The sequence below is a fragment of the Pelodiscus sinensis genome, chromosome 3, assembly GCF_052426305.1.
Source record: "Pelodiscus sinensis isolate ZL-2025 chromosome 3, ASM5242630v1, whole genome shotgun sequence".
Taxonomy (NCBI): Eukaryota; Metazoa; Chordata; order Testudines; family Trionychidae; genus Pelodiscus; species Pelodiscus sinensis.
Genome location: NC_143054.1, coordinates 2,932,201 through 3,004,062, shown reverse-complemented (window position 1 = coordinate 3,004,062; position 71,862 = coordinate 2,932,201). Strand labels below are relative to the sequence as shown.

The 71,862-nt window shown below is 49.7% G+C and overlaps 1 pseudogene across 1 annotated transcript; it reads right to left on the bottom strand.

The window, feature by feature from the left end:
* Positions 1-29,192: 29,192 nt before the first annotated feature.
* Positions 29,193-62,494, bottom strand: LOC102463811 (interferon-induced very large GTPase 1-like; annotated as a pseudogene). Its single transcript, XR_016349068.1, has 2 exons — positions 62,167-62,494; positions 29,193-38,810 (listed from the first exon to the last, which is right to left on the bottom strand). The product of XR_016349068.1 is annotated as an interferon-induced very large GTPase 1-like (transcript).
* Between the last annotated feature and the right edge of the window lie 9,368 nt (positions 62,495-71,862).

Genomic DNA, 71,862 nt, shown 5'->3' with positions numbered 1-71,862 from the left:
TACTGTCCAGTCCACATTTCCTTAACTTGCTGGAAAGAATATTGTGGCAGACCATATCAAAAGCCTTGCTAAAGTCAAGGTAGATCACATCCACTGATAACCCCATGTCCACAGAGCCAGTTATCTCATCGTAGAAGCTAATCAGATTGGTCAGGCACCACTTGCCCATCATGAATCCATGCTGACTATTTCTGATCACCTTCCCCTCTTCCAAGTGCTTCAAAATGGATTTCTTGAGGATCCCTTCCATGATTTTTCCAGGAACCGAGGTAAGACTGACTGGCCTATAGTTCCCTGGATCGTCCTTCTTCCCTTTTTCGAAGATGGGCACTACATTTGCCTTTTTCCAATCATCCGGGATTTCTCCCGATCTCCACGACTTTTCAAAGATAATGGCCAAAGGCTCCTCAATGACATTTGCCAACTCCCTCAGTACCCTCGGGTGCATTAAGTCTGGTCCCATGGATTTGTGTATGTTTAGCTTTTCTAAGTAGTTCCTAACCTGTTCTTTACCCACCAAGTGTTGTCCACCTTTGTCCCATATTGCATCACTTAGCACATTAATCTGGGAACTGACCTTGTCCGTGAATACAGAGGCAAAGAAAGCATTGAGTACTTCAGCTTTCCCCACATCATCTGTCACTAGGTTACCTCCTTCATCCATTAGGAGCTGCACACCCTCTCTGATCACCTTCTTCTTGTGACATGCCTGTAGAAACCTTTCTTGTTATCCTTCACATCCTTAGCCAGTCGCAATTCCAACTGCGCTTTTGCCTTTCTGATAACCCCCCGGCATTCTCGAGCTAGACATTTAAACCCCTCCCTGGTCATCTGTCCAAGTTTCCACTCTTTGTAAGCTTCCTTTTTGTGCTTAAGTTCACCAAGGATTTCCCCTGTAAGCCAGTCTGGTGTCCTACCATGTTTGCGTCTCTTGCTACGTGTCGGGATGGTTTCTTTCTGTGCCTTCAATAAGGCTTCTTTAAAATACTGCCAGCTGTCCTGGACTCCTTTCCCCTTCATTTTACATCTCAGGGGATCCTGCCCATCAGTTCTCTATAGGGATATGTCTACACAACAAAGTTAATTTGAAATGACAGCAGTTATTTCGAATTAACTTTAATAGCGTCTACACAGGCAAACCGCTGTTTCGAAATAAATTCAAAATAGTAGAGCCCTTATTTCGAATTTGGTAAACCTCATTCTATGAGGAGTAACACCTAATTTGAAATAGTTATTTCAAATTTCGAAATAAGGGGCCTCAGCCCTTCCCAGGGAGCCCTGGTGGCCACAACAAGGAAAACTTACTCTCCTCTCCCCCAGCCATTAAAGGGTTGGACCCTGGCCACAGTGCCTGTGCCAGCTCCAAGCCTGTCAGCCCAGAGCCAGCAGTGACCACCGGGGCCCTTGACCCAGTGGCCCCAAAACATGAGCCACCAAGCCACTGGCATTCAGCCCTCTACTGCGTCCCAGGAGCAGTCTGCCAGCTCCCAGGGGCTGGAGTAGGCGGGCGCCTTCCTGGTCCAGGATGGAGATCATGGACCTTATTCAGGTTTGGAGGGGATGCCCCCAACATCCATGATCTCTGCACTAGATGGAGGAACACAGCCGGCTATGGCAGGATAGCTGCCAGCCTGGCCACCAAAGGCCACATGTGAACCCAGGAGCAGGACCCGATGCACCCCCTGGATGGCAGCCTACAGCAAGTGCAGCTGGGCTGATGGCAATGACCCCATGAGACGCACCGGCGTGCCCAGGGGCAGCTCTAGCTCCATGTGGCCGAGTGCTGTGGTGTCCCGAGTGCGAGCACTCAGGGCACTCCAAACCAGGACTGCTTTGCTATCCCTCATCGAGGTAGACAAGCAAGCAGGGAACCCTGAGAACTGTCTGTCCAGGGTGGGGGTCCCTTTTAGCACGGAGCTCAGTTAGCCTCAGGCAGCAGCCCCACACACTAAGTCCTAACCTGGTGCCCTGCTGGCACTGGCTCTGGCCAGCCTTAACTTCGGTTCAGGGTCCACTCAGTGTGCACGTGCTATTTCGACATAGCAAAATGCTATTTTGAAATAATTGTTGTGTCTAGATGTGTTGTTTCGAATTAGCTTAATTCAAATTAACTATTTCGTTAATTTGAAATAGCACTGTAGTGTAGACATACCCTAGGAGTCAAAGTCTGCTCCAGAATGTGTATTTTGCTGCTCTCCTTTCTTTCTTTTGTCAGGATCCTGAACTTGACCATCTCATGGTCACTGCTGCCCAGGTTGTCACCCACCTCTACTTCCCCTATTAGTTCCTCCCTGTTTGTGAGCAGAAGGTCAAGCTGCGCACGGCCCCTGGTCGGATCCTTCAGCACTTGTACCAAGAAGTTATCCCCAACATTGTCCAAACACTTCCTGGATTGTCTGTGTACTGCCGTATTGGTCTCCCAACAGATGTCAGGATTATTGAAATCCCCCATGAGAACCAGGGCCTGCGATCTGGAAACTTCTCTCAGTTGTCCGAAGAAAGCCTCATCTACCTCATCCACCTGATTCAGCGGCCTGTAGCAGACACCAACCACAACATCACTCCTGTTGTTTGCACCTCTAAACTTGACCCATAGACTCTCAACAGGCTTTATTCCCTCTATATGTTGGAGCTCTGAGCAATCCTACTGCTCTTACATACAGTGCAACTCCTCCTCCTTTTCTCCCTTGCCTGTTCTTCCTGAACAGTCTATACCCGTCCATGACAGCACTCCAATCATGCAAGTCATCCCACCAAGTCTCCGTTATCCCAATTAAATCATATTTCTTGGACTGGGCCAGGGCTTCTAATTCTTCCTGTTTGCTACCCAGGCTTCTCACACTGGTGTACAAACACTGCAGATAACCACTTGATTGCCCGACCCTCTCCATTTGAATCAGGGGACCTTCTTTGTCACTCCTTCCTCTTTGCATTTCTTCTCGGTATCCGACTCACCCACTCCACTCAGGGTTTTGGTCACCGTCCCCCAATGAACCTAGTTTAAAGCCTCCTCACTAGGTTTGCAAGCCTGCCCGCGAAGATGCTCCTTCCTCTCTTCGTTAGGTGGATCACATCTTTTCCTAACAATCCTTGTGCCCGGAACAGAGTCCCATGATCGAAGAAACCAAAGCCCTCTCTGCGACACCACCTGCGCAACCACGCATTTACGTCCTCAATTCGACAATCCCTGCCCAGTCCTTTCCCTTCAACAGGGAGGATGGACGAGAACATCACTTGCGCTCCGAGTTCTTGGATCCTTCTTCCCAGTGCTACATAATCCGCAGTAACACGCTGAAGGTCATTCTTGGCTGTACTGTTAGTTCCCATGTGGAGAAGCAGGAAGGGGTAACGATCCGAAGGTTTGATCAATTTGGTAAGCCTCTCAGTGACATTCTGAATGCGAGCTCCCGGTAAGCAGCACACTTTGAGACTCTAGGTCTGGACGGCAGATGGATGACTCATTCCCTCTTAGGAGGGAGTCCCCGACCACCACTACCCACCTTCTTCTTTTGGGGGTGCTGGTTGTGGAACTCCAGTCTCTAGGACTGCGCATCCCATGCCTTCCAGTAGATGGTGTTCCCTTCCGGTTTCTTCCTTGTGAGGTCCCTTCCAAAGCATTCACCATCGCAGAGCCTGTGGAGAGAACCTGAAAGTGATTACTTACCTCTGTAGGAATGGGGGATTCCTGTGATGGCTTTTTTTCCTTCTAGAAAGGAACATGCTGCCAGTTCTCTTCCTCATGCTGTACTACCCTCTCTGGCTCTTCTGCCTGCCTTGCTTGCAGAATTAAATGCTGCCTTCTTTCAAGGAAGTCTTCATTCTCTCTAATCGAGCGTAGGGTCGACACTTGGGCCTCCAGACCTCTATTTTTTTCCTGCAAAATGGTGACCAGCTTGCACTTAGTGCAGATGAAATCCGTTCTTTCTTCCGGGAGGAAGACAAACATGGCACAAGTTGTGCAGATAACAACAGCAGATCTATCACCAGCCATACCTGCTGTCCCAAAAAAGAGATTAAAGGAAAGACAAGAGTACCTTGTCCCTTTCCCTCTCCCCTTCCCAACTCCCTCTCTAAACTCCCTGTTTGCAAACACCTGTTCACAAGCTCCCTGGTCACTGACTTACTCCTTTATAAAGCCCTGGATTGCCTGGTAGTCCCTCTCCCTACCAAAACTCAGCCAATCAGCAGAGGTTTCTAGATATCGAACTTTAATTAGAAGCCAACAGTTTCCAGCTGCCAGTCACAACACACACTCCATGGAGGGGCGGGCGGGGGGGGGGGAAGGAAGGAAAGGAGGAAAAAAAACCCACACCACACAAACACAAACCCAGCACACAGCAAGAGAACCCCAGTCTTTTTCTCAAAATGATAAACAAGTCCATAATCCACTGGGGAACTGACTTGAATGCTACTATGACCTCTTTTCACCTCACTTACTGTTAATTCATTCATACCAACCATTCACACTACCCATGATTCATGACAGGTCCAGAAATGCAACAGGACAGGGCAGTGGATCACATGGTGTCCCTGTGTGTCTGGTACACCCCGTACACCCTGCTTCCTGGGAGAAGTCCACTTTTCCTCCTTCTCACAGGAACAAGTGGGCACATAGAATCATAGAATACTAGGACTGGAAGGGACCTCGAGAGTCATCGAGTCCAGTCCCCTGCCTCCATGGCAGGACCAAATACTGTCTAGACCATCCCTGATAGACACACCTGTTGATACAACCTAGAATCATATTTGCTTTCTTTGCAACAGCATCACACTGCTGACTCATATTCAACTTGTGGTCCACTATGACCCCTAGATCCCTTTCTGCCGTACTCCTTCCCAGACTGTCGCTTCCCATTCTGTATGTGTGAAACTGATTGTTCCTTCCTAAGTGGAGCACTTTGCATTTGTCTTTATTAAACTTCATCCTATTTACCTCAAACCATTTCTCCAATTTGTCCAGGTCATTTTGAATTCTGACCCTATCCTGCAGATCAGTCGCAACCCCTCCCAGCTTGGTATCATCTGAAAACTTAATAAGCGTACTTTCTATACCAATATCTAAATCATTAATGAAGATATTGAACAGAGCCAGTCGCAAAACAGACCCCTGCGGAACCCTACTTGTTATGCCCTTCCAGCAGGATTGTAAACCATTAATAACTACTCTCTGAGTACAGTTATCCAGCCAGTTATGCACCCACCTTATAGTAGCCCATCTAAGTTGTATTTACCTACTTTATTGATAAGAATATCATGCGAGACGATATCGAACGCCTTACTAAAGTCTAGGTATACCACATCCACCGCTTCTCCCTTATCCACAAGACTCGTTATCCTACTAAAGAAAGCTATCAGTTTGGTTTGACATGATTTGTTCTTTACAAATCCATGCTGGCTGTTCCCTATCACCTTGCCACTTTCCAAGTGTTTACAGATGATTTCTTTAATTACTTGTTCCATTATCTTCCCTGGCACATAAGTTAAACTGACTGGTCTGTAGTTTCCTGGGTTGTTCTTATTTCCCTTTTTATAGATGGGCACTATATTTGACCTTTTCCAGTCTTCTGGAATCTCCCCTGTCTGCCATGATTTTCCAAAGATGATAGCTAGAGGCTCAGACACCTCCTCTATCAGCTCCTTGAGTATTCTAGGATGCATTTCATCAAGCCCTGGTGACTTGCAGGCATCTAACTTTTCTAGGTGATTTTTAACTTGTTCTTTTTTTATTTTACCTTCTAAAACTACCCCCTTCCCACTAGCATTTACTATGTTAGGCATTCCTTCAGACTTCTCGGTGAAGACCGAAACAAAGAAGTCATTGAGCATCTCTGCCATTTCCAAGTTTCCTGTTACTGTTTCTCCCTCCTCACTAAGCAGTGGGCCTACCCTGTCCTTGGTCTTCCTCTTGCTTCTAATGTATTTATAAAACATCTTATTGTTTTCCTTTATTCCCGTATCTAGTTTGAGCTCATTCTGTGCCTTTGCCTTTCTAATCTTGCCCCTGCATTCCTGTGCTGTTTGCCTCTATTCATCCTTTGTAATATGTCCTAGTTTCCATTTTTTATATGACTCCTTTTTTATTTTTAGATCATTCAAGATCTTGTGGTTAAGCCAAGGTGGTCTTTTGCCATATTTTCTATCTTTCCGACACATCGGAATAGCTTCCTTTTGGGCCCTTAACAACGTCCCTTTGAAAAACTGCCAACTCTCCTCAGTTGTTTTTCCTCTCAGTCTCGATTCCCATGGGACCTTACCTACCAGCTCTCTGAGCTTACCAAAATCTGCCTTCCCGAAATCCATTGTCTCTATTTTGCTGTTCTCCTTTCTACCCTTCCTTAGAATTGTGAACTCTATGATTTCATGATCACTTTCACCCAAGCTGCCTTCCACTTTCAAATTCGCAACCAGTTCGTCCCTATTTGTTAGGATCAAATCTCGAACAGCTCCCCCCCGGTAGCTTTTTCAACCTTCTGAAATAAAAATTGTCTCCAATGCAGTCCAAGAATTTATTGGATAGTCTGTGCCCTGCTGTGTTATTTTCCCAACATATATTTGGATAGTTGAAGTCCCCCATCACCACTAAATCTTGGGCTTTGGATGATTTTGTTAGTTATTTAAAAAAAGCCTCATCCACTTCTTCCACCTGGGTAGGTGGCCTGTAGTAGACTCCTAAGCATGACATCACCTTTGTTTTTAAGCCCTTTTAGCCTAACCCAGGGTATGTCTACACTACCACCCTAGTTCGAACTAGGGTGGTTAATGTAGGCAACCGGAGTTGCAAATGAAGCCCGGGATTTGAATTTCCTGGGGTTCATTTGCATATTGCCGGGCGCTGCCATTTTTAAATGTCCGCTAGTTCGGACTCCGTGCCCGCGGCTACACGCGGCACGAACTAGGTAGTTCAGACTAGGCTTCCTAGTCTGAACTACCGGTACTCCTCGTGGAATATATTCATTTTTAATATATAAGGCAACACCTCCTCCCTTTTTTCCCATCTATCCTTCCTGAGTAAGCTGTACCCTTCCATACAAACATTCCAATCGTGTGTATTATCCCACCAAGTTTCTGTGATGCCAACAATGTCATAATTGTACTTATTCATTAGCACTTCCAGTTCTTCCTGCTTATTTCCCATACTTCTCGCATTTGTATATAGGCATCTAAGATCCTGATTTGACCTTGCCTCCCAGTTTTGCCCTGACCCTCCTCTCTCTCTGCCATTGTAGCCCACGCTCCCTCCCATTTCCAACCCATCTCCCAGGTCCCCATGTTCTCCACTTACCTGTGGGCTTTGCTCACCTGTCCCCATTGAACCTAGTTTAAAGCCCTCCTCACTAGGTTAGCCAGTCTGTGTTCATATAGGATCTTCCCCCTCCTTGAAAGGTGGATGCCATTCCTGCTTAGCAGTCCTTCCTGGAATAGCATCCTATGATCGAGGAAGCCGAACCCCTCCTGGCGACACCATCTTCACAGCCAGGCATTCACCTCCAGGATGCACCTGTCTCTGTCTGGGCCCCTACCTTCGACAGGAAGGATCGAAGAGAATACCACCTGCACCCCAAACTCCTTCACCCGTACTCCCAAAGCCCTGTAGTCACTCTTGATCCGCTCAGTGTCACACCTCGCAGTATCATTAGTGCCCACGTGGATGAGTAGCATGGGGTAGTAGTCAGAGGGCCGGATAATCCTCGACAATGCCTCCGTAACATCTCAGATACGGGCCCCCGGCAGACAGCACCTCCCGAGATGAAATGTCAGGACGACATATGGGCGCCTCCGTCCCCCTCAGAAGAGAGTCTCCAACCACCACTACCCTACATTTCCTATTCGCAGTGGTGGCAGCAGACCTCCCGGCCTTGGGGGTACGGGGCTTCTCCTCCTCCGGTGTAGGGGCTGATTGCTTATCTCCTGTATAAAGAAGAGCATAACGGTTTCTTAGTACCATGGCGGGAGGGTTCGGAGCAGGGGTGGAGCAGTGCCTGCTGCCAGAAGTAACCAGCTGCCACTGTCCACCCTGAGCTGTCTCCTCCTCCACCAGCGGTGTGTCCACAGTCCTGTGTACTGGGACAGCTACCTCAGCTGTCTCCTCATGAACACGGTAGGACACCTTCCCACCTTCAGGAATTCCTCATGGATGCAGGTGCTCCTCAACCTAGCCACCTCCTCCTGTAGCTCTGCCACCTGCTGCCTGAGAGATTCCACCAGCAGGCACCTTTCGCATTGGATGATCTCCCCAGCCTGGATGTCAGTAAGTGGGAATTGCAAGCCACAGTCCCTGCCAAACCACACCAGAATCTGGGTAGAGGCATCCATGGTCTGTCTGGCTACAGGCGCCGGTGGAGGAGACAGGTGCAGGGCTGGCACAGGTGTTGCGGGTCTTCCTGACTATCATAGGCCTCCCTCTGTCAAACTCCCTCTCAAACTCTCCTGTCTGCAGCCCCTGTCCACTTTGCTCCCTGGTCGCTCTCTGCCTCTGGCTTTTAAAGCCTGATTTAAAACATGGGAGGGATGGAGAGTGGGAGAGAGGAGGGAGGGCAGAGGAGAGGAGGGGAGGAGTTCAAGCCATGCTTCATTGGGGATGAGAGCACAGAGGTTTAGTGCAAGGACATCAGCTAGCGGTTTCCCCTGCTTCATCCAGGTTGCCATGTGAGTTTCAGTCATGTCCAGATCACACACAGAAATAGGAGCTAATGCTCAGGGAATGAGGCCAGCGCCCTGGGCCTTTTGCAGCAATGCTTTGTGATGCAGGGACACCAGACCGCTTCCTGCTGGCTTGGCTGGGAAGGTGTCCTACCGTGGAGCACAGAATAAGCCAAGTCTCCCCAGAGACCTTGTGAGAAGGATCAAAGAGTTCCCCTGTGAGAGCTTCATGGGGATGTGCAGGGAGGATTCCTGCTCCTCCTCCAGACACATTAACAAGCTGTTCCAGGCCCCACCCCCATGCTGTGTAGGCACAGGGCACACCACACATCACACCCCATTGGCTTAACCCACTTGTAGCAAGTGTGAGCTCACCAGAAGTGTGAACTCACCAGAAGAGCCCTCCCTGGGGTTAGTGCCCGACTGAGACGTCCTGGGAGGAGGGGATTGTCTCCAAGGTTGTAAAAAGTTCTTGGTTATCGGTCACCTCAGTTGCTCTGAGGGCGTCTGCTCAGGGCAAATTGCTCAAATTCGGGGCTCCTTACAGCCCCTGACTGGAAACCCTTCCCAAATAGGCCACAAACCAGTCACATGAGGCTGCATCTAGACTGGCAAGATTTAGCGCAAAAGCACTTGCTTTTGCGCAAAAACTTGCCAGCTGTCTACACTGACCGCTTGAATTTGCACAAGAACACTGACGATCTGATGTAAGATTGTCAGTGTTCTTGTGCAAATACTATGATGCTCCCGCTCAGGGATAAGCCCTCTTGCGCAAATGTATTTGCGCAAGAGGTCCAGTGTAGACAGGGGAGGACTGTTTTGCGCAAAAAAGCCCCGATGGCGAAAATGGCGATCGGGGCTTTCTTGCGCAAAATCGCATCTAGATTGGCTACGGATGCTTTTGCGCAAAAGCACTTTTTGCGCAAAAGCGTCCGTGCCAATCTAGACGCTCTTTTGCGCAAGTGCTTTTAACGGAAAAACTTTTCCGTTAAAAGCATTTGCGCAAAATCATGCCAGTCTAGATGTAGCCAGAGTGCTTCAGCTGCCAATCTGGCCAGCAAGAAGCCTCGTGAGCCAAACCCGTAGGACACCCCAGCTCTCTCCGTGCCCCAATCAGCCCCGGGCCTAACACACAGGTGAGGGGTTTTAGAACCTAACCTCACCTCCCCCGAACGGGTTCTTCCGGTCCCATGAAACCAGTCACAGGTCCCAGGTCAATTTACACTCTGGATCTTACCCACAAGATCACGCTGAGCCAATCCTTTAGAATCTACCATCTAAAGGTTTATTACTAAAAGAAAGAAACTTTAAACTCTCTTAAAGCTGCAGGCACCCTGGACAAGTCTTGTGGCAGAAAGCCAGCCCTGGAGCAGCACCTGGCCACACGGCTCTCCTTGCCACCCACACTGGGAGCTATGGCCGAGTCACAAGCCCTCCAAGACCCTCCTGGCCCCCGCAGGGAGCACCACTAGGGCTCCCAGGACCCACCCAGGGGCACCAAACACCATGCACCCTCCTGGTCTAGGGCCGAGATCCTGTCCCTCCTTGAGCTGTGGTGGGAGGAGGAGACCCTGCAGGATCTCTGTTCCGGGAGGCGCAACGCGGACAATTATGGCCAGACGGCCGAGGCTCTTGCCGCGAGGGGACACCCCCCCACACACACCTTGGACCAAGTAAGGAGCAAGGTGAAATAGCTACTCCAGGGCTACATCGGGGGGGTCACTCTCCTGCCCCCACTTCAATGAACTGCACCGCATCGGGGGGTGGTGAAGCCCTTTCCCCACCCATAGTGGTTGAGTCAGGGTTCGAGACACCCGTGGTCACCTGCCCAGAGCTTCTTGACAAGGAGGAGGAGGACGAACAGCAGCTGGAGGACGAGGAGGACACAGCCAGCACAGTCACCCTCACCCTGGAACTGGTACCCCAGGCCCGGAGATCTCCCAGGCAGCCTCTTGCGGCAGGGAGGGATCATCAGGTGAGCGCTCTCAGTTTGCATCTGACGAAGTGGGTCTTTGCCCACGAAAGCTTATGCTCCTACACTTCGGTTAGTCTATAAGGTGCCACAGGACTCCTCGTCGCTCTCAGTTTGTCACACTCACGGGGCAGGGGAGGCAAGCGCAGAGAGGATGGGGAGCGATCGTCGCTTGGCCTGCTCGGCCTGGACATCGTGCTGCTGTCCATGCATGTGGAAGCACCTGCAGTGCCAGTCTGCACCACGCGCCCTCAGGAGCCAGCCCCGAGCACCCCCAAGATCCTGCTCACAAGCTGTGGAGAGGCCCCACACACGTGTGACCCCTGGCGGGGGGGCGCCCTCCCACCACCTTGCAATCGCTGGAAGCAGGCCAGGCGCAAGGGTGCACGCATGACTCCATGCAGACTAAAGAGTGCTGCACACAGTGCACAGGCATGCCTGCCGTGCAAGGCATCACCCACTCCCGTGGACAGCAATTCCAGGCACAGGTTGGGGGAGGAGGGGAGAGGGAAGCATGGTCCCTTGGGCACCTCGGAGCCTCAGTGAGGCAGAGCTGCTGTGCAGGCTACACATGGCCTTGCTCCCGGGACATCCCCGTCCTCTGCTCGGAGGACTGCTGCTTGCTGCTCACAGAGGAGGGCTCGCCCTCAGGGACAGTGTCTGCAGGGCTGACTGACCACCTCTCCCTCTTGTTCTCCACTGCTGGACCAGCCGTCGCTGAGGGGCGATCCACGCCCACAGAGGCAGCCACCCGACCCTGGGGGACCCACAAGCACAGGAGAGTCCACGAGGACCTCATGAGGAAGCACGTGGCCGTCCTGCATGACATGCAGCAGACCCTGGCCCAACAGGTCTGGGATGATGCCGACATTAGGAAAAACTTCCTGCCTATCAGGGTGGTCAAACACTGGAATAAATTGCCCAGGGCAGTTGTGGAATCTCCATCTCTGGAGATAGTTAAGAGCAGGTTAGATAAATGTCTATCAGGGATGGTCTAGTCAGTATTTGGTCCTGCCATGGGGGCAGGGGACTGGACTCGATGACCTCGCGAGGTCCCTTCCAGTCCTACTGTTCTATGACTCTCTGATACATCACATTCATACCGGCAGTTGAAGGTAGGCTGCAGATGTGGCATAGATAACTTCTGATTTCATAGGTAGCTCGAGCTGGCCAGGCATCAGCTTCCTAGAGACGGACCATGAAGGTCCTGGCTATCACACAGGTTACATACATATTCATAAGCAATATGATTTCTAAGCAAAGTGAGGCTTGGCTACAAGAAGCTACAGTATCTCGCATGGTACTGCAGATCACATACCAAAGGCAGGATCAATAGCTTAACAAATTAAAACTAAGAAAGCCAAGGTCAGGGAAGAAGGGAAAAGCGGAGCAGTATGTCTGGTCAGCTAGACACCAGTGAAGAGGAGGGAGGGGGGTCGGGTCCGACTGGTTACATGCCTATGTCCCCTCTCCCTGCCCCCTGCCATACCTAACCCCTCTCCATCCCGCCCACTGCCTTGTGTCCCAGGTCCCACTCACCCCCACGTTCACTAAGGTCTCCACTTTCCGCCACCCCACACGCCATTTGCAGCCCTAAGCTGCCCTCCTCCCTCCCTCATCAAGGTTTTCAGCCCCCCTCCTTTGCAGTTACTTTAAAAAACATACAAATGTGTAGTTGTTCCAATCCAAACTGGAGTCTTTATTGAGTGCAGGGAAAGGGAGAAGGAAGGGGTTGTGGTGGGGAAGGCGTAGGGGGGCAAGGCACAAGCCCCTAGTGGTGAGGCCTTGGGAAGAGTTACTGGGATGCTTGAGAGAAACCCTCCCTCAGGGTCTCCCGGATGTGCACTCCGGCCTGGTGGGCCTGGCAGATGGCAGCTGTTTGTGGCTGCTCAAAGGCCCATCCCTCCCGGCCGGCCTCTGCCCTCCACCCAGGTAGGAAGGCCTCCCCCTTCCTCTCCATAATGTGGAGAACACAAGGTGCCACGACCACACAGGGATTTTGTGCTCCCCCACATCCAGGAGGGTCAAGAGGCGTATGAACCGTGCCCTGAGGCAGCCGAAGGTGCACTTCAGCTGCATTCGGGCCCAGCGGAGGTGCACATTGACTTGTTCCCTGCTGGGGGCCAGGTGGCCAGTGTGGGGCTCCATGAACCAAGGCATTAGTAAGTAGGCTGTGTCCCCAACGATGCACCAACGAAAGTATCAGTGAACTGTCCATGGTGGTCGACCAGGGCCTGCAGCGCCATGAAGAAATAGCCCTTGCAATTTATGTATTAGACCACTCAATGATGTAGTGCTGAAGGAATTATTAGGAATCATTAAAAAAGGGCTAGAGAATAAGACGGAGAATATCTTATTGCCCTTATATAAATCCATGGTACGCCCACGTCTGGAATACTGCGTACAGATGTGGTCTCCTCATCTCAAAAAAGATCTACTGGAATTAGAATAGGTTCAGAGAAGGGCAACTAACATGATGAGGGGTTTGGAACGGGTCCCATATGAGGAGAGATTAAAGAGACTGGGACTGTTCAGCTTAGAAAAGAGGAGACTGAGGGGGGATAGGATAGAGGTCTGTAAAATCATGAGTGGTGTGGCAAAGTGAATAAGAAAAAGTTATTTACTTGTTCCCATAATATAAGAACTAGGGGCCACCAAATGAAACTAATGGGCAGCAGGTTTAAAACAAATCAAAGGAAGTTTTTCTTCACACAGCGCAGTCAACCTGTGGAACTCCTTGCCTGAGGAGGCTGTGAAGACTAGGATTATAACAGGGTTTAAAAGAGAACTAGCTAAATTCATGGAGGTTAGGTCCATAAATGGCTATTAGCCAGGCTGGGTAAGGAATGGTGTCCCTGGCCTTTGTTTGTCAGAGGGTGGAGATGGGTGGCAGAAGAGAGATCACTTGATCATTACCTGTTGGATTCTCTCCCTCTGGGGCACCTGGCATTGGCCGCTGTTGGCAGACAGGGCACTGGGCTGGATGGACCTTTGGTCTGACCCTTTATAGCCGCTCTTATGTTCTTATGAACAGAAGCGTGACGCTGTATAGATCCAACCATGAGGGCTTATTACGCACAGCACTGGCAGAGTGTCACTTTGCTTATTAGGCTCAGTGAGACTGCCAAACAATGGACGACTATAGATTATATAGGGTGCCAATGGGTGGAGAGAAGCAACGGGGTGGGAGTTCCTGACCCCTGGATAGGTTCTAGCAACAAGACAAAATTAGCTCAATAAGCCAATAATCTAAAAGTTTACATCCTTGCTCCACAAATAGCTCAGGCTAACATGTTTGCTATTACACAGGTGTTAACCCTCAAATTCTTCCCTTATAATGTGTAAGGTAAATCCTGATTGATTTCAGGTCCATAGAAATAACGGTGGCACTTCCCAGACGGGTTGGCCCACAGGTACATTCCTCGAGGGTCTTAAAGCAAAAAGAACAGTAAACAGGACACAGCAAGGACAATTGTGTATAGTTTATCAATGAGTCCTCTTGAGTTCAGGCTGGCATCTGTGAAGGAGGATGCTGTAACTCAGGCTGACATGCCAGCCCTCTCCCTGAACCCTGGTTGGCATTCGGGGAGTATGTACTTGTTATCACTTTCTGAACCAGGACTCTCTGAGGCCCCTCTCTGTGAATTACTTGCCTGTAACTCATGATAAGTCCCCAGTTACTGCTCCCCACTGTGTTTATGGCTGGTTAAACAAACCTGTCTGTTCCTTGCTTCTCTCGATCTTTATTGAGCCACATTTTGTCTATTGTTAACTAGGCCTCATGCCTCAGACCAGGTCCGGGAGTTTGGACATTTGTGAAAGATTCTTAATAGAGACTGTGGTCAAGACCTTACATACATATTATTGGGATTTTGGCTCTTCAGTCCTTCCTCTTGACCCGAGGGTTCCCTAACCCGCCTGGTCAATACAACAATTTTAACATGTTCAGCTCTCTTCAGAAGCGCCGGTAAAGCATCAACACCAGCAGGAATATCAAGATGGACGTTCCCCACATCATTTTTAATGATTCCTAAGATCCTGTTTGCTTTTCTGACTGCCGCTGCACACTGCGTGGACATCTCCAGAGAACTATCCACGATAACTCCAAGATCTCTTTCCAGATTAGCTGTAGCTAAATTAGCCCCCATCATATTATATGTATAATTGGGGTTATTTTTCCCGACGTGCGATACTTTACATTTATCCACATTAAATTTCATTTGCCATTTTGTTGCCCAGTCACTTAGGGTATGTCTACACTAGCCCCCTATTTCAAAATAGGGAGGCTAATGTAGGCATTTGAAGTTTAAAATCAAGCCCAGGATTTAAATATCCCGCGCTTGATTTGCATCTTCCCGGCCGTTCGCCATATTTGAAATTTACAAGTCCGGACTAACTGCCCACATTTACACGCAGCAGGAACCCGGTATTTCGAATTAAAGCCCTAAATCAAACTACCTGGTAAACCTCCTTGCAGGCACTCTAGTTCACCCATCTTATTTATTAGACGTCTAGCATTTGTGTACAAGCACTTTAAAAACTTGTCACTGGTTATTTGTCTGCCCTTTTCTGATGTGTCAGATTCTTTTTTATGTGAATGTTTTTCATCTGATCTGGCCCATACTTTATCCTCTTCCACCCTCTCCTCCTGACTGAAACCTAGAGAATCTCTATCAATAGACTCTCCTCTAAGAGAAGTCTCTGTCCGATCCACGTGCTCCTCCGCACCAATCAGCTTTCCTCCATCTCTTAGTTTAAAAACTGCTCTGTGAACTTTTTAATGTTAAGTGCCAGCAGTCTGGATCCACTATGGTTTAGGTGGAGCCCATCCTTCCTGTATAGGCTCCCCCATCCCAGAAGTGTCCCCAGTTCCTTATAAAGCTGAACTCCTCCTCCCTACACCATCGTCTCATCCACGCATTGAGACTCTGAAGCTCTGCCTGCCTACCTGGCCCTGCGTGAGGAACTGGAAGCATTGCCGAGAAAACCACCATAGGGGTCCTGGATTTCAGTCTCCTTCCTAGCAACCTAAGTTTGGCCTCCAGGACATCTGTCCTACCCTTCCCTATGTCATTGGTACCTACATGTACCACGACCACCGGCTCCTCCCCAGCACTATGCATAAGTCTATCTAGATGCCTCGAGAGATCTGCAAACTTCACACCAGGCAGGCAAGTGACCATACGGTTCTCCCGGTCATCACAAACCCAACTATCTACATTTCTCATGATCAAATCTCCCATTACTAACACCTGCCTTTTCCTCTCTCTTCTGTGTTTGACATCAGAGCATTTCTCCCAGGTATTGAGGGAGATGGGAGACACTTTCTCTCTCCAAGTATGGGCTTCTTGTAATGTGCAAGTAGGGAAACGTTAGTTACAACACATCACATTCCATTCTAACAACTGATCCTCCATCAGCCCTGGCAGAATTGGATTTACATAACCACACCCCGGATTCCTTCCCCATCCCAGCATGAGCTGTATTTACATATCAACAGTTAATTATCGTGCAGGGCTAAATAACTTCAGCTGGCTGCATTGCAAGCAGTCCAGGGCTATGTCTACACTCGTGGCTTCTTGTGCAAGAAATATGCAAATGAGGCTAAGCGTGGACTATCATTTGCATACCTAATGAGCCACCATTTTTGCAAAAGAGGCTCTTGTGGCAGAAGGAGCTGTCTGCCCGGCCCCTTCTTGCGCAACAAAAACCCTCTTGTGCAATGCAGCTACGCTGATTATTTTCAGGAGTAACGGCTTTGCGCAAGAGGGTTTTTGTTGCGCAAGAAGGGGCCGTGCCGACAGCTCCTTCTGGCACAAGAGCCTCTTCTGCAAAAATGGTGGTTCATTAGGTATGCAAATGAGATTCGGCAATATTCCACGCTTAGCCTCATTTGCATATTTCTAGCGCACAAAGCCGCGAGTGTAGACATAGCTCTTCAGACCCACGGCTTACATTAAATATTCAAAGCGGGATTTGAATGGGTGTCACATTACTGAATTTGAGGGAAGCAGCCAGATCACTGATGCACCCATAAGTGGGGGTGTAGGCCCCAAAAATGGTAGAAAAGGGGGCCCTGTAGGGTGTTGAATAGAAGTTCACTGTCTGCTGATCCTGTGTACGCTGTTCATGTGATTGTATAATGCCTGTGTGTGTAGTTAGGAATCTGTAATCTGTGTAGATACTGAAGATTTCCCTGCATGTGGCTGAGCATTGGGCAGAGCCCGGCCTATGGACATGCTAATCAGCGAGGCCCTATGGGACAATGGCTCTCAATGGGCCAAGGACACACCTAAAGAATGAGGGTGACTCATACCTAAGGGCTACCAGCAGGGAACACAGGAATAAGCCGTGGGCCAGGTGACCTGCTGCAGCCAAGAAGGGTATGTCTACACTACAGCGCTAATTCGAACTAACTTAGTTCGAATTAGTTAATTCGAACTAAGCTAGTTCGAACTAACGCATCTAGAACTAAACACTAGTTCGAATTAGCGTTTTGCTAGTTCGAACTAGCGCGTCCACACTGATTGGACGCAGGGGGGCATTTAAGGGCAGCTGAAACTGGTTCTGGCAGGGCATCAGGTCAGCAGTTGCTTTGTGTGGCTGCTGTCTGAGGCTATCTGAGGCTCGTGCTTAAAGGGACCCCCCTGGACAGCCGGTTCTCAGCTTTTCCTGCTTGCTTGCCAACCTCGCCGAGGGACAGCAAAGCGTCGGTCTCTGTGCCCGTCTGTGTCGGTGCTTCCCTTCGGGGGGGCCGCCGCAGGTGGCAACATGGAGCCACGGCTCGCCCTGCACCTTCTGGTGCACGTTCTGGACTTGCTGCTGCAAGCCTGCCAGCAATGGCTCGAGGCTGCCTGGCACCACCTGGTGAACGTCAGCCCCCTGCCTCTCCGCCTGGCCGCCCTGGGGGCCATGGAGGAGCCGCGGCGGCGCCCCGGCACTGGCGTGCCCCGCAGCATCTGGCATCTGGCATCTGGACACCAGCAGCGACTGGTGGGACCGCATCGTCCTGGAGCGCTGGGACGACCGACAGTGGACCCAGAACTTTAGGATGAGGAGGGACACCTTCCTGGAGCTCTGCGAGTGGCTCGCCCCTGCCCTGCAAAGAAGGGACACTCGCTTGAGACCCGCCATCCCCCTCCAGAAGCGGGTGGCCATCGCCCTATGGAAGCTTTCCACGCCGGACAGCTACCGATCCGTCGGGAACCAGTTCGGCGTGGGGAGATCCACCATCGGAGCGGTGCTCATGCAGGTATGGCACTCGTCGGCCACCGAGCCGGGGGAGAGGGAGGCTGCAAGGAGGGGATGGGCCGCCCCAGGGACAAAGGGGGGGGGGAGGAGGCGAAAGCGCCCCGCACCGGAGGGGTCGGGCTGTCCCGGCCGTACTACACGCCGCCAGGGGGGTTGCTTCCGGGAGTGGGGCGCGGGGCACTGCCAGGACACGCACGCTCCCAGCCACCCGGGCGCCCCACTGATTGGCGCTTTGCTGTGTCTCTCTCCGCAGGTGGTCAAGGCCATCAACCGGGTGCTGCTCCGCAGGGTGGTCCGCCTCGCCGACCCGGACGCCGTCATCCGGGGATTCGGCGCCCTCGGCTTCCCCAACTGCGGGGGGGCCATCGACGGGACGCACATCCCCATCCGTGCCCCGGAACACCAGGCGTCCCGTTACGTGAACCGCAAGGGGTACTTCTCCGTGATCTTGCAGGCCGTGTGTGACCACCGGGGACAGTTCACGGACATAAATGTGGGCTGGTCCGGCAAAGCACACGACGCATGGGTGTACCGGAACTCCTCCGTGTGCCAGCGGCTGCAGGACGGGACCTTCTTCCCCGACCGCCACATCAGGGTCGGGGACGTGGACATGCCCGTGTGCCTGGTGGGGGATGCCACCTACCCACTGCAGCCGTGGCTCATGAAGCCCTACACGTGGCACCTCAATCCCTCCCGCCAGGCCTTCAATGCCAGGCTGACCAGGGCCTGCATCGTGGTGGAGGGGGCCTTCGGGCGACTGAAAGCCCGCTTTCGATGCCTCCTCACCCATCTGGACCTGGCCGAGCACAACATCCCTCCCGTGGTGGCGGCATGTTGTGTGCTCCACAATTTGTGTGAGCGGAAGGGGGAGGCTTTCCTGCCAGCCTGGATGGCTGAGGCTGACCGTATGGCTGGACACTACGGTCAGCCCCGCACCGCCGCCGTCCGGGAAGCCCAGCGGGGGGCCATCCGGATCCGGGAAGCCCTGCGGGAGAGCTTCCAGGTGGAGGAGGAGGAGGACTGACCTCTCCCTGCATGCCCCACCGGGGCCTTCTTCCACCCTACCCCTCCCTTCCCCTTTCCCCTCCCTACCTACTGTACAATAAAGACACCTGTTTTTCCAACAAAAACGTCTGTTTATTTCACAGAACTGGGGTGGGGGGAGGGAGGAATGAAGGTGGGAGAAGGGAGGGGGAAACCTGGGACGAGGGAGCTGGAAGGGGAGGGGAGGGAAGGGAGGAAGGGAAAGGAAAGCTCAGGGGTGGGAGTCCGGCTGCCTCTCCCGTCTCGCCACACTGCGGGTCCGGGGGCGTCGGTGGGGAATGGTTGTGGGGGGGGGCAGAGGGGACAGGGGGTGTGGAGGAAGCAGGAGCGGAAGCAGGAGCGGAAGCAGGAGGAGCAGGGGGAGCAAGAGAGGGAGCAAGAGGGGGAACAGGGGGAGGAGGAAATGGAAAGCGGTCCAGCAGGCTCTGGAGGTGGCCTCGCAGGGCACGGCCCTGCTCCTCCAGGGCCTCCAGACTCCTCCGGCGCGGCCTGAGGTCCTCCTGGACCCAGTGGTCCTGGAGACGGAGCTGTCGGTCCAGGAACCGGAGATGCCGCCTCTGGTAGTCCTCCTGGTTCCTGGCTGTCCTGCTTGCCCGGGCGCGGGCGGCTGCTGCAGGCGGTGTGGTGCGCCCTGCAGGCCCCGGTGCTGCAGCTGTGGTGCAAGAAGACCAGCGGTCAATTACCCCAGGGGCCCAGGTGTGTGAAACCCAGCTCCCCTCTGCAAGGCCAGGGCCCCTGCAGGATCCCCAGCTGCTGCTCCGTGGTGGGCAAGGCCCAGGCGCACGGTCCCGGGGCTCCCTCTCGCCCCAGCCCCCCGTACACATAAGGGGAACACGAGGGTACTCACAGGTGGACGCCTCCCCGGCCTCTGACGATGCAGGCGAGCAGCTCTGTGGCGTGCCTCGGGGGTCCCGGGTCCTGGGAAGGCTGGCGGCAGGCTCCTGGCTCTCAGAGCCCTCCTCCTCCTCCTCCGTCTCCAGGAGCGGTCCCCTCTGCCCCGGGGTCAATCACATCCCGGGGGGCAGGGACAGCATGAGGCCCCAGGATGCGGTCCAGGGCGTGGAAGTGGGGGCAGGCCTCCGGGTCGGCCCCTGGCTGGCAGGCCCGGGAGTAGGACTGCCGCAAGTCCTTTATTTTGCAGCGCACCTGCTCCCGGCTGCGCTGGTGGCCCCTGGCGGCCAGGCTGGCAGCCATGCGGCCATAGACGGCTGCGTTCCGGTGGCTAGTGCGGAGATCGTGGACATTGGAGGCTTCCCCCCAAACCTCGATGAGGTCCACGATCTCCACACTTGACCAGGCGGGCGCCCGCCTTTTGCGCCCCCGGGCAGGCTCCTGGGAGCCGCCAGGCTGGTCCTGGGGAGCAGTGGAGGGCTGGGAGCCCTCGGATGGCTGGCTCATGGTGTGGCAGGTGCAGGCTGTGCAGGCACGGGTGCTTGCAGCCTTGCAACTGGCACAAAGTGAGTAGCCAGCCCGTGGCCCTTTAAGGGCTCCGGGGCCGGGAGGGGGGCATAGAGTTTCCCTGGTGTTGGCCAGAGTGGCCACCAGGGAAACCTGGGAAGCCTTAGCCTCCCACTAGTTCGAACTAAAGGGCTACACAGCCCTTAGTTCGAACTAGCTAGTTTGAACTAGGCGTTAGTCCTCGTAAAATGAGGTTTACCTAGTTCGAACTAAGCGCTCCGTTAGTTCGAATTAAGTTCGAACTAACGGAGCGCTAGTGTAGCGCCTAGGAAAGTTAGTTCAAACTAACGTCCGTTAGTTTGAACTAACTTTCTAGTGTAGACATACCCGAAGAGACCAGGAAGGAGGGATAAAGAGGCCATGTGGTGGACTCCATCTTGGTCTTCAGCTCAGCACTTCATCCCAGAGGCAGCAGTGCAGGGATGGAAGAGCCCAGAAGAACTGTGAACCCATCCTGATCGTAGGATGCGCAACAAAGACTCTTAAGCCAGCAGCTGTAACATCTCTACTAGAGCCTGCATCGAGAACTGGGAGAGTCGATGCATGTAATGTATGATTCTTTAGCAACCTCACTCTCAGGCTTTTCTTTTTTGTGGTAATAAACCTTTAGATGGTAGATGCTAAAGGATTGGCTCAGCGTGATTTGTGGGTAAGGTCCAGAGAGTAAATTGACCAGGGATCTGTGGCTGGTTTCTTGGAACCGGACAGAACTCGTTCGGGGTAGGTGGGATTGGGTGCTAGGACCCCCCACCTGTGACTGAGGCCCGGGGCCATCTAGGGCACGGATATTGCTGGGGTATCGGAGGGATTTTTCTTGTGAGGCTTCAGGCAGGCAGCTAAAGTGCTCTGTGGGACTGGTGTCTGGCCTGTTTGGAGAGGTCTCCAGCCTGGGGGCTGTAAGGACCCCCGGATTTGAGCAATTCGCCTTGAGTGGACGCCCTCAGCTGTGCCAAGACCGGCTCGGTCTGTCACAGTGGGTACAAGTGATGGCAGAAGGCTCAAAGTAAGTTACTGAGCAAAACAAAACTCACCAGCTAAACTGAATCCTCTAAGACACTTGTTACATCCGATTCCTCACCCTAACTGTCCCTCTGGTCACCTTTTCTCACAAGCTGGGAGGCCTCCGTCTTTGGGCCACGTCTTTCCCCCGTTCAGTCTCGGTCATTCCCAGCAGCCTTTTGGGTGGCAAGCAGGCTGTCTCCGTTTCTGGCAGCTCGTAGCTCCCTGGGCTACGTCTGCACTGGCGGGTTCTTGCGCAAGAACACAGCCACACGACCATGTGCTTTTGTATAAGAGCATCCATGGCAGTGTGGACGCTCTCTTGTGCAAGAAATCCCTGCCACTCGTCCACACTGCCCTCTTGCACGATAGCACTTGCACAAGAGAGCTTACACCAGTTAGAAAAGAGCGTAGCTGTTGCGCAAGAAGCCCTCTCCTACCACGCTGCACTGTAAATCCTCTTGCACAAGAGTGGGTGGGCAGAGTGGACGCTCTGCGGAAGACACTGGACGTCTATGCCAGTATAGACGTAGCCCTGGTGTTCGGTTCCCTGCCTATAAATAGGTTTAGCCTGAGGTGGGAATTCTGTGTGTTCAGTTTCAACCCTTGCACACCCCAGGGAAAAGTGACACGTCCAATGTGGGTTCCTGCATCAGGTGACTTGGCTGCATCCCTGGCAGGACCAATCATAGTCCAGGCTTACAGGAAGGTAGCTCATCGACTTGCCTACTGGGCCACTAAGCCTCCGGAACATGACAAACGGCCTTCATTAGCACATCTAGGCTGTGTCTACACTCGCGACTTCTTGCGCGAGAAATATGCAAATGAGGCTAAGCGTGGAATATTGCCGAGACTCATTTGCATACCTAATGAGACACCATTTTTCTGGAAGAGGCTCTTGTGCCAGAAGGAGCTGTCTGCACTGCCCCTTCTTGCACAAGGAAAACCCTCTTGCGCAAAGCCGTTACACCTATTACTTTTCAGGAAGAATGGCGTTGCACAAGAGGGTTTTCGTTGCGCAAGAAGGGGCAGCATAGATGCTCCTTCTTGCACGAGAGCCTCTTCTGAAAAAAATGGTGTCTCATTAGGTATGCAAATGAGGCTTGGCGATATTCCACGCTTAGCCTCTTTTGCATATTACTCGCGCAAGAAGCCGCAAGTGCAGACATAGCCCTAGATCTAGAAACAGGCTTGCACCTCGTATTTCTAACTGAGCCTATAGGAGTGATACATGGCCACACACACAATACACAGTCGGGGATTATACGCTCTCCAAGGACAGACGAGATGCGATATTTTGCATAACGAGTATTCAAGCTAGGCATATTCATATTCAGAAACATATTTCCATAAAAAGTATGGGGCACAACATCCCTGCCGGCTCCTGCCATTCCAAACGACAGGCTCCTGCTGGCTGGGTTAAAGGACGTCTCCCTGGTGTGGTGGGAAACTGAGGCGTGTGCTTCCCTCCCCGATATTCCCATCCCTGTGAGTCTCCTCCTGCTGCCCCCTCCACATCCCTTGTTCCTGGGAGTGAGGCCCCCCTGCTCTCAGGGCAGGGTCTGTACCACAGCTGTCTCGCCTTAGGCCACACAAGCTGAGAGAGCAGGGGACTGGCTGCACCTCTTTGACCACTGCCCATGGGCCCTGCTCGCTCCAGAGGGGTAGATACAGAAATGTATAGGGGGGAGGGGGAGGGGGAGGATGAGGAGAACTGGCTCCTAGTCCTGGCTCTGCCACAGCTGTCCTGTGCCTCAGTTTCCCTATCTATGGGAAGGACATTCTACCGCCCCCCACTCAGGGCTCTGCTGGTGATCAGGCCCTCACATACCACATGGGGTCCCTCCCCCACACTCCAGTGCCGACCTGCCTCCTGGCACCGCTCTACTCAGGTTCTCCCCTTTACGCAGCAGAATGACAAGCTGAACTCCAGCTCAGCGGGAGATTTGTGCTTGACCACACTGAGTGTGAGCCCTGCAGAGCGTCGCCCAGGAGAGCAGGTCGCTCACTAGGGACACGCTGGTGCACGGGGGTGAGAGCAGCCGGGATCCCCCAGGGGGCAGAAGTGCCTTGTAGGATGCAGGGAGCTTTCTGCTGCCATCTGCTGGTGAGTAGGGGAAATGACTGAAGGGGCCTCATTTGCATTTCAGCTGTGGGACAGTTTGGGACATTTTTGTCAATATACAGAGAAATCTGTGATTCTGGAGTGATCAAAAATCACTGCCCCTGTCGGGTAACAAAAGGCACGAGAACTGCACCAAATGTGCCGGGGGTGAGGAGTCACCCTGATCTAATCCCGGGGTCGGGTATGGAACCAAAATACCCTCCAAAGGAAAAACCGGAGCAGGAGGGTGAGAGTTTGGGGGCCTTTCCCTGGAGCAAGCATATTCCCAGTGCCAAGGATTTTGTCCTGTGTTTCCGATCTCCCTGGGGACTGTGCAGAGAGGCCTTTGTTTAAGCCCCAGAAGCCAGCAGTTGAGGTGAGGGTCTCTGGTGAAGGTTTGTCTCCCTAGGAACAGAAGGGCTAAGTCTACACTGGCATGATTTTATGGAAATGCTTTTAACGGAAAAGTTTTCCGTTAAAAGCATTTTCGGAAAGGTGCGTCTAGATTGGCAGGACGCTTTTCCGCAAAAGCACTTTTTGTGGAAAAGCGTCCATGGCCAATCTAGATGCGCTTTTCCGCAAAAGCACTTTTTGTGGAAAAGCGTCCATGGCCAATCTAGATGCGCTTTTCCGCAAAAGCACTTTTTGTGGAAAAGCGTCCATGGCCAATCTAGATGCGCTTTTCCGCAAAAAAGCCCCGATCGCCATTTTCATGATCGGGGCTTTTTTGCAGAAAACAAATCTGAGCTGTCTACACTGGCCCTTTTGCGCAAAAGTTTTTCGGAAAAAGACTTTTGCCCGAACGGGAGCAGCATAGTATTTCCACAAAAACACTGACAATCTTCCATGAGATCGTCAGTGCTTTTGCAGAAATTCAAGCAGCCAGTGTAGACAGCTGGCAAGTTTTTCTGGAAAAGCACCTGCTTTTCGGGAAAAAGTGGCCAGGCTAGACACAGCCAAGCTGTGAGCAGCCAGGTGATTCCCCTGAGCAGCCCACGCAGCGCTCCTCTTAGGGCTGGAGATGGGCCTGCCCACACTCAACACTTTGCTGACCCTGGACAACTGTGACAAGCAGGGTGCCACAGAGGAGGGCCGTGGCTACTGGACGCTCATCCAGAGAGGGTGGAGTTAACCCCTGAGAAGACAACCAGCCTGGGGGGAACGTGACTGTGATCGATCTGACACTCCCCGGAATTGGTGATTTATTATTACTGGACGATCTGCTGTGTTCTGCCCCCTTTTCTCCCAGCAATGTCTTTGCTTTGTCAGTGCGCTCGGCGTGGGCGAGGGGACAGCACTGCCTGCCAGGGTGCCCACACAGGTATTTCATTTCCCAGGTTTCCGGGAGGGGCTTCAAGCCAGTGTGATGTTTTCAGCTGGAGCCCCATGGCAGCGTCTCCAAGAATCCTCCCTGCTGCACCTAGAGGGAGATGGTCAGGGATTCACTGGCTCAGAGGCTGTTCCGGTCTAACTCTGTCTTTCCCCTGTTTGGCTAGGGATGCGCTGGCCGTGGCTTTCAGGCAGGCTGGAGGGGGAAGGGCTGAGTCAATGGGACCTGAATCACTAAGTAAGCTGGGCCCCACAAGTCTCAGTGCCCCAGCTGTAAACCAGGGACCCTTCCCTGCCTCACAGAAGCTTGGGAGGACACATGCATGCTCTGCATCCCATGGCTGAACAGAGCTCATTGCGTAGATTTCCAGTACGGCCAATGGACGTGTGTACAGTGAGGAACAAGGAGCGTAGCCATGCTCACTGGGTGGGGAGCTCTAGCCTGGGGGGCAGCGAGTCTGGACACCGTGGGGGCCATGGTGAGAATTTGCTGGCCAGGGGCTCCTAATGTGACACTCTGGCCGAAAGGGCTAACGTGAGCCGGCGATGCTTGCGTATGGGTATTTCGAGGGGGAGCACCGGGGTTACTCCACCTCTGCACTTGGCACTGGTGTGGCTGGGGTGGGAAGAGTGTGTGCACTGGTGTCCACTGGTCAGGAAGGCTGTGGACAAACTGACGAGGGTCAGGGGAGGGGCACGAGAATGATTTTCGGCTTGGAAAGCCGGCCTTGTCAGTGATGGGCTACAGTAGCCATCCTGGAAATCCGGGCACATATTGTGCTGTAGAGCATTAGGAGATGCCAATTTACACGTCAGGGGGAGGGAGTCTGAGCACTTGCAAGTTAGCAGCTCCCACAGAAGTCAGTGAATGGGGATTCACTGGGGATTCACTGGGGATTTCTCTCTCACACTCAAGCAGGTTGCATGTGCTTGGGGTGCACACAGCTTTGAGGAGAGCTGATATGCTAGTGACTGAGTCAGTGGCTGTCCCTGCATCTAGCAAGTGAAGTTGAAGGAGGCATCAAAGCACATTTGCTCCCATCTAGTGACCAGCTGCCCCCAAAAGCAATTTCAAATTTCTTTTAGAATTGCACCAAACATAAGGCCTGACCTGTACCAGGAGCTTACTCGAATGTGGCTGCGTAAGGCTGATTTTCTAAACAGTGAGTCCATACCACCAGGCAAGCCCATTCTGTGGACTTTAGGGGCTGTTAAAGTTGATTTCTGTGCTCCTGAGGAATAACCACTGCATGCGATCTTGCATGGCAAACTTGCAAGCAGTGCAGACGCAGCACTGAAAAAGTCGATGTTCTTGGCCTCTGAGTGGGGTCCCACAGTACCCACGGTCACCGCTCTGGCCATGACTTTCCACTCTGCTGCTCTCCAGGGGAACGAGAAAAGCCCCGGGAAGATTTGAATTTGATTTTCATTTCCTGTGTGGACAGAGTGGTGAGCCAAGCAGGAAGCCCACCTGAGGAGCACACCTGGCCGTGAGTTCCATGAGTTCAAGTTTCAGGAGCTCCAGCGTGGAGCCAGAGCCGGACTAAGGGGGGGGGGGTGGGCAGCTGCCCAGGAGGCCAGCCAATGGGAGGGTGCCTGTTGGCAGCTGTAAGGGGCACGTGGCATCCCTTATAGCTGTCATCAGGTGCCACGCGCCCGCCTCCCGCAGTGCCGTCCCACCCCATCCCTGTGGTGCCGGCCAGCAGCACCCTTCCCCCCTGCCCGTGGGGCCCTGCACAGCCAGGTGCTGTGCGCCAGCAGCAGTGGCCAGAATGGGCTGGGCAGCACATGCGCCGTGTGCCCCGGGGGCAGGCCTGTGCTCCCTACGGGGGCAGGCCTGCGCATGCGCCACAATGGCTCGGACCGGCCCTGCATGGAGTGTGAAAGATCCTGGATCCCATGGGCGTCTGGGGAGAGGAATCTGTTCGCGTGGAGTTCTGAACCAGCAAATGAAAAGCAGAGAGCTAGGCAACGATCACACAGTCCATGGTGGAGGACGGATACGCCAGGGACTCCCAGCGGCGCTGTGTGCTAATAAAGGTGCTGAGGCAGACCTACCACAAAACAACGAATCAAATGAACAGTCTGGAGCATCGCCACAAACATGCCATTTCTAGACGCAGCAACAGGCGATCCTAGGGAGACCCACTCAGGGTAGCAGCATGGAGGGCAGCATGGTGGAAGAGAAGGAGGAGAACGGTCAGCAGGTGAGCAACTGAGGTGACCGAGAACCAAGAACTTTTTATAACCTTGGAGACAATCCCCTCCTCCCAGGATGTCTCAGTCGGGCACTAATGCCAGGGAGGGCTCTTCTGGTGAGTTCACACTTCTGGGCTGTGTCTACACTGGCCCCCTTTTCCGGAAAAGGGATGCTAATGAGACAAGTCGGAATTGTAAATGCCACAGGGATTTACATTTTCCCCGCGGCGTTTGCATGAACATGGCTGCCGCTTTTTTCCGGCTCGGGGCTTTTCCAGAGAAAAGCGCCAGTCTATACGGGATCTTTCGGAAAATCAAGCCTTTTCCGAAAGGTCCCTTATTCCTCTTAAAATCATTAACAATGATTAACAATAAGGCCATGAGGCATAACAGGGCAGTTGACAAGGGCTTCCTTTGTCGACCGTGGAGCGTCCAGACTACCGCGCTGTGCCACCAAACAGCTGATCAGCACAGTGCGGCAACCATTTTTATGTAAATGAAGCAGCGATTATTTAAATCGCCGCTTCATTTCCCTTTGTCTAGAAAGTTAATCTACATGGCTCCATCGCCGGACCCATGTAGTCTACACATACCCTAAGTGAGCTGAAAAGAGGCCAAACTAGGGTCCAAGTCAGCCCCAGGGGATTATGGATTTCTTTATCTCGTACGTGTGCAGCATCACCCCCATTCCGTGCAGACCAACTTTCCTGCCTCACCCAGTTGCCCTAGATTATGGGGGGGGGGGCAGTTCTCAAGGGAAGCCTCACACTCAACCCCTAGGGAAGCATCACAAAGCAGAAGCTGCCCACTCGTATTTCTGATCCTTCCCCCCCCCCACCGCCCGAGTGTCCCGCCATGGACTCCTTTTCTGTCCCTGCTGGGTCCCCTAAATAAAACCACACGACTTCTGAGCAGCGCTCTCTTTACTGCTCGTATCAGAACTGGAGGGGTTTCCAGGCAAGCACACTGAGGGCAGCGGTGAGCTGAGATGTGCGTGGCTCTCAAAACTGGCCATTCCTACATCCTTCTTTCAAAGCCTCTCTGATTTGCACTGCCCAGCGCTGTGCTCTCCCTACTGCCCGGTACTTGGCTGCTCAAAACCTCTGGCTTGGTGATCTTCCCCCGCCCTGCCAGAGACCTTTCCCCCTTGTTCTCACAGAGATTATGGAGCACGCAGCAGGCTGCCACCACCAAGGGCACGTGGCATTCGCTGAGGCCTCACCCGGTCGAGAGACTCCAAACCCTTCCCTTTAAACGCCCCAATGCACATTCCACCCCCGTTCTGCACTGGCCTAGCATGTAGTTGAAGAGCCCTTACCGGGGTCCAGGCTGCCCGTGACCAGCCCCATGAGCCACGGGAGCAAGGGGCAGGCTGAGTCCCCCAGGATCCCTGTTGGCATTTCCACCGCTCCCATTCTAATATTCCGGTCTGGGGAACGAGTTCCAGCTCCCAGCTTGCCCAAGACTCCAGTTTCTCACAATGCACCTTTTCTAACCAGCCCTCATGGGTGTTAGTGATGCAAAGGAAGGAGAAGGGGGGCCCAGAATGTCGGGGGGCTCCTCCAGTGGAGCAGTGGCTAAGGTGGCCATCACCAGAGGACAAAGGTCAAGCCCCACCCCTCCCACCGCCCAGGGCCAGCCCACCCCAGCACCCCTAGGACAAAGGAGGGATAAGCAGAGGGCCAACCGAGGCTCCCAAGGGACAGAGTTGGCTTCATTGGGACATAGGATGGATAAGGAAGGGCCCAGAAGGTGGAGAAGGAGTACCTTGGGCAGTGTGTGTGTCCTTGGCCAGGTGGTCTGGTGCACAGAGGGGGATGTGCGTTCCCTCTACTGCCCCACTGCACTTAGGGAAGCCCATCACAGCAAAGGCATCCACTGTGGCAGCCACGTTTCCCAGTCACTACCCTCCATGGCAGAAGGGTACTGATCGCCTGGGCTCCCAGCATCCCCCACTCCAAATAGATTCCCAGCTGTCTTTGCCATGTGCATCTCCTGCAGGTATTCTTGTGCATCAAGGCAGGAGAAAGCCATTCACAGAGTTCCATGGATGTGATTTTCAACATGCAAACGTTTTGCAGTCGCTGCTGATCATCCTGTACCTGCATCGCAGTGCGATCCCACCAGACTGTGCTTGTCTGAGGGCATGGCATCTGGTTCGATATTTAGATCCAAGGGAAACCAGGACACTCCAGAGAGACTTAACCACTTTCTCATTTATTACAGGCTTTAAGCAGTTACCATAGTTGTTTACATTTCACAAGCCTTAAAAACAATGACTCTGCAATTGAAACCATGAATATGATACATTTAAAGCAATTAATACAGCACAAAGCAATGCAAAAGCAATTTCGAGAGAAGATTATTATAATACAGTAATAAAGCCCAATTCACTGACACTTCATCCGTATGCTACCTAAAGTACCAGGCAGGATATCATGGTCCCTTTGATTCCCACACATTGGAATGCCATATACGAGGTCGCTGGCGTGAAGGGTCTATTACTTCTAGTTACAATGAGCAGGACGTTTGGGTCAATCCTCCTCCCTGCCTCCCATCAATTCTTCTTACTAACCCCATTTTATAGCAAAGCGAGACTCGGTCGTTCTAATATCTACCAATCAACTGCGTATTGCGTAAGATTACCTGTTATGCCCATATTTGGGATACATCCTGCGATCCAGGCTGGTGCCAAATACTATATACTTGAATGGCAGCTCAATGATTGTACCTGTGATTTTTCCTTATTAGAAATGGTATGTACCAGTGCCAAGTTTCTCCCAATGTTCTCGGCATGGTGTCACTACAGCATACTCCCTATGTACGATTGTTTAAAGCACGCCTGACTTTCAATGCTCCCCCTCCCCCTCGGCCTGGCCTGTGTGTGTACATGCAGCAGACTTGAGACAGGCCTGGGTTTGCTTTGTTAGAAAGCTGCACTCTGGGCAAGACAGCCGTCGTTAGTCTGGTGGAGGCAGGGCCGGAGAATGCAGACATTCTTATTCTGATCAAGACGGGTTGTCCAGGCCCCCTACATAGCACCCGAATTGGTGTTCCACTGTGTCCAGAGGAGCAAATGCTGGCAGCATTTCCAGTTCACTCAGTTCAAGGGATCGCAGGAACAGCCTGTCCATGACCTGTCGAGATTCATCCTCTTTCTGGCAGGCCATGACCGCTCAACACACTCCACCATTAGGTGCCCCCAGGTGAACATCCTCATCCCAGTGTGTTTATGCACAACGGGGTCCATGAAGAGATCCCTGCTCCTGCTGATACGGTACCTGCAATGGTAACCAGGGCCCCAAAGGGCACAAACAGACTGTTTCCTGCTGATCTCAAGCAAGGAGGAGGGAGTAGACAGATGCATTATGGGATGCTGACGACATGAACCCAGAACCACCCGCTGCACAATGTTGGTCCCAGTGTGCACCTTTGGCATAACCCAGAATACAGACTGGGATAGGCACTGTGGGATAGCTGCCCATAATGCATTGCTCTAAGAGTCGGTGGTAGTCTCCTTGCTGAGGACGTGTTACTTTAAACTGTGTTGAATTCTTGTGCACTGCAGGAACATGGACCTTTGACTTTAATAAACTTGGCATTACCTGGTAGTGCAGACATGGCTGAGTCAGAGAACTAGCATATGGGAAAGGTTCATTTAACAGAAGGGTACAACTTTAATTTTAATTCAAAGGAATGATGAGTATGGAGACTGAAAGACAGGCACGTGGCTCACTTCAGAGCGATAGCTTTGCTATTTATGCACGGAGGGGGAGGGTATTTTATTTTCTGTGCTTTGTGTCACTCAGGTGAGCACGTAGCTGAGAAATTCTCTAGCAATGATTGTTATACACAGCCAGTCTGCCAGCTGCACTCTCCCCAAAGTGAGATCCACACAACACACACAGCAGTGATCAAAGCTGGGTCTAACCACTGTTCAGACCAGAGCTCTCCCGTCCATTACACGGTTTGGGGCAGCTGCCTGGGCCCCACACTTTGGGGGCCTCTTGACGGCTACTTCAACCATCGTCTGGACAGGATCTGCAGGATCAAGGACAGCCTGGGGGAATTAGCCTGGAGCAGGGTAGCATCAGGAGTCTGTTCCCCCCCCACACACACACACATGCTACAGTGGCTGCCGCTGGAGCAATCTGGCAACCTGCTCCACTCTGCTGCCATCGCCCAGCCTTCACTGGGGGAGTGGGTGGAACAGAGACTAGGCCGGGTGGGGAAAGGGGGGTAGGTTGCCCCATCCCCCTGGAGATGGCCCTGATTCAGACACACCCGCACCCTCTAAAATCTAAACACTTGTAGACAATGAGTATCATGTAGCCCTATTGAACTCTACTGGAAATGCTTTTCCATGACGAGTGAATCACACACATTACATTGGGTGCTAGCAATACCCCGGGCTTTAATCCTCCCCTTCCCCCGACACAGATCTTCCCAATTGTTTAGAAAGGGCTCTGCCATGTCAACTTACAGTTATTCCTTCTGACTGGCTGAGGATTACACACGGCTCAGCTCTCTGAGCAGAGCATCCTTTGTGATGTTTCTCCATTGAGAAGGGATTTTCCCTTTGCCTTCAAATGTTCTACCATAGAGTTTTTCTATCTCAGGTTTGAAATGACACACAAACCATTTCCAGTAAGGTTGCTCTGACATGTCTGGTGTGATGCTCCACTCGGAGTAAGGGGGTCCCTCCTTCCCAGTACCTCTTATAGGGAATGTGTTGATCGTCATTAAGTATGTATAGACAATCACTTGCTACAAGACTGGAACAAATCTCAGTAACTAGATGGTCTGTTTTATACCAACACCCACCACTCACCCCTCGAGGCCGATGGAAGGGCACACTGTGGTCTCCATCATGACCAGACACGGTGTTTATGCAAAGAGCTGAGCAAAAAGGGCACTGCTCCCAGCACCCACCGAGCTGTTCAGCGAGGATCTCATGGGGCTTTCGTGAAAATGGCTCCATATCAATGGCAGCAAAGTCTTTTCGCAGGTTTCCCACCACAGGAGTCAACGCCTTACTCAGGGCTTCCTTAAGAAACTCCATGTCAGTTACCTCCTGATGTTCAATGCTTTTTAGCTCACTTCTGGGAAGAGTTAAATACTCTTGAAGCCTCCTGCAGAATTCATCCAGCCAGAAGGAGACGTTGCCACTTTTGTCTTTAGTAACTTTAGTTGAGTCACGAATAGCTGAAAGGACACGTGTATGGAAATCATCCAGGGAATTGTTTAGGAAACGCTGCAGTTTTGGATTGTCCTTGTCTAAGCAATAATCATCAACACTCTGCTTGATAAAATCCTCAAAAAAGTGTTTTGGGGATTGAATGTATTGCCTGTACTCCGCAAAGTTTTCCTTCTCGGCCAGATACACAAGAATATGGTTTTCTAGGTTGGATCTGTTCCCATTGAAAGCTGGATGTATAGACTTCATCTCATTGGCGATGTCAATGACCGTCCTGTCATAGACGGCCTGGCGGAGGGCTGCAGCGAGCTTGCTGCATAGGAACTCAGCAAATGCTGTGATGGAGGTTGCTCCTTGGCAGGAAATCTGGAAGCACTTGAAGAAATCTTCCCTTTTGCTCTCCAGGTAGACGATCGGGTCGTGTGCTTTTTTAAATGCCCTGTGCATGGCTTCAAACCTTCCTGCTGCCATTTTGCATAAAGTTACTGATAAATCAGCTGTGTACTCAGGAGTCAATGTGAATGCTGGGTTCTTAGATGCCAACGTCACCTCTTGTCTTATTTTATTCAGTATTTCATGAATGTAACTGGGACTGTAATCCAGTCTCTCCCGCTCCTTGCTACTGATGATAGCTCTGACGCCCTGCATGATACGGGCTGTCACCTCCTTTATGCAGTCTCTATCGCACTTCTCTAAAGTCTTTTTGAACACAAGCAATGTTCTCTTCATGGTGACATGCTTGGATAAATCAGTGGAAAACCAATCGCTGGATGAAGCCTTAAGTTTTTCCAGTATAACAGATTTTGTTTCAAAACACTTGAGCAGGATGTTTTCTATATCAATCTTGATGTTGGGCTCCTCAGCAGAAGGGACATCCAAGGCCACTTCACAGACCCATTCGTTCCACAGGCGGTTAAAGTTCTCTCTCAGTTGATCGTCACTCAGTTTCTTGCCTTTTAACGACAGAGCCAGCTCTTGGCTCTTTTCAAAAAGCTCCTTTTCATACCCTGCCTTCCTTTCATCCAGTTTGCTTTGCTTCTCCCTTAGCCTAATAAGTTCCTCAGATTTCTTCATCATTTCATCAATAAGAGACGATTTAAGCTCTTTCAGTTTCATTTCCATGTTTGTTTTCCACTGAATCAATATTTCAGCATCTGGGTCTGCACTGAAAAACTTTTCGAGTTGATCCATGACAGCAGTGTATTTTTCTCTGACTGCTCCTTCAAGGCTTTCTCTGGTGATTTGGAGCATTTCTCTGTTCCTGATTTGATTGTTCAGTTTTATCTGCAGCTCTAGCATGTGACTTCTCAGCTGCCAGCTCCATTGGCTGAACTCCGTTTCTAACCTGTTGTAGGCTGCGATCTCCAGCGTGTTCTTGAAGCTGAAAACAAAGTTCTCATTCAACAAAGCCTGCCACAAATCACCGATTCGGACTTTGAACTCGGACAGCCTTAAAACTCTGCCCTGGGATTCCTGCTTGGCAGCCATGAGAATCTTGCTCTTTAGCTCCTGCACGTTTTGGCTGTAGCTGGGATTGGGAGGCGCCATTGGTGGGTCCCCTTCCCAGAGGTGAGCAAAGTAATGGATGTGAGTGTTCACATCAAATCGGATAACGTCACTAAAGCAGGTTACGTCACAGCACTCTTCCTGGGCTGCTGTAACGGCCATTTCATCTAATTTCTGCTGGAGGCGTCTTTGTCCTTCCATATTCTTCTCATTTGCTGTTATTTCTCCGACATTCTGGTGCACGAACAAGCAGCTTGGGGAGAGCTTGACTTTCTTCATCCTCAGAAACGCCTGCACAGCGATCTGCAGGATATCTTGCATTTCCGAAGGGTTCTCGCCAAAGATATTGATCACTGTCATGTTACCAATCCCAATGACAAAGGTGGCCAGTTCGTTATCATGACTAAGGGATAAATTATTGGCCATCTCTATGGCCCGAAGCCCTTCCGTATCAACAACCAGAATATAATCAAAGTTCAAATCCTGCTGGAGATTTTCCTCAACCTTAATCAGCTGCATGAAGGCTCCCCTGGTGCATCTTCCCGCACTGACGCTGAACTGGAGACCAAACATGGCGTTCAGGAGGGTAGATTTCCCAGTGCTCTGGATGCCAAGCACAGAAAGAACAAACACCTTCCTGTCTCCCAGCTTCTCAATTAATGAGTCAAAAACTGCTCCCACCCATTTCAGTGGCACGTAGGAAGCGTCACCGTCCATCAGCTCAATGGGATACCCCGACACCATCAGGTCAGCTACTATTTGAGGTAGTTTAAGAAAACATTTGTCCTTTGTGTCCATCGCATCCAGTGCTTCGTAAATCTGGCCTGTCTCTCTCCAAATGTGTTCAAGGCCAATTGTAGAGTCATTGATCTCAGCTGAGAGTTTATCTAAATCCACTTGCGACTGAGTTTTCAACCTATTTCCTTCTGTTTTCTTTACCAGCATTTCAGACCATAGCGTGTGGTATTTCTGGTGAAGTTTTACAAGACGGTCAGAGGACAAGTCATCCATAAACACTTTCATCCACTGCAGGAAGTACTTTTGAGAGGCCTCTGGATGTGAGTGGAGAAATTCCAGCACTGATTTCATTAGTGTATTGAGGGGAAATGCCTTACTCAGCTGATCACGTCGTATTGCAGCTTTCTCCGATTCGATCTGGCTCCGGTGCTGTTCAATGCTTCTGTTCTTTTTATCATGCAAGCGGGTAAGTTCCTTGTCCTTCCTACACCACCGGTGCCATAATTCCCCTTGCAGAGGCAAGAGCTCTCCCTTCATGCTTGCTAAGGGATGCTCTTTCAAGAAACCCATCAGTTCCTGGGCCTTTGCCTTGGCTTCCTTGCACTCTTGCTTGTCTGCATCAACGAGGAAGCCCTGCCGGCGAGCCGCAGTCACACAAGCATCCAGACTACGAGTGGTGATGGAGCCTGCCAGTAAGTCTCTGATTGTTGCTGTGATTTCATCTATTAATTCTGCCTCGTTTCTGTTCTTGATGCCTATTCTGATGTTCTGGCTCGATTTGCCAGCCACAGTGTTCTCCTTTTCAGCAAAAAGGCAGATCAAAGGCTTTGGGGATCGCCAGAGATCACGGAGAATTGTCTTGCCCCTCGTGTCCTTCTGATCCGTATCTGACAAGAGAACCACGTTGACCGACGCGATCTCCTGTAAGAATGTGGCCTGTGGCTCGTGCTCTCTGGCGTCCCCGTGCAGGTTGGTGAATGCGACACAATTGTCGAATCTGTCGTCGTCCTTTCCCCCCGGGCAGTACCAGGCGATTTCTACAACCCCCTTCATGAGCAGGCAGTGTCTGCTGCTGCCCCTGCAGTGACGGTGGAAAAACACGTCATGCTTGTGCTTGCTCAGCAGGGCGTTCAGGATCTGGGACTTAGACGAATGAGGCGACTGGCCAATCCGGGTGAAGGACACCAGGGGCGTCTCTGCTTGGTAAATCAGTGTGTTATAATTTGTAATGCTGGTCTGCTCTCCTGACTTTTTGGCACTTTTCCAGCTCTTTTGAACCTGGCTCAGGGCCCACAGGGGGAATTCTATTTGTGCGGTGTGAGGATTTGGCACCAGCAAGGGGAGTGCAAACTGGCAGAAAGCGAGCTTCGTTGCAACATATTGTCTCATGAAATCATCGGCACAGTGAAAAATTGCCATCTGGAGATCCATTGGGTGTACGTGTCCCTGGCTTGTAGCAGATTCATGGGCTCCCTCACTAAGATCATCAAAAAAGTCATCAAACGTCTCTGAGGAGTCACACTCTTTGTCTGTGGCATTCAACCCCCTTGTTATAGCTGGTTTGGTTTGACCCTCATCCTTACAAACCAGGTATCGGACCCGATAGTCCCCCATTAACAGCTTTTGCAAAAAACAAAATGGCAGCTGATTTTCTGTGCAGGGCTGTCTGTCCTGCAAAGACGTCTCGGTAATGAGTTTGAAAATGGCTGTCCCCATTTTCCTATGATAGTACTTATCAAGTCCAAGTCGTTTCATTAAATTCAAGAACTCCTGATTTTCATTAGTTTCACATCTCACAACACTAGTAAATGGCACTTTGGATTCTACTTTTGACACCTTGGCTCTTTGACAAACGTCTTCTAGTTCTTTGATTATCTCCTGTTCCTTCAAACTAACGTTCTCCACTTCAAAATTCCCATTTAAAAGGCAATTTAAGTCTCTTTCCAGAACTTGCCAATCATTCCATGCACCATGCTTTCTAAGAATACCTGATATTTCATTGGACAGTAAGTTTCCCATGTGATGTTTCATAAAAGTCAAACGTTTATTCTTCTCCTCCAGAGTTACACTGTTGAATTCAGGGGTCACTGTCAGACCTGTCCACAGCAGGAATGCCTGGGCTCTGGAAACATTCCGATCTCTGTGACTCAAATACTCTGTATGTGCCCTTTGCATTGTGTTTAACAAGAAAGTAATTTCTGGGCACCCGAGGAGATACTGAAAAGTGTGACTGTCCACGTGGTACCCTGCGCTGGCTGCAATGCAGAGCAATAACAGCTCAATGTCCATCTGCGATTTCCCTCTGAGTGCCTGTAGTAGGGAAGACAAAGCCAGGCTCACATTTAAGGTGGCCTTTACCTTAGCTTTCCGCACTGTTGCTTCAGAGGATGTAGGGCCATGGGTAACTTCCTCTATGTGAGTGTTCATTTCCCGTAGGACTGGCAAGAGACCACCTAATTCGGAGATAGACTCATTCTTTAGCTGCGTCTTATCTTCAGGAAAGATCCACTGCATAATGCAGGAAGATTTGGGGAAGTTCTTAACTGAATAGACATGAGGGTCCAGAAGGAAGTGCAGCAGAGATCTGATGTATTCAGTATTTTGTGATGGCAAATCTCTGCACCGTGACACTGTATTTGCCAGGAAATCCTGGAGCACCGTATCCGACAGGCACACGTCAATCCACACACCGTAGTTCTTGGTTTTTGTAGTCAGGCTTTGTTTGAGATTGAGCAGAGTCACCAGCTGTTCTTCATCCCCCGTGGCTTCCCAGGATTCCACTCCCTCTAAGAACGCTCTGGCCTCATCCACTGCACTGGCTAATCCCTCCCCCAACAACGTATCGACGCTCTGGTTAGTTAGGGCGCCATAGGCATCTCTGAGCCTGCTGCTGACTTGATGAACATCTGCAAAGTCTGGTCTGTGATTGGCCAGGATTATCTCCCACACGGGAACTAGCTGAGAGCCTCGGTCGATGACACTCCAGGTCTTGTTACTGGCCACAAGCCCAGATTTCCATGCTGCGAGTGAATCCACTCCAGGGGGGCCGCCCGTCTTGGTCACACGCAGCTGAATCTCTGTTTGCTCCTGTTTTCGGTCTGTGCCCTGAAATGAGGCTTCAGCCCTTGACTTGGATGCAGTGACACCGGCTGCAATGCCCCAGCCCAAGCCGCTGTAGCTGCCCCCGACGTAAGAGCTCAGCGTGTCAGATGCTCGTTTCTTCACCTCGTCCAGCTGCTCTGCCCGGAATCCCTGCGACGCCGCTTTCCACCAGAATATCCCGCCCAGGTGGAGGGGACCCTGGTTCACGTGAGACCCGAATCGCTTGAAGAAATTCCCGGCCCGGCTCTTCAGCAGGGGGAGCTTGTCGGGCTCTGGGATGAGACTCAAAAGCTGCTCGATCTCTTTTAACTCCTGCAGCGCGGCGCTGGACAGTCGGAGCCGGTGCTTGGGGAAGTAGCAGGAGGCCAGGGGGATGTAGCTGTACTTGGTGGTGCAGTGGTAGGTGTGCTCAGAGCGGGACCTGTGGGTGCTTTCGGACTCTGAAGAGCTGCTGCAGTCGGTGCTGGTGTCCACACTAAACTCCCCAAACCCATCTTTGGCTGAAAGACTCAGGCTGTAGCCCAACGTTTCCATGGTCCGTGTGAATGTGGACTCTGCTGCAGCCGATGGAAACTCCTTCATCTCAAACAAGGGCCCTTGCTCTGGGCCGAGGAGCTCCAACCCGTCTGGGAGCTCCAGGAGCTGCTCGCGCTTCTCCACCATCTCGGCAAGCTGGCTGGTTTTGTAAATGCCCTGCAGGGCCAGCCCCCCCGACGCCCGTCTCACAACTTCCCTGTCAGGGAGAGTCTCGCTCTGGGACATCGACTGCTCCAGGAGGTCTAACTGCTTGTGCGCATTCTCCACCACCTCTCGTAGCGGCTTCTCAGCCGGTGCCCAATACTCAGGGGCCACGTCCATCGCTCTCCGCAGCTCCTCCTCTTTCCTCCTTACAACCTCGTCCTGGCGGCTTCTGCCTTGCTCCTGCATCGCCTTGAGCTCCTGCAGCGCCGACTTCACCTGCTCCTGCCTCTTCCTCAGCCCCTCCACGCGCTCCCCCTGCAGCTGCTGCATCGTGGCCTTGGGGTCTATCTTCAGCAGGTCTTGGAGCGCCTGCTTTTCCCACGCGTGTCGTATGTCACGTTCTAACTTCACGCAGTCTTCAGACCGCAGGTGTTTCAAGGCTTGGGCAGAGGTAACGCCCAGCTGTGTGTGCAGTTTAGGCAGCCAGTACTCTGCAGTCAGACCCACGGCTTCCAGGATCTTGGCTAGATCATCCTTTGCAGCATCTCCCTCCATGGAATGCCTGGGGCTTTCCTCTCCCGCAGACATGGCTGTGAAATGGAGCAGACAAACATATCAGGACTTTCATAATGCTGTCCCACCTTCCTGCCTCTGCTTGTTGTCAGCGCAGCCTTATGTAATATATGCTATACCGTGGCACTCAGCTACAGCCAGGGTGGATTGATAACTTTCATGGATTGATAACTAGTTAGAAGACAGGAAACAAAGGGTAGGACTAAATAGTCAATTTTCAGATTGGAGAGGGGTAACTAGTGGTGTACCCCCAGGGTCAGTCCTGGGACCAATCCTCTTCAACTTATTCATAAATGACCTGGAGAAAGGGGTAAGCAGTGAGGTGGCAAAATTTGCAGATAATCCCAACCTGCTCATGATAGTTAAGACCAAAGCAGACTGCAAAGAGCTTCAAAAAGATCTCACCAAACTACATGATTGGGCAAATGTAATTTCATGTTGATAAGTATAAAGTAATGCACATTGGAAAAAGTAATCCCAACTATCCATACAATATAATGGGGACTGATTTGGCTACAACTACTCCAGAGAGATATCTTGAGTCATTATGGATAGTTCTCTGAAAACATCCACTCTGTGTGCAGCAGAAGACAAAAAGGCAAACAGGATGTTAGGAATCATTAAAAAGGGATAGCAAATAAGACAGAAAATATCTTATTGCCTCTATATAAAACCATAGGATGCCAACATTTTGAACACAGCGTATAGATGTGGTCACCTCATCTCAAGAAACATCTCTTGGCATTGGAAAAGTTTAGAAAAGGGCAGAAAAAATGATGATGGGTTTGGAACGGGTCCCATATGAAGAGAGATTCAAAAGACTGGGACTTTTCAGCTTAGAAAAGAGACTGGAGATGGGGGGGAGATAGGCTAGAGGGCTATAAAAACATGATGGCCATGTCTAGACTGGCATGATTTTCTGGAAATGCTTTTAATGGAAAAGTTTTCTGTTAAAAGCATTTTTGGAACAGAGCGTCTAGATTGGCACTGATGCTTTTCCGCAAAAGCACCTTTTGCGGAAAAGCGTCCATGCCAATCTAGACGCGCTTTTCCGCAAAAAAGTCCCAGTCGCCATTTTCACGGAAAACAAATCTGAGCTGTCTACAGTGGCCCTTTTGCCCGAACGGGAGCAGCATAGTATTTCCGCAAGAACACTGACAATCTTACCTGCGATAGTCAGTGCTTTTGCGGAAATTCAAGCGGCCAGTGTAGACAGCTGGCAAGTTTTTCCGGAAAAGTGGCTGATTCTCTGGAAAAACTGGCCAGTCTAGACACAGCTGACAGGTATGGAAAAAGTGAATAAGGAAAAGATATTTACTTATTCCCCCAATATTATGTCTACACTGCAGAGTTTTTCCGGAAAAAGTATACTTACATTCACACTGCTATTGTGTACTTTCAAGAAAAAGTGAAAAGCACTGAGGGTTTTTTCCAATGGTGGTAAACCTAATTCTACAAGGAAAAAGCCTTTTTCTGAAAAAGGTCTATGAGGACATGGAAAAGAATCAAATATCAGAGGGGTGGCCATGTTAGTCTGAATCTGCAAAAGTGACGAGAAGTCCTGTGGCACCTAGGGGTATGTCTAGATTGAATCCCTCTGTCGGCAGAGGGATGAAGATTAGGTAGGTCAGTATTGCAAATGAAGAGGGGATTTAAATATCCTGCACTTCATTTGCATAAAAATGGCTGCCGCTTTTTGCAGACTCAGCACTTTGTCCGCAAAAAGCGGCAGTCTAGAGGGGGATCCGTTGAGAAAGAAAGCCTTTTTCGACAGATCCTGTAAACCTCCTTGCAGGAGGCATAAGGGAACAGGGGACTGCAGACAGGGGAGTTGAAGAGGGAGTTGAGCAGAGGGAGTGACTGATGGTGATGAAGACCCAAAGCGCTTGTGCCAGTACTTCTCCTGTCTCCTCCACCTGTGCCTGTATCCAGACAGAGAACCTGAGCATGGATGCCTCTACCCAGGTCCTGGTGTGGTCTTGCTGTAGTTGTGGCTTGCAATTCCCACTGAGTGATCTCCAGGCTGGGGGAGACAACCGTTGTGAAAGGTGCCTGCTGGTGGAATCTCTCAGGCAGCAGGTGGGAGAGCTACAGGAGGAGGTGGCCAGGCTGAGAAGCATTCGAAGCCATGAGGAATTCCTGGACAGTATTCCTGTGGAGTCCACGGAGGTCACTGTCCTAGGATGTGGGACTGTTGACCAGCCACTTATGGAGGAGGCAGTGGTGCAGGGAGACAAGGAGTGACCCCCAACAATGGAGGAGACCAGGCCTTGCACCACCAAGGCTGAGCAGTCTCCTGCCACCACTGCGAGGAGGAAACGTAGGGTAGTGGTGGTTGGAGACTCTCTTCTGAGGGGAACGGAGGCACCCATCTGTCGCCCTGACAGCTCATCTCGAGAGGTATGCTGTCTGCCAGGGGCCTGTATTCGAGATGTTACGGAGGCATTGTCGAGGATTATCCGGCCCTCTGACTACTACCCCATGCTACTCATCCACGTGGGCACAAATGATACTGCCAGGTGTGACACTGAGCGGATCAAGTGTGACTACAGGGCTTTGGGAGTACGGGTGAAGGAGTTTGGAGCGCAGGTGGTATTTTCTTCTATCCTTCCTGTCAAAGGTAGGGGCCCGGGCAGAGAGAGGTGCATCCTGGAGGTGAATGCCTGGCTGCGAGGAAGGTGTCGCCAGGAGGGCTTCGGCTTCCTTGATCACGGGGTGCTCTTCCAGGAAGGACTGCTTGGCGGAGATGGAGTTCACCTTTCCAGGAGCGGGAAGGCCTTGTTTGGACACAGACTGGCTAACCTTGTGAGGAGGGCTTTAAACTAGGTTTGTCGGGGGCAGGTGAGCAAAGCCCACAGGTAAGTGCTGCATGTGCGGGACTGGGAGATGGGTTAGAAATGGGGGGGACTACGGCCTATAATGGCAAGGAGAAAGGAGGGTCAGGGAACAACAGGGAGGCAAGATCAAATCAGTATCTTAGATGCCTATATACAAATGCGAGAAGTATGGGTAATAAGCAGGAAGAACTGGAATTGCTAACCAATAAATACAACTATGATATCATTGGTATTACAGAAACCTGGTGGGATGGGACGCATGATTGGAATGTTGGTATGGAAGGGTACGGCTTGCTCAGGAAGGACAGACAGGGAAAAAAGGGAGGAGGGGTTGCCTTGTACATTAAAAATGTACACACTTGGACTGAAGTGGAGATGAACGTAGGAGATAGCTGTGTAGAGAGTCTCTGGGTTAAGCTAAAAGGGGTAAAAAACGAGGGTGATATCATGCTAGGAGTCTACTACAGGCCACCTAGCCAGGTGGAAGAGGTGGATGAGGCCTTTTTTAAACAATTAACAAAACTATCCAAAGCCCAAGATTTGGTGGTGATGGGGGACTTTAACTATCCAAACATATGTTGGGAAACTAACACAGCGAGGCACAGGCTATCCAATAAGTTTCTGGACTGCATTGGAGACAACTTTCTGTTTCAGAAGGTTGAAAAAGCTACCAGAGGAGAAGCTGTTCTGGATTTGGTTTTAACAAATAGGGAGGAACTAGTTGAGAACTTGAAAGTGGAAGACAGTATAGGGGACAGTGATCACGAAATAATAGAGTTCATGATCTTAAGGAAAGGTAGAAGGGAGACCAGCACAATTGAGGTAATGGATTTCAGGAAGGCAGATTTTGATAAGCTCAGAGAACTTGTAGGTAAGGTCCCATGGGAAGCAAGACTGAAGGGAAAAACAACTGAGGAGAGTTGGAAGTATTTCAAAGGGACGTTGTTAAGGGCCCAAAAGCAAACAATTCCGCTGTGTAGGAAAGATAGAAAATATGGCAAAAGACCAGCTTGGCTTAACAAGGAGATCTTGCACGATCTCAAAATAAAAAAGGAGTCATATAAAAAATGGAAACTAGGACAACTAACAAAGGATGAATATAAGCAAGCAACATGGGAATGCAGGGGCAAGATTAGAAAGGCAAAGGCACAAAATGAGATCAAACTAGCTACAGGCATAAAGGGAAACAAGAAGACCTTTTATAAATACATTAAAAGCAAGAGGAAGACCAAGGACAGGGTAGGCCCACTGCTTAGTGAGGAGGGAGAAGCAGTAACAGGAAACTTGGAAATGGCAGAGATGCTCAATGACTTCTTTGTTTTGGTCTTCACGGAGAAGTCTGGAGGTGTGCCTAACGTAGTGAATACAAGCAGAGAGAGGGTAAGTTTAGAAGATAGGATACACAAAGAACAAGTTAAAAATCACTTAGGAAAGTTAGATGTCAGCAAGTCACCAGGTCCTGATGAAATGCATCCCAGGATACTCAAGGAGCTGATAGAGGAGCTATCTGAGCCTTTAGCTATGATCTTTGAAAAATCATGGCAGACAGGGGAGATTCCAGAAGACTGGAAAAGGGCAAATATTGTGCCCATCTATAAAAAGGGAAATAAGAACAACCCAGGAAATTATAGACCGGTCAGTTTAACATCTGTCCCAGGGAAGATAATGGAGCAGGTAATTAAGGAAATCATATGCAAACACTTGGAAAGTAATAAAGTGATAGGGAATAGCCAGCATGGGTTTGTGAAGAACAAGTCATGCCAAACTAATCTGATAGCTTTCTTTGATAAGATAACGAGCCTTGTGGATAAGGGAGAAGCGGTGGATGTCATATACCTAGACTTTAGTAAGGCATTTGATACGGTCTCGCATGATATTCTTATTGATAAACTAGGCAAATATAACTTAGATAGGGCCACGATAAGGTGGGTGCATAATTGGCTGGATAACCGTAGTCAGAGAGTGGTTGTTAACGGTTCTAAATCCTGCTGGAAAGGGATAACAAGTGGAGTTCCTCAAGGGTCTGTTTTGGGACCCGTACTATTCAATATCTTCATCAATGATGTAGATATTGGGATAGAGAGTACGCTTATTAAGTTTGCAGATGATACCAAACTGGGTGGGGTTGCGACTTCTTTGGAGGATAGGGACATAATTCAAAATGACCTTAGCAAGTTAAAGAAATGGTCAGAGGTAAACAGGATGAGGTTTAATAAAGAGAAATGCAAAGTGCTCCACTTAGGAAGGAACAATCAGTTCCATTCATACAAGATGGGAAGCGACTGTCTAGGAAGGAGCATGGCGGAAAGGGATCTAGGGGTCATAGTGGACCACAAGTTGAATATGAGTCAACAGTGTGATGCTGTTGCAAAAAAAAGCAAATATGATTCTAGGTTGTATCAACAGGTGTGTTGTAAGCAAAACTCGTGAAGTCATTCTGCCGCTCTACTCTGCACTAGTTAGGCCTCAGCTGGAGTGCTGTGTCCAGTTCTGGGCGCCACATTTCAAGAAAGATGTGGAGAAATTGGAAAGGGTTCAGAGAAGAGCGACAAGAATGATTAAAGGTTTAGAGAACATGACCTATGAAGCCAGACTTCATGAACTGGGCTTGTTTAGTTTGGAAAAAAGAAGATTAAGGGGGGACGTGATAGCGGTTTTCAAATATCTAAAAGGGTGTCACAAGGAGGAAGGAGAAAATTTGTTCCTCTTGGTTTCTGAGGACAGGACAAGGAGTAATGGGCTTAAAGTGCAGCAGGGGAGGTTTAGATTGGACATTAGGAAAAAATTCCTAACTGTCAGGGTGGTCAAATATTGGAATAAATTGCCAAGGGAGGTGGTGGAATCTCCCTCTCTGGAGATATTTAAGAACAGGTTAGATAGACATCTGTCAGGGATGGTGTAGGTGGAGCTTGGTCCTGCCTTGAGGGCGGGGGGCTGGACTCGATGACCTCTTGAGGTCCCTTCCAGTCCTATTATTCTATGATTCTATGATTCTATGATTCAACGGATCCCCCTCTAGGCTGCTGCTTCTTGCCGACAAAGTGCTGAGTTGGCAAAACGCAGCAGCCATTTTTATGCAAATGAAGCACGGGATATTTAAATCCCTGTTTCATTTGCAATGTCGACTTGCCTAATCTGCATCCCTCTGACGACAGAGGGATTCAGTCTAACATCCACGGGTTCATTCACCTGCTCGTCTACCTATGTGCCAGCAATGCCCCTCTGCCATGTACATTGGCCAAATTGGACAGTCCCTATGTAAAAGAATAAGTGGACACAAATCAGATATCAGGAATGGCAATATACAAAAACCTGTAGGAGAACACTTCAATCTCCCTGGACATAGAGAAGCAGATTTAAAGGTAGCCATCCTGCAGCAAAAAAACTTCAGGAACAGAATTCAACTGCTGAGCTATAGTTCATCTGCAAATTGGATACCATCAGTTTAGGATTAAACAGCAAAAGCAGTTTCTCCTCCCTTGATCCGTGAGTCAAGACATAGATCCGTCGGCAGGGAAAGCCTTTGCCAATTGATCCTGTATACCTTGTTTCACGAGGCATGAAGATCGGTCGGCAAAAGCTTTCCCTGCCGTCCGATCCGCTTCTTGACTCGTGCGTTGTGCCGACAATCAACTGAGCTGGCACAGCGCGGCAGCCATGTTTATTTTAATGAAGTGGGGATTATTTAAATCCCCGCTTCATTGACTATGTTGGGTTGCCTATTTTATATGCCTCTGTTGCCAGAGGCATGTAGTCTAGATGCACCCGTTGGCTGTGTCTAGACTGGCCAGTTTTTCCGGAAAATCAGCCACTTTTCCGGAAAAACTTGCCAGCTGTCTACATTGGCCGCTTGAATTTCCGCAAAAGCACTGACGATCTCATGTAAGATTGTCAGTGCTTCTTGCGGAAATACTGTGCTGCTCCTGTTCGGGCAAAAGTCCTTTCGCGCAAAAGGGCCAGTGTAGACAGCCAGGTTTGTTTTCTACAAAAAAGCCCCGATCGCGAAAATGACAATCAGGGCTTTTTTGCGGAAAACCGCATCTAGATTGGCCACGGACGCTTTTCCGCAAAAAGTGCTTTTGCGGAAAAGCGTCCGTGCCAATCTAGACGCTCTGTTCCGAAAATGCTTTTAATGGAAAACTTTTCCATTAAAAGCATTTCCAGAAAATCATGCCAATCCAGACGTATCCTTTGTGTTCACACCTCCATATCAGCTGCTAGAAGTGGGTCTCAGCCTCCCTGACTGAATTGACCTTGTTATCTCCAGCCTTACTCTCGATTGGAACTCTTTTCTTATGCCTGTATATTTATACCTGCCTCTGGAATTTCCACTACATGCATCTGACCAAGTGGGTCTTTGCCCACGAAAGCTTATGCGCCAATAAGGTCTATAAGGAGCCAAAGGACTTGTCGTCACTTTTACAGAAAAGAGTGGTTTTTTTAAAGAAGAGGCCTGCAGGAAAAAGCACAGGTGCCCTGATGGCTACTCCATCCACAGTAATCACAATTTAAATGCAAGATAGCATCCAATGAATGTGGACACTATCTTTCAAAAAAGCAGATCACTTTTTCATTGCGCTTTTGCTGTGTGGTTGCTCTCTTTTGAAGGAAGTTTTTCCAGACGATCTCTTCCAGAAAAGCATCTTCTGAAAGAAGCCCGCCATCTACACATAGCCTAAAAGAAGTAGTGGCCACCAAATGAAATTAAGAGGCAGCAGGTTTAAAACAAACCACTGGAGAGGGAGGGCCTGCACACCCCTGCTAAGAGATGTAACCCCCTCCCCTATCTCCTGTCTCTTTTCAGGGATCTATATAACACTGTGAATTGGGGTGAACTTATTGATTTAATGAAGTTTTTCTTCACACAGCGCACAGTCAACCTGTGGAACTCCTCGCCAGAGGATGTGGTGAAGGCCAGGACTTTAACAGGGTTCAAAAAAGAGCGAGATAGATTAATGGAGGTTGGGTCCATCACTGGCTATTAGCCAGGATGGGTAAGGATGGTGTCCCTGCCTCTGTTTCTCTGGAAATGAGTGACAGGGTAGTGGTCACATGAGGATTCTCTGTTCTGTTCACTCCCTCTGGGACACCTGGCATTGGTCGCTGTGGGCAGACAGGACCCTGGGTGGATGGAGCCTTGGTACGACCCAGTCTGGCCGTTCTTATGTTCCTATTTTCTTGATAAGAAATTATGACTTTAATAACATTTAAAAAAATAAAGGACTGTGCTTAAAATACATTTTTCTTTTTAAAACTAAATGTATTTGAAATTATTACAGAACATATTAAGGCCTAATCTTAGAGCAAGGTATTCAAATCATTTAAATTACATAATATTAAGAAGTATGTTTGCTGCCTACTTTTTAATAGCACCTGCAATCAGAGTTTGTTGAAGGGCTAAACCAGCTTTTGACAACAATAGCCTCTTCTGCAGGTGCAATAAACGTTTTCTTTATCTTAGTTTATTAAGCTAAATCAGTTCATTCTACGTTAAGAAACCAACTGGGAGTTGATGAAGCAGGAACTCTTGTTTTCCTCTTTCAATTTCTGAATAAAAACTAAGCATGAGAGAATGCTTAGTTCTAAAACTCTGAAGTTTGGGGTGAGCAGAGACAATCATTGCATTCATTAAATACAGATAATACTTCCTTTAATAAATCTGTCAGCTTAAAATATGAAATACATTTGATATACCATCCAAATTAATGTATATTTGGCTAGATAACTGCTCAAATAATTTGCATAAGAACATAGGAACACAGACACATGCTGGGGTGTGCAAGGGTTAGGTAAGGGTTCTTGGTTGGCGCGACCAGGGTACTGGGGCACAGCCCAAGAAGGAAGACCCTGCGTCTATTGATTTACAGACTTGTTTTAATTCCTCCTTCCCTGCTCGTTCAGGAGAGATGAGGATGCAGCTGGACCCAAGATGTAACTTTTTAATGAATGGCCTATGTGTTAGCAATGCTATCCTCCTTACTTCCTTATCCTTTGTGAATTATACATTCAGGGTCACATCTCCTGTACCCCTTGAAAGTTGCTGATGCCAGGAGCTTTGTGATGTGAAACCTGCTGACATCAGCCAAAAAGCTGTAAACAGGGATGGGTATAATTATATTTACCACATGGTTATGAATGATTATGCATTATATGGGTGTCCACATTACTAAATGAGGACCTAAAGAGTGAAGTAATTGATCAGTATACTTACATACTAACTAAGGGTATGTCTACATTTACTCCCTATCTCGAGATAGGGATGCAAATGTAGTGTACCGAAATTGCTAATGATGAGCGGGATTTAAATATCCCATGCTTACTTAGCATAATTGCGTCCGACCGCCATTTTGAAATCACATTATTGTGAAATAAAATGCCCAGTGTAGATGCGTTATTTCGAGAGAAAACCCTTCTTTTGAAATAACTGTTAAACCTCACTGTATGAGGAATAATGGTTATTTCAAGAGAATGGTTGCTCAAGATAGGGAGCAAGTGTAGACATACCCTAAGATAAAAAGCTTCGGAGGGGTAGCCAAGTTAGTCTGTAATAGGAAATATTTTTTAAAAAAAACAAATAGTCTGTGCCCATGAAAGCTCATGATGCCATCTTCATATTTAGTTAGTCTTTAAAGTGCTACCAGACCATTTGTTGTTTTTAAGATAAAAAAGTGTACTTGTGTTAACTCATTGCTCTCTCGCATCCCAGATAGGTGGGATCCGAGACAGAACAAGTATCAGCGTCTAGACTGGCGCTTTTTTCTGGCAAAGCTCCGTGCCGAAAAAAAGCGGCAGCCATTTTTATGCTAATGAAGCGGGGGAGATTCAAATCCCCGTTTCATTAGCAATTGCGATACGTCTAATTTGCATCCCTTTTACAAAAAAGGGATGCAGTCTAGACACAGCCCATGTCTACACTGGCATGATTTTCTGGCAAGTTTTCCGTTAAAAGCATTTTCAGAAAAGCGTGTCTAGATTGGCAGGATGCTTTTCCGCAAAAGCACTTTTTGCGGAAAAGCATCCGTGGCCAATCTAGACGCAGTTTTCCACAAAAAAGCCCCAATCACCATTTTCGCGATCGGGGCTTTTTTGCGGAAAACAGTACGGTGCTGTCTACACTGGCCCTTTTGCGCAAAAGTCTTTCAGAAAAAGACTTTTGCCTGAACGGGAGCAGCACAGTATTTCCGGAAAAGCACTGATGATTTTAGAGGAGATCGTCAGTGCTTTTCCAGAAATTCAAGCGGCCAGTGTAGACAGCTGGCAAGTTTTTCCGCAAAAGCAGATGATTTTGCGGAAAAACTTGCCAGTCTAGACACAGCCTATGTGTTTAGTGGTTAGCAAACAGAAGAGACAGGGACACCATTTCAGATTTTGGTAGGAGTTGCCGACCTGTGCATGCCAAGAGTGGACTGAGGATAGATACCTCAGCAATGTTATTGAGCATGCTCAATATAAGCCAAGCACTAAATGGGGGAGGGAAACAAACTCATCTGCCTCTCCCACCCACCCCATATCTCACCTCTATCCAAGGGCTACTAAGGCACTGAAAAACTCTTTTTTTTTTTTTGACAGACAGCTTAGTAGATAGCTGACAGGAGCACTGTATCTAATTCCTATATAAACAAAATAAAATTAAATAACTATTAGACCCACTCGGCTCTAACAAGAACATGTTCTGACTTCTTATGGCAAGTCACTTAAAGGACATTTGCTAGCTTTAAAATTTTAATGTATATTCTTACTTTGTTACTAAGTCTGTGGAGAGAGGCCTGCTCGGCTCTGTCTCAGCTCTGGGAGGGGAGTGGAGTCTAGTGAGTTACAGCAGGGGGCAGATACATTTGGGCTCTATATAAGATCAGAAAGGCCAGACTGGGTCATACCAAAGGTCCGTCTAGCCCAGTGTCCTGTCTGCTCACAGTGGCCACTGCCAAGTGCTTCAAAACGCACAAAAAGACGAGGCAAACACCATGATCCATCCCTGTTCCCCATTCCCAGCTTCTGGCAAACAGACACTAGGGACAGCTTCATGAGATCCTTTTGTAGCACTTAGCAATCAGCTTTTGACTTAACTGTTTTGAGTAATTTTTTAGTATCTGCAAATTTTGCCTCCTCACTGTTGACCCCCTTTTCATCTGAAGTGGGTTGTGCCCACAAAAGCTCATGATACTATCTACATTTTTTGTTAGTCTCTAAGGGTATGTCTACACTGCTGCCCTAGTTCGAACTAGGGTGGCTAATGTAGGCATTCAAACTTGCAAATGAAGCCCGGTATATTTAAATCCCGGGCTTTATTTGCATGTTCCCGGGCGCCGCCATTTTTAAATGCCCCGTAGTTCGAACTCCCTGCCTGCGGCTGCATGCAGCACAGACTAGATAGTTCGAATTAAAGCTCCTAATTCGAACTACAGTTATACCTCCATGAAGGAGGAATAACGGGAGTTAAATTAGGAGCTTTAATTCGAACTACCTAGTCCATGCCGCGTGTAGCCGTGGGCAGGAATTTAAAAATGGCACCTGCCCGGGGCCATGCAAATGAAGCCCGGAATATTTAAATCCCAGGCTTCATTTGCAAGTTCGAATGCCTACATTAGCCACCCTAGTTCGAACTAGGGCGGCAGTGTAGACATACCCTAAGGTGCTGCTGGACTATTCATTGTTTTTTAAGTTTTTACCCTTTTCCCAAGAACATTTATAAGGTTAACAGTACTGATCCAAATGCAAATCCCAGCAGCACAATGCTCATTCCTACTCTTTTTTTATCTTATCTTTCAAGAGGAGTGCCCAGCAATATTTTCATGATAATTTAGTAATCCTCCAGGGTATGTCTACACTAGCCCCCTAGTTTGAACTAGGGAGGCTAATGTAGGCATTCGAAGTTGCAAATCAAGCCCGGGATTTAAATATCCCGGGCTTGATTTGCATCTTCCCATCTGGCCGCCATTTTTAAATCCCCTTAGTTTGAACGAACTGCCCGTGGCTACACGCGGCGGTTTAAAGTTAATCCGAACTAAGTCCTTAGCTCGGATTAACTGTTACACCTCATTCCACGAGGTTACTTGAATAACTACTCTTGTTATTCTTAATCACCTGCCTCCCTCTTTTTTATAACAAACTCCCTTTCCCAGAAGCAAAACTACAAGCAGCCCAGGGGGCGGGGATGGGGGCAGGGGCGGGGGGCAGGGAAGGGTGTCTGAAGAGTATGGTGAGAGGCTGGTCTCAGTGGGGTCAGGTGGCAGAACGAGGAGCAATGGGCTCAAGTTGCAGTGGGGGAGGTCTAGGTTGGATATTAGGAAAAACTATTTCCCTAGAAGAGTGGTGAAGCCCTGGGATGTGTTACCTAGGGAAGGTGTGGAATCTTCATCCCTAGAGGTTTTTAAAACAAAGATTAACAAAGCCCTAGCTGCAATGATGGAGTTGGGTTGGTCCTGCTTTGGGCAGGAGGCTGGACTCTATGCCTCCTGAGGTCTCTTCCAGCCCTGGGGTTCTGTGATTCCATGATAACCAAGGAAGATCAGTGAATGTAGGAAATGGAGTTAATTATTGAAACATCTAGCAGATGAGCAAGTGGGATTCAGGAAAGATAGAAGTACCAGACAGCAGATATTGGCACTAAGATTGATTGATCGATTTTCAGAAGGCATTTGACAGTACAGATCAGAAAGTGATTTGGGCGGTGGAGTCACACAGAGTGGATAGGAGACTGATACAGTTGTCGAAGGATATCAATGATAATGCGGAGGCAGCACTGAGAATGACTCATAGACTCATAGACTTTAAGGTCAGAAGGGACCATTATGATCATCTAGTCTGACCCCCTGCACAGCGCAGGCCACAGAATCTCGCCCACCCCTCTTAGAATAATCCTCTCACCTATGTCTCAGATATTGAAGCCTTCAAATACTTTGAAGGCCCCAACATGCAGAGAGTCCTTCAGCTGTGATCTGTGCCCAATGCTACAGAGGAAGGCGAAAAACCTCCAGGGCCTCTGCCAATCTACCCTGGAGGAAAATTCCTTCCTGACCCCAAATATGGCGATCAGCTAAACCCTGAGCATGTGGGTAAGACTCACCAGCCAGACACTCAGAAAGTTCCCTATAATGAATGGTCAATTAGTTACCAAGATCATGTTATTTCATCCAACCATCCCCTTATCATAGAATCAGAACTGGAAGAGACCTCAGAAGGTCGTCAAGTCCAGCCCTCCGCTCTAGGCAGGACCAATCCCATCTAAATCAACCCGGCCAGGGTTTTGTCAAGCCGAGACTTAAACACCTCTAGGGATGGAGACTCCACTACTTCCCTAGGTAACCCATTCCAATGCTTCACTACCCTTCTAGTAAAATAGTTTTTCCTAATATCCAATCTGGACCTCTCCCACCACAACTTGAGACCATTGCTCCTTGTTCTGCCATCTGTCACTACTGAGAACAGCCTCTCTCCAGCCTCTTTGGAACCTCCCTTCAGGAAGTTGAAGGCTGCTATCAAGTCCCCCCTTACTCTTCGCTTCTGCAGACTAAACAGACCCAAGTCCCTCAGCCTCTCCTCGTAGGTCATATGCTCCAGACCCCTAATCATTTTGGTTGCCCTCCGCTGGACCCTCTCCAATGCGTCCACATCCTTTTTGTAGTGGGGGGCCCAGAACTGGACACAGTACTCCAGATGTGGCCTCACCAAAGCCGAATAAAGGGGAATGATGACATCTCTGGATCTGCTGGCAATGCTCCTCTTAATGCATCCTAATATGCCATTAGCCTTCTTGGCTACAAGGGCACACTGTTGACTCATATCTAGCTTCTCATCCACTGTAACCCCCAGGTCCTTTTCTGCAGAACTACTACTTAACCGGTTGGTCCCCAGCCTGTAACTATGCTTGGGATTCTTCCATCCCAAGTGCAGGACTCTACACTTGTCTTTGTTGAATCTCATGAGATTTCTAGTGGCCCAATCCTCCAATTTGTCTAAGTCACTCTGGACCCTATCTCTGCCCTTAAGCATATCTACCTCTCCCCCTAGCTTAGTGTCATCTGCAAACTTGCTGAGGGTGCAATCTATCCCCTCATCCAGGTCATTAATAAAGATATTGAACAAAACCGGTCCTAGAACCGAACCTTGGGGTACTCCACTAGAAACCGACCTCCATCCTGACATCGAGCCATTGATCACTACCCGCTGGGCCCGGCCTTCTAGCCATCTTTCTATCCATCTTACCGTCCATTTATCCAATCCGCATTCCCTTAACTTGCTGGCAAGAATATTGTGGGAGACCGTATCAAAAGCCTTGCTAAAGTCAAGGTATATAACATCCACTGACTTTCCCATGTCCACTGAGCCAGTTACCTCATCATAGAAGCTAATCAGATTGGTCAAGCACGACTTGCCCTTTGTGAATCCATGCTGACTATTCCTGATCACTTTCCTCTCATTCAAGTGTCTCAAAATGGATTCCTTTAGGATCCCTTCCATGATTTTTCCAGGAACCGAGGTAAGACTGACCGGCCTATAGTTCCCTGGATCGTCCTTCTTCCCTTTTTTGAAGATGGGCACTACATTTGCCTTTTTCCAATCATCCGGGATTTCGCCCGATCTCCATGACTTTTCAAAGATAATGGCCAAAGGCTCCTCAATGACATTTGCCAACTCCCTCAGTACCCTCGGGTGCATTAAGTCTGGACCCATGGATTTGTGTACATTTAGTTTTTCTAAATATTTCCTAACCTGTTCTTTACCCACCAAGGGCTGTCCATCTTCTTCCCATCTTGCGTCGCTTAGCACAGAAGTCCAGGAGCCGACCTTGTCCGTGAATACAGAGGCAAAGAAAGCATTGAGTACTTCAGCTTTCCCCACATCCTCTGTCACTAGGTTACCTCCTTCATCCATTAGGGACTGCACACCCTCTCTGATCACCTTCTTCTTGTTGACATGCCTGTAGAAACCTTTCTTGTTATCCTTTACATCCTTAGCTAGTCGCAACTCCATTTGCGCTTTCGCCTTCCTGATAACCCGCCGGCATTCTCGAACTATACATTTAAACTCCTCCCTAGTCATTTGTCCAAGTTTCCACTTTCTGTAAGCTTCCTTTTTGTGCTTAAGTACACCAAGGATTTCCCCTGTAAGCCAATCCGGTCTCCTACCAGGTTTGCCTCTCTTGCTACGCGAGTGGAGAGTTGGGAAGTTGATTTAGAATGAGAAAAGGTATGAGTTAAGGAGATCCGATATTGCCGAGTATCTTCATCATTCACTTAGAGAGAGCGATGGACAAGGTCAAAGAGGAGGTAGAAGGGATATTGGTGCACAGGATGTGAATTAACAACTTGAGGTTCATGGATGATATCGTTATCATCGAGGAAGATGAAGAGAAACTAGCGAGAACGGTACAGCTGCTAAATGAGGAAGGGAAGAGGTATGGACTGATTCTGAATATCGATAAAACCAAGATAATGGTATTTGGAGATAAGGAAATAGGAAGGAAGATAAGTGTGGATGGGCTCAAACTAGAGTACGTAGACAAGTTCTTGTATTTGGGGAGCAATATGACAGATGAGCTGGACTGTAAGAAGGAAATAGCAACTAGAATAGCGCAAGCAAGAGCGAGTTTGAAGGCAATGGATAAGATCTGGAAAAGTAAAGCAATTAGCTTAGGAATTAAGCTGAGTGTCTTGAAAATGTGTGTATTTAGCAGCATGTTGTAGGGATGTAAGACATTGGTGCTAACAAAAGATTCAAAGAGAAGGATATTGGCATTCGAGAGGAGTTGTTATGGAAAGATCCTGAGAATAGGATGGATGCACGAGGTCACCAAAGAGGAATTCTATAGGAAGATACAGCTGAAAGAGAACCTACTGCAGAAGGTTATACAACGGAAATTACAGCTATTTAGGCATATCTGCAGAATGAACAACGAGTGAAAAGTGAAGACGCTGGTATTCGGCATAATGGATGGTCCGAATAGGAGAGGAAGGCCCCCCAAAGAATGGGTAGATGATATAGTAGATTGGTGTGGGGTTGGCTACAGAAACCAAACCACTCTGCACTTGACAGGGAAAAATGGAAGGAAATAGTGAGGGAGGCATCAGACACCAACAGGCGCTGAGCCCATGCTTGTTGATGATGACGATAATGAATTACAATCAAATACCTGGAAATGCCCTAACCTGGAAACCATTTTAAATAATCCATTCAATCTACACAAGCCAAGGGATCTCACCTGTCAACTTTTCAATTTTATCCCTCACAGAGTTGTAGTTCCCATGAAAGAGCGAGCTTAAGGAATTATGAGACAGGAAGGAAAATGTAACGTGACCCTTTTTAAAAACTGTCAAAGCAAACCTGAGGTGATATTTTCCTCCCCACTTGGCACAGAGAAATCAAGCTGTGCACAAATGACAACAGACGGTCTTGCTCGAAGCACTTCTCCATCATCTGAACTGAGACCTTCAGTGTCAGCTGAGACATTAAGGCCAGGCTTTGTGCACTGTGTCTCCTGGGATGACTGCCTTTTGCATTTTTATTCACAGCTGGACCAGCTCTGAGTGCAATGCATCGACCACCTCCTCCACCATCCTCCTGACCCCACAAGAGCCGCAGGTGACAGCTTGGAGTGGGAACATCTGGAGTGCCTCCATTCCTTAAATAGGAACTTTGAGGAGGACCGCCAGAGGCACCGTGCTGACGGAGAGCTGCAGTGCAACATTTGGCAGCATCTGTCCCAGCACCAGGAGACAATGTGCATGGCATATACTAGCGCCACTAAGCACATGGTTGCCACCAGGGAGCGGTTCAGCAACCACCCTCCAGCACCCTCTCCCCCTCAAATCCACCTAGCACCCACCCCTGTGTCTGCCCCTCCAGCTTCTTCTCCTTGGGTGTGTCTAGACAACATGGCTCCGTCCACGGAGCCATGTAGATGAGGCAGGACGACAAAGGGAAATGAAACTGCGATTTAAATAATCGCCTCTCCATTTAAATCATAGAATCATAGGACTGGAAGGGACCTCAAGAGGTCATCGAGTCCAGCCCCCCGCCCTCAAGGCAGGACCAAGCTCCGTCTACACCATCCCTGACAGATATCTATCTAACCTGTTCTTAAATATCTCCAGAGAGGGAGATTCCACCACCTCCCTTGGCAATTTATTCCAATATTTGACCACCCTGACAGTTAGGAATTTTTTCCTAATGTCCAATCTAAACCTCCCCTGCTGCACTTTAAGCCCATTACTCCTTGTCCTGTCCTCAGAAACCAAGAGGAACAAATTTTCTCCTTCCTCCTTGTGACACCCTTTTAGATATGTGAAAACCGCTATCATGTCCCCCCTTAATCTTCTTTTTTCCAAACTAAACAAGCCCAGTTCATGAAGCCTGGCTTCATAGGTCATGTTCTCTAGACCTTTAATCATTCTTGTCGCTCTTCTCTGTACCCTTTCCAATTTCTCCACATCTTTCTTGAAATGTGGCGCCCAGAACTGGACACAGTACTCCAGCTGAGGCCTAATTAGTGCAGAGTAGAGCGGCAGAATGACTTCACGAGTTTTGCTTACAACACACCTGTTGATACATGCACGATATTCTTATTGATAAACTAGGCAAATACAACTTAGATAGGGCCACGATAAGGTGGGTGCATAATTGGTTGGCTAACCGTAGTCAGAGAGTTGTTGTTAACGGTGCTAAATCCTGCTGGAAAGGGATAACAAGTGGAGTTCCGCAAGGGTCTGTTTTGGGACCCGTACTGTTCAATATCTTCATCAATGACGTAGATATTGGGATAGAGAGTATGCTTATTAAGTTTGCAGATGATACCAAACTGGGTGGGGTTGCAACTTCTTTGGAGGATAGGGACATAATTCAAAATGACCTTAGCAAGTTAGAGAAATGGTCAGAGGTAAACAGGATGAGGTTTAATAAAGAGAAATGCAAAGTGCTCCACTTAGGAAGGAACAATCAGTTCCATACATACAAGATGGGAAGCGACTGTCTAGGAAGGAGCATGGCAGAAAGGGATCTAGGGGTCATAGTGGACCACAAGTTGAATATGAGTCAACAGTGTGATGCTGTTGCAAAAAAAGCAAATATGATTCTAGGTTGTATCAACAGGTGTGTTGAAGCTCAGGGATCAGAGTTGGGGGTCTCGCTGGACCAACTTCATTTTTTTGCAAACCTGCTCCTGAGTTCGCATGTGGCCTTTGGTGGCCAGGCTGGCAGCTGTCCTGCCATAGATGGTTGCATTTCTCCATCTAGTGTGGAGATCATGGACGTTGGGGGCATCCCCCCCAAACCTGAATAAGGTCCATGAACTCCAACCTGGACCAGGAAGGCGCCTGTCTTCTCCAGCTCTGTCAGGCTCCTGGAAGCTGGCAGATTGCTCCTGGGGAGCGGTGGAGGGCTGGCTGCCAGTGGCTTGCTGGCTCATGTTCTGGGGCCACCGGGTCAGGGGCAGTGACTGCTGGCTCTAGGCCGGCAGGCTTGGAGCTGGCACAGGCACTGTGGCCAGAGTCAACCCCTTTAAGGGCTCCGGGGAGGAGTGTTCTTGGTTGAGCCTGGAGTGGCCACCAGGGCTCCCTGGGAAGGCTGGAGGCCCCCTATTTCGATATAAGTGTCTACACAGCACTTATTTCGAATTAGCTATTTCAAATTTGGTGTTACTCCTCATAGAATGAGGTTTCCCAAATTCGAAATAAGCGCTCCAGTATTTTGAATTTATTTCGAAATAGCGGTTTGGCTGTGTAGATGCTAGGAGAGTTATTTCAAATTAACTTGCTGTGTAGACAAACCCTCACAGGTTTGCCAGACCCCTGAGGAGTTCCCCAAGCCCAAGCCCCTTCCCACAGCAGGAGCAACTCCAACCAAACCATCCCAGGCAGGGCTTTGTGAAGGCAGGACTGAAAAACCTCTAGAGAGGGAGATTCCATGTCCCCTTCCCTAGGGAACCCCATTCCAGTGCTTCACCACCCTTCTGGCACAATAGCACTACAGCCAAATCTGCATGAGCACGGCCACAACAGTCAACCTCCCCACGTAGAACTGGTTCCTGATGGAGCAGTAGCTGTCCAGCGAGGAGAGCTTCCAGAGGGCGATGTGATGTGCTTCTTCATGGGGATGGTGGGTCTCATATGGGTGTTCCTTCACTGGAGGGCAGGGACGAGCCACTCACACAGCTCCAGGAAGGTGGCCTTCCACACGCGGAAGTTCTGGTTGTCCTACCACTCCATGACAATCTGGTCCAACCACTCAGTACTGATCTTCCGGTGCCAGAAGGGGGAGTGCATGGTGTGCAGAGGGGGTGGGTGGGAGAGACCATGGTGCATGAGGAGCACCAGGTCTGGGTGAGGGAGTCACCCCTTTTGAACTGCTTGTTGTCCTCAAGCAGGGCTGGGGGGACAGCCTGCACAAACTGCGCCAGGAGGTGCAACAGGAGGTCTAAGAGCCGGTGAGTGCGTTGCAGCAGGTCCAGCTCCATGCTCAGAGTGCTGTGGTATTTGGAAGGGCAACCAGAGCACGCGGTGTGGTGCTTGCTGTCCCTCAAGGAGATAGGCAAAGGTGAAGAGTCTGAGATACGGCTGTAGATGGGAGCCCCTTTTAAGCACAAGTCTCAGCTAGCTCAGGCACCAGCTACAGAAAGAGACTGCTGTCCCAATGCCCTTCCCAGGGTGCTCCGGAGGGCTTTAAATGCGATTCAGGCTCTGATGAGTGTGGATGCTCTATTTTGATATAGTTATTTTGGGAGTTACTATTCTGAAATAACTTATTTCCAAATAACATTGTAGTGTAGCTATACTCCACATTGCTGATCAAGCAAGCTAGGAGGGTGAGCTCCTGTTTCCTCCATGGCCTTCCAGCTGGGGAAGGAATGCAGCACTCCCCTTCTTTCCCTGCTCCTAGTGGCTCGTCAGCCCTGCTTGCTGAATTTGGCTTTAGCAAATAAGTGCTTTTGCAGAAAAGCATCCGTGCCAATCTAGACGCTCTTTTCCGAAAATGCTTTTAACGGAAAACTTTTCCGTTAAAAGCATTTCTAGAAAATCATGCCAGTCTAAACGTAGCCAAGGTGTTTGGCGTACAGCACTTGTGTGCTCCAGTCCTGCAGTGCCCTGTAGCATCTGTAAGGGTGAAGTGCTAAGGTGGGTTATTCACATTCTGAGGCCCCTCTCACATGGGTTAGGAATAGGGGAACTGCATTACAAGGGTAGCATTCACCTTCATTTTATATTTCCTGTGGTTTGGAGATCAGGTTAGCCTCTCTCCACACACTGGAAGGGCACAAGGCAGCACTAGACAGCCTTAGTTCTGTGTTATCAAAGTGTTGGACAATTAATTGTTCTATAGTAGTTTGGATTTTCAAGGCTGTCTGCAGAGTAAAGCCCTAAAAACTTACTTTAAAAGAATTAAAGCTGGGATTCTCCTTTTGAGTGAATCGGGAAATCATGAACCTCTGTTCTCCCTGCCCTGTGACATTCCTCGTGCAATGAGGTTTAACAGTTATTCTGAGAGAAGGGTTTTCACTCAGAATAACGCATCTACACAGGGTAACTTATTTCGCAATACTCCGAATCCAAAATGGTGGCTGGCGGCAAATATGCTAATTAAGTGCAGGATATTTAAATCCCGTGCTTCATTAGCAATTTCGGTATGCTCCATTTGCATCCCTACTCCGAACTAGGGGGCAAGTGTAGACATACCCATAGTCATGGGAAGCAGAATAAAGTACCATTTTCTGTGATTATTAAAGAGAAGAAATAAAGGCTGCCTAAGTGCTCTTGTATAAGCTGCTCTTCCACCAAAAGCAGAGTGCTAACAATCCAGGAAACTAAACTACATCCAAATGATTAAACCAACTCTTCAAAAGAAAAATGTTATTTACAAAAAGGTACCGAAGACTCAGCCCCCCCTTAGTCGTAGAGACAATATGCAGACTCTGTACTGTGCCAGACTGACAGAGACTGGGCTTTCAGTTTATGGTTTCGACAGGTCACTGCATCACTGATTAGCAACTAACAGATCTCAGTAAAATAAAATACGTAAGTAAAACCTATAAGGGAAATGCATCTGAGTGTTTTGGAGAAAAGAGGAAGTGGGCAAAGCAAATTGCTTTTACCGGGATCATATTAAAGTTAAAACTAATCCTTAAAAAGAGTTAACATCGAATCCTTTTAATTCGTTGGGCTGCATCCAGTGGCAGCGTAGAAAGGAAAGCAAACTCTTGCCAAGCGCTGCTCGCCTCTGAATCTGCAAGTGGGAGGCAGTAGGGAAGGAAACAAGGGTAACTTCACCCTTAGGTGAAATTCAAGTATTAACACTGTTACTTGCGTATTTGTACTGGCCAACTGCAGTCACACCCTTGGGGGTCTCAATCAGTTGCTGCAGCATCTTGGGTCCGGAAATAGGCATCAAGTCAGTTGCAATTTCAAACATACCGACTATGTCTAGACTGGCATGATTTTCCACAAATGCTTTTAACAGAAAAGTTTTCCGTTAAAAGCATTTGTGGAAAAGAGCGTCTAAATTGGCACGGACACTTTTCTGCAAACGCACTTTTTGCGGAAAAGCGTCCGTGCCAATCTAGACGCACTTTTGCGCAAAAAAGCCCCGATCGCCATTTTTGCGATCGGGGCTTTTTTGCGGAAAACAAATCTCAGCTGTCTACACTGGCCCTTTTGCGCAAAAGCTTTACGCCAAAGGGACTTTTGCCTGAATGGGAGCAGCATAGTATTTCCACAAAAAGCACTGATTTCTGACAGTAGGAAGTCAGTGCTTTTGCAGAAATTCAAGCTGGCAAGTATTTCTGGAAAAGCGGTTGATTTTCCAGAAAAACTGGCCAGTCGAGACACAGCCACCAAGTTTGGTAAAAGAAACCAGCAACATATGTTCTTCTGCGTTACACAGGATGTACCTTAGGAAAAGGCAGCCGCCTTTGTTACCCACAATCCAGGTATTGTTACAAGGTTTAATTGTACAGAAGAGTATACTTGACCTATCGCTTGCAATTCTCCCTTTTAAGGAGCCTGAACAAATACAGTTAGTATTTTAATATTTGCTGATATTTTAAATAATTTTGCTGAGGAATAAGAGTAGAACACAAAGCAACGCAGCCATTCTGGCCTGTCCTGGAGAACATGTTCATTACAGAGGCAACAGCAAGGAAACTGCTGTTATGTAAGGCCCTAGCCCAGGGTTTCTCAACCTCTGGGTCAGGACCCAAATATGAGTCACCCTTGCATTACAAAAGGGTCACGAGTGTCTCCCCAGGTGGCTCTGCCTTCCCGCCCCCCCCCCCCCCCCCGTTTCTGAATTGCCCTGGGTCACCAAGACTTCCTGAATTGTTGAAATGGGTCCCCATCTGGAAAAGGCTGGAAACTGCTGCCCTGGCCAGTCTCCTCCAGACAGACGCCTTCGTTAGCAGGGCGCTGTTTAATCGCTGCCCAGGCTGTCCCGTCAGATCCTTTGGCACAGGGGGGCCCTTTAAGAGGTGCCCAGAGACTGAGGGTGTTCAGCAGAGGAGGCTCCATCACGGGCCCTTTGAACAGTTAGGCTGGGGGAGGCCACGAGGAGTTTTATTCCCACCCTCTTCCGGGTGGGTCGGGGGGGTCCCTACGCCCAGGCTGACTGGCTCCGCCAATGTGAGTCTGAACCAGACGGAGATGGGTCACTAGTTCCCCCTCCCTGGGGCCCACCTGGACACTCTCCAACCAGGCAGCAGGCCCCAGGCTCTCCCCAGCCCCCCCACCCAGCCCCCTGGCCAGGCCTCCTCTGCTCCCGCCCCTTTCCTGGTGTCTGTCTTGTCTGCACCTGAGTGCGGCCGCTTCCCCTCCCCCCTGCCTTGGCACAGCTGGGGAGCCCTGAGCCCGCAGGGGAAAGAGGCTCCGGGCCAGCCCAGAGGCTCCGGGAACAGCAGTTTCAGGGGACTCCTGCTTGGCCCTGCAGCGCCGCGCTGCCCCATGCTTAGCACTGCCGGCCTGGGGGCGATTTCCCTTCGAACCGCAGGCACGTCTCCGCCGGGAACCATCTCCAGGGACTGGCGCTGGGGCACGGCTGGGAGAAGGTTCCCGGGGACGGCGGGAGAGGCACCTTGCTGCCAGGCTGCCCCTCCGGCGCATGGCCGGTCCCTGCTCCCAAGCTGGGGGCCACTGCCCGTCTCGAGGGAGAGTCTGGACAAACGTTAACGGGGCAGCAGTGAGTCTTGCTCCAGGCCTGTTCGTGGGGGGGGTGAAGCTTTGGCTGAACCTTTGCCCAGCGGAGCCCAGCAGGGAAACCTTCACTCGGACAGTTCCCCTTTGGCTACGTTAAATCACCTGGCAACAGGCGTCTCTGTGGAAACGCTCGGCCCCATAGCTGGGGGCAGCCCCACCCCCACCTGTAAACTAGAGTCCGGTGTATTCTGATGGCCTTTGTCCTACCAGCTGGCTCCTGTGTCCAGGCTCCCCGTCCTCAGAGACTCCACCCAGCTGTGCTAACATCCAACCCTTCTCCCCATTGCACCCTGCGTCTTGGCCCACGAGCCCCCTCTGCCCTGGCAGCTCGGATCTGAGGGTCCCCAAAGCCAGAACGGTACCTTCCAGCCCAGAGTGCCCAGGTCTCTGCTCGGTGCTGCGCCTGCTCTGCTCTCGCCTCGCTCACAGGAGACCGCGCGGCTACTTATACAGCAAAGGTTCAGCTCCGGCAACCTGAAAGCCACTTGTTGATTTCCTGTAAAGCAGAGTCTGCAAGAGAAGTGAACAAAGGTGACGTTCTGACCAATCTGTCACGTACCCTAACGTCTATAGAAGTTGAACAAAACACAGGCAGAGGGGTACGTGTAGAGTAGGGAGAGATAATCTAGCATTTTCCTAGTGCCAATGCAAAGGAAAAGTTAATAATTTAGAACCAGATCCACAAAGCTATTTAGCCTCTTAACAACCATTGAGGGGTGTGGACAGCAGCATGGTGGGCAGGGATGTCACACTATCAAATAAATGATGTGGTTTTGTAACTGTTATTTCACAGAAAGGACGCTCTGCCGCCACACACCCACACAAAGCTCTTGTACACTGCACTGTGTGCACACACTTTATGTGTTGCATGAAAAAAGCCTCCGCCTGAGCTCACTAGATTTATATACATGGATTTTCTGAAGCTACACCAAACTATAAGGTCTACGATTTTTAACTGTAACTCATTGTGATTTTTGTCAAGTTTTGAGATCTGTGTAACTCTCAAACTTACTGTAAACTGCAACTTTGTAATCTCTGTAACTCTCAGCCACCTTGCTTGTAACTTTCCCTAAGCTGCATTCTCCCCTGAGTGAATGGAGAGAGAGTGTGAGTGTGAGACTGTGTTTGAAGAAGACTGGGAACAATGAAGCACATGTCAATGAGGGAAGTCTGGACATGCTCTCTGCTGGATACAGGGAAGTCTGGGCATGCTCCCTGATGACGAGGTGAATGAGTCACAGGAGCCATTCAGACACTATATAAAGAGAAGGAGCACGTGTGAGACTCTCTTTGGGTATGTCTGCATGACAGCACTAATTTGAACTAACTTAATTTGAATTAGTTAATTTGAACTAAGCTAATTCGAACTAGTGCATCTAGACCTAAAAACTAATTCGAATTAGCATTTTGCTAATTCAAAATAGCATGTCCACATTGAGTGGACCCTGAACCGAGGTTAAGGATGGCTGGAACCAGTGCCAGCAGGGCATCAGGTTAGGACTTAGAGTGTGGAGCTGCTGCCTCAGGCTAGCCGAGGGCTGTGCTTAAAGGGACCCGACCCCCACCCCGGACAGACAGTTCTCAGGGTTCCCAGCTTGCTTGTCTAACTCGATGAGGGACAGTAAAGCAGTCCTGGCTTGGAGTGCCCTGAGTGCCCACACTCGGCACATCACAGCACTCGGCCATCAGCCCGGCTGCACTTGCTGCAGGCTGCCATCCAGGGGAGGGTCAACTGGGGAGCTGTTAGGATCCAGGAGGCCCTGCAGGAAAGCTTCCACACCAAGGAGCCAGCAGAGCCACCCCAGTCCTCCCCATCGGGGGCTCGTGCCCCATTCCTCCCTCACCTCCTTCCACTTACCCCTCCCTAGCCCTCCTTTCTGATGTAAAAAATAAAGGACACGTGTGTTCAAAAATAGAAACTCTCTTTATTTAACAAAACTGGGGGGGGGATTAACCTCTGGGGAGACTGGGAAAAGGAGGTGGAAGAGGGGAGGGGGAAATCTGGGAGGAGGGAGCTGGAAGGAGGAAGCAAGGGGAAGAAGGAGGAGGGGAAGTATAAAACTACGGTACGCCATATCTTCAGTACTGTGTACAGATGTGGAATCCTCACCTCAAAAAAGATATTTTGGCTTTGGAAAGGGTTCAAAAAAGGGCAACTAAAATAATTAGGGGTTTGGAACAGGTCGCTTATGAAGAGAGGCTAAAGAGACTGAGGGTATGTCTACACTACCCTCCTAGTTCGAACTAGCGGGGTAATGTATGCATACCGCACTTGCAAATGAAGCCCGGGATTTGAATTTCCCAGGCTTCATTTGCATAAACTGGGCGCCGCCATTTTTAAATCCCTGCTCGTTCGAACCCCGTGCCACGTGGCTACACGCGGCATGGACTAGATAGTTCAGACTAGGCTTCCTAGTCCGAACTACCATTACTCCTCGTGGAAGTAACCCTACCTAGTTCATGCCGCGTGTAGCCACACTGCACGGGGTTCGAACGAGCAGGGATTTAAAAATGGCAGCGCCCAGTTTATGCAAATGAAGACCGGGAAATTCAAATCCCGGGCTTCATTTGCAAGTGCGGTATGCCTACATTACCCCGCTAGTTCGAACTAGCGGGGTAGTGTAGACATACCCTGGGACTTTTCAGCTTAGAAAAGAGGAGACTGAGGGGGGATATGATTGAGGTCTATAAAAGCATGAGTGGTGTGGAGAGAGTGAACAAAGAAAAGTTCTTCATTAGTTCCCATAATATAAGGACTAGAGGACACCAAATGGAATTATTGGGCAGCAGGTTTAAAAGTAATAAGCTAAAGTTCTTCTTCACACAGCACATAGTCAACCTGTGGAACTCCTTGCCAGAGAAGGCTGTGAAGGCTAGAACTATAACAGCGTTTAAAGAGAAGTTAGATAAATCCATGGAGGTTGGGTCCATGGAGTGCTATTAGCCAGGGGTAGGAACAATGTCCCTGGCCTCTGTTTTTGGAAGGCTGGAGATGGATGGCACGAGACAAATGGCTTGGTCATTGTCTTCGGTCCATCCCCTCCAGGGTAGTTGGTGTTGGCCGCTGTCGGCAGACAGGCTACTGGGCTAGATGGACCTTTGGTCTGACCCAGTACGGCCATTCTTATGTTCTAAGCTCAGGGCTCAGGGTCGGGGGTCTCACTGGACCAACTTGATTTTCATGCCAACCTGTTCCTGGGTTCGCATGTGGCCTTTCGCGGCCTGGCTGGCAGCTATCCTGCCCTAAATGGCCGCGTTCCTGTGCCTAGTTCAGAGATTGTGGACATTGGAGGTCTCCCCTCAAACCTCGATGAAGTCCATGATCTCCGCACTAGACCAGGCAGGCGCCCGCCTCTTGCGGCCCTGGGTAGGCTCCTGGGAGCCGCCACCCAGGTCCTGGGAAGATGCGGAGGGCTGGGTGGCAGCGGGTGGCTGGCTCTTGCCGTGCCAGATGCAGGGTCTGCTGGCTGGGTCCTGGCAGGCTTTCAACTGGCACAAGCACCGTAGCCAGACCGTGCCCCTTTAAGGACTCCGGGGCTGGGAAGGGGGCAGAAAAGTTTCCCTGGTGGTGCCCAGAGTGGCCACCAGGGCAAGCTGGGGAGGGCTAGCCTCCCACTAGTTCGAATTAAGTGGCTACACAGCCCTTAATTCGAACTACTTAATTCGAACTAGGCGTTAGTCCTCGTAGAATGAGGTTACCTAGTTTGAATTAGGTGCTCCGCTAGTTCAATTTAAATTCGAACTAGTGGTTTGTATGTATAGCCCCTATGAAAGTTAATTCAAACTAACGGCTATTAGTTTGAATTAACTTTGTAGTGTAGACATACCCTTATAGACCAACCTGGCGACCCTCGGAGGTCATGTGCACACTGCGTGCCAGACAGGGGTGACGGGATTCAGAGGCCTCACCCCTGGGCAGACACTGCAGCAAGCAGGCGCGGTGGGCCGTCCCTGCCCCGCCCCCACACCCTTGCGGTGCATGCTCATGCCACGCACCGGGTATTTTAAATGCCGGCGGCATGGCAGACAAAGGGGAGGCAGTCCACCCAGGCCCAGGCCAATGAGGTGAGCACAGCTCAGCTCAGGGAAGCGCCCACTCTCCTGTAGCAGCCGGAACATGGCATACAATACCACGGGGCGGATGCTCAGACTCCGCAGTCCCAGAAGAAACAGGCAACGGATACCAGAGCGGCCTATGTCCCCTCAACAGACAGTGGGGCAGCAGGGCCTGATCGCAGACTCCAGCCCCCCTGCCCCGCAAACTGGAAGACAGAAGGTAGGGGAGGGGGAAAAATAGGGGGAGGGGTGGGAGAGGAAGGGGCTTGTGATGAGGAGAGGGGGACAGGTCAGGAGAAGAAAGGGGAAGGCACCAAGGGACAGGGTGCAGGAGAGACAAATGCCAGGGGGCCAAGTACAGACAATGAGGGAAAGGGCAGGAGGGGAGGTGTCATGGGAGGGGGGACAGGGTGATGCTGGGAGAAGAGAGGGTAAAGCCACTGGGGGCTAGAGGGCGGAGGGGGAGGTGCTGGGAGAAGGCTTGAAAGAAGGGGTGGGCATGAGGAAGGCAGGGATGGAGCAAGGCATGTGTGAGGGCATGAGGGGAATGGGGGCAGAGGATGGGCATCAGGGAAAAAGAGGGCAAAGGGCACAGGGGCAGTGAGGGAAGGGGGAGGCACCAGTAGGGGTAAGGGAAGGTGCAGGTGCCAGGGGATTCTGGGGTGAAGCAGAAGGGCAGACACCTGCGGGGGAGGGACCAGCACCAGAGGAGAGAGGCAGGGCAGGTGTGTAGACGGAGGTGTTGGAAGAGGAGATGAGAAGGGGTAGCTCACTTGATCAGGGTGGGGCACACATTGGGTTAATGCAACCATGGGATAGCTGCATGCAGGGGGTGTTCTCTGTAATTTTAACTCTTGGCCCACCACCTAGCCTGGCCAAAAGACTCCAGCTCCCTCTAGAATAATATTCCAAAATAATAAAGAGACCCCTTGTGGAGTCTGTTTAAGTCTATCCTTAGAATGAGAGATGGGGGAAGGGAGAAACAGGTTGAACCAGTCTTATAACTCATGCCTGGAGGGTATGTAGCTGGCTGATTCAAGCTCCTCCCCCTCCCCAATCCAATCCAATCGAGTCTGGGAAGGGGAGGTTTGTCCATCTGAGACTCTTTACAATGACAGTGTCTCTCCTGCAAGCACTGGGGTGATATTTTACAATTCCTACATTTAGGGTTAACATAGTGTGTGACCCCACAACAGCCAACAGCCAAATTAGTTACAACACACCACATTCCATTTAACAATTGACCATCCATCAGGCCTATAGCACTGGCTGAACTAGATTTACATAATCACACCCCCCCCCATTCCAGAATGAGCATGAGCTGTATTTACATAGCAACCGTTGGATACCTTGCAGGGCAGCTGGCTGCATTAGTTCAGACCCTGTTTACACAGAGAAAATAACCCCCCTGTATGCAACATCCCTCACCCTTAATATAGTGATTTTCCATCTCATAAAGCTGGAAGTGACCTTGAGAGGTCATTGAGTGCACTCCACCACCCTCATAGCAGGACCAAGTACCATCCCTGGCAGGTTTGCCCCAGATCCCTAGATGGCTCCCTCAAGGATTGAGCTGACAACCCTAGGTTTAGTAGGCAAATGCCTAAACCACTGAGCTATCCAACCCTTACCTGTCCGTCTGTCTGCACCAACATGTGCTACAGAAACCACCTGGCTTGTCAACGCAGCCACATCACCATCTGAGTCTTTCTCCCAGTCCCCTCTTCCACCACCTCAATCTCCTTGTTTTCACTGCGGAGGCTCTTTGTGGCCTGTCCCTGCCCAGCCTTTCCCTGCTCGCAAGGTAACAAACCCTCAAGCCCCCACTCGCTCCACCACTGGTGCCAGCCACTGGGGTCTGCCTCACACAATGGCTACGTCTACACTGGTGCGTTCTTGCGCAAAAACATGCCGCCTGTCTACACTGGCCACGCATTCTTGCGCAAGTAAACTGACGTTGTACTGTAGAAAATCAGGGCTTCTTGCATGAGAACTCTGACGCTCCTTCTCAGGAAGGAGAAAGATGGGGGTGGAGCAAGTCATGTGTGAGGGCACAGAGGGGCAGGAGGGGAATGGGGCAGAGAATGGTGAGGGTTGGGCCTCAGGGAAAAAAGGGGCAGGGGCAGTAAGGGAAGGGGGAGGCACCAGAAGGGTGCAGGTCTAAGGGAAGGTGCAAGTGCCAGGAGATTCTGGGATGAAGCAGAAGGGCAGACACCTGCAGGGGAGGGACCAGCACCAGAGGAGAGAGGCAGGGCAGGTGTGTAGAGAGAGGTGTTAGGAGAGGGGATGAGGAGGGGTAGCTCACATGATCAGAGTGGGGCTACTGGAGGAGTGGGCACAGGGGGGAGAGAAGGGCTGGTGGAGGGGGGCAGGTTGCAGCAGGGCTGAGGGCAGTGAGAAGGGCAGGAGTCAGGACAGTAGAAGAGGGTGAGGAGTTGGGGACAGCAGGCACCAGAGGAGATGATGGAGCAAGGGGAGGAGACATGGCAGCAGACAGAAAAGGTCGAGGTTTAAAAATATTTATTAATAACTTGGTATGCTGCCCACAGCCAGTTTGTTTGCGCCCCGTGGTGCAGTTTGGGCTTATGTGGGGATCAACATGTGGCCGGCGAGTGGGAGCTGAAACAAAAAAGTATTCAGTGTAATGATCTTCTGTTGAGATGCGGTTTAGTAGTTAAATTCTTGGACTGCCATTGCTCATGAAAAGTGCTGTCACATGGGTAGAAATCGTGTAATTATTGCATTTTATGAATATCAACAGAACTGACTTAAATGGGGCCTGTGTGTTGTGTGTCTTGCCTTAATCTTTGTATTCATGCCTGTCAGTGTGAGAGAAGCTATTTGTATAGATTTGCTTGCATATGCAGCCACGCTTAAGTTGCGGCCCTCAGCATGTTCTGTAAGTATCAGTGTGGCCCCTGGGGCTTCCAAAGTTGAGTTGCCCTAGCTCATCCCTGACAGGTGTCTGTCTAACCTGGTCTTAAATATCTCCAGTGATGGAGATTCCGCAATTTCTCTAGGCTTTTTTTTCCAGAGAATAACGTCTAGACTGGTGCTTTTCTCCGGCTTTTCCCCAAGACGGAAAAAAGCGGCAGCCATGTAAATGCAAATTGCAGCCATCCTTTTCCGGGAGGGATGCCAGTGTAGACACAGCCTTGGAGTGAGATGGAGATAGACGTAGGAGACATGTTGAGAGTCTCTGGGTTAGGCTAAAAGGGATTAAAAACAAGGGTGATGTCATGCCAGGAGTCTACTACAGGCCACCTACCCAGGTGGAAGAAGTGGATGAGGCTTTTCTTTAAACAACTAACAAAATCATCCAAACCCCAAGATTTGGTGGTGATGGGGGACTTCAACTATCCAGACATTTGTTGGGAAACTAACAGAGCGGGGCACAGACTATCCAATAAGTTCTTGGACTGAATTGGTGACAACTTTCTATTCCAGAAGGTTGAAAAAGCTAGCGGGGGGAAGCTGTTTTAGACTTGATTTTAACAAATAGGGAGGAGCTGATTGAGAATTTTAAAGTGGAGGGCAGGATGGGTGAAAGTGATCATGAAATCCTAGAGTTCACAATTCTAAGGAAGGATAGAAAGGAAAACAGCAAATTAGAGACAATGGATTTGAGGAAGGCAGATTTTGGTGAGCTCAGAGAGCTGATAGGTAAGGTCCCATGGGAAGCAAGACTAAGGGGGAAAACAACTGAAGAGAGTTATCCGTTTTTCAAAGGGATGTTATTAAGGGCCCAAAATCAAGTTATTCCACTGAGTAGGAAAGATAGAAAATATGGCAAAAGACCACCTTGGCTTAACCACGAGATCTTGCATGATCTCAAAATAAAAAGGAGTCTCATAAAAAATGGAAAGGACAAATTACAAAGGATGAATATATGCAAACAACACAGGAATGCAGGGGCAAGATTAGAAAGGTAAAAGCACAACATGAGCTCAAACTAGCTATGGAAACAAAGGGAAACAAGGCGACTTTTTATAAATACATTAGAAGCAAGAGGAAGACCAAGGACAGGGTAGGCCCACTGGTCAGTGAGGAGGGAGAAACAGTAACTGGAAACTTGGAAATGGCAGAGTTACTTAATGACTTCTTTGTTTCTGTCTTCACCAAGAAGTCTGATGAAGGAATGCCAGACAGTGAATGCTAGTGGGAAGGGGGTAGGTTTAGAAGATAAAATAAAAAAAGAACAAGTTAAAAATCACTTAGAAAAGTTTGATGCCTGCAAGTCACCAGGGCCTGATGAAATGCATCCTAGATTACTCAAGGAGCTGATAGAGGAGGTATCTGAGCCTCTAGCTATCATCTTTGGAAAATCATGGGAGACAGGAGAGATTCCAGAAGACTGGAAAAGAGCAAATCTAGTGCCCATCTCTAAAAAGGGAAATAAGAACAACCCAGGAAACTACAGACAGGTATAACTTCTGTGCCAGGGAAGATAATTGAGCATTAAGGAAATCATCCGTAAACACTTGGAATGTTGCAAGGTGATAGGGAACAGCCAGCATGGATTTGTAAAGAACAAATCATGTCAAACCAATCTGATAGCTTTCTTCGATAGGATATTGAGTCTTGTGAATAAGGGAGAAGCGGTGGATGTGTTATAGACTTTGGTAAGGCATTTGATGTGGTCTCGCATGATATTCTTATCAATAAACTAAGCAAATACAACTTAAATGGGACTACTATAAGGTGGGTGCATAACTGGCTGGATAAAAGTACTCAGAGAGTAGTTATTAATGGTTCTCAAACCTGCTGGAAAGGGTATAACCAGTGGGGTTCCGCAGGGGTCTGTTTTGGGACTAGCTCTGTTCAATATCTTCATCAATGATTTAGTTGATGGCTAAGAGAGGACGCTTATTAAGTTTGCAGATGATACCAAGCTGGGAGGGGTTGCGACTGCTTTGGATGATAGGGTCATAATTCAAACTGATCTGGACAAATTGGAGAAATGGTCAGAGGTAAACAGGATGAAGTTTAATAAAGACAAATGCAAAGTGCTCTTCTTAGAAAGAAACAATCAGTTTCATACATACAGAATGGGAAGCGACTGTCTAGGAAGGAGTACGGCAGAAAGGGATCTAGGGGTTATAGTGGACCACAAGCTAAATATCAGTCAACAGTATGATGCTGTTGCAAAAAAAGCAAACATGATTCTGGGATGCATTAACAGGTGTGTTGTGAGCAAGACACGAGAAGTCATTCTTCCGCTCTACTCTGTGCTGGTTAGGCCTCAGTTGGAATATTGTGTTCAGTTCTGGGCACCGCATTTCAAGAAAGATGTGGAGAAATTGGAGAGGGTCCAGAGAAGAGCAACAAGAATGATTAAAGTTCTAGAGAACATGACCTGTGAGGGAAGGCTGAAGGAATTGGGTTTGTTTAGTTTAGAAAAGAGAAGACTGAGGGGGGACATAATAGCCGTTTTCAGGTATCTAAAAGGGTGTCATAAGGAGGAGGGAGAAAACTTGTTCATCTTGGCCTCTGAGGATAGAACAAGCAGCAATGGGCTTAAACTGCAGCAAGGGAGGTTTAGGTTGGACATTAGGAAAACGTTCCTAACTCTCAGGGTGGTCAAACACTGGAATAAATTGCCCAGGGAGGTTGTGGAATCCCCATCTCTAGAGATATTTCAGAGCAGGTTAGATAATGTCTATCAGGGATGGTCTAGATAGTTCTTGGTCCTGCTATGAGGGCAGGGGACTGGACTCGATGACCTCTCGTGGTCCCTTCCAGTCCTAGTATTCTATGATTTTGGACAGACTTGTTGCTTGCCCAGGGAAAGGGCGGTAAGACAGGGGAAGAGTCAGAAGATGTTGGGGTGATGAACTAATAAGTGAAATGCAAATAGCACGCAACAGGAAGCGGTGTTATCAGTAATAAGCTGCACTTCTGAGAATTAGAACTAAGGTGAGAATGAAGAAGAAACCACAATCAGAAATCAAGACAATCAGCTGATCTGTGCCACTTGAGCCAGCCACCATGAGAAGTTTAAA